General features: G+C 37.9%; 1 protein-coding gene and 1 non-coding gene across 4 annotated transcripts; both read right to left on the bottom strand.

Annotated features, from left to right (window-relative positions):
• Window positions 1-29,807: 29,807 nt before the first annotated feature.
• On the bottom strand, window positions 29,808-29,971 carry LOC112619979. Its single transcript, XR_003118449.1, has one exon. It is a non-coding gene; the product is annotated as a U1 spliceosomal RNA (small nuclear RNA).
• A 1,326-nt stretch (window positions 29,972-31,297) lies between these two features.
• Window positions 31,298-62,122, bottom strand: SLC2A2 (solute carrier family 2 member 2). 3 transcript variants are annotated; one of them, XM_025376188.1, is made up of 11 exons: window positions 61,796-62,122; window positions 53,654-53,746; window positions 49,575-49,837; window positions 45,069-45,193; window positions 42,275-42,390; window positions 41,135-41,297; window positions 40,458-40,645; window positions 37,752-37,856; window positions 34,037-34,138; window positions 33,159-33,362; window positions 31,298-33,069 (listed from the first exon to the last, which is right to left on the bottom strand). In XM_025376188.1, exons 1-11 carry the CDS (start codon window positions 61,808-61,810, stop codon window positions 32,869-32,871), a joined length of 1,575 nt encoding a protein of 524 aa, XP_025231973.1. In that variant the 5' UTR covers window positions 61,811-62,122; the 3' UTR covers window positions 31,298-32,868. The 3 variants fall into 3 exon arrangements, with proteins under 3 accessions (XP_025231973.1, XP_025231975.1, XP_025231974.1); XM_025376190.1 differs by lacking the exon at window positions 45,069-45,193; XM_025376189.1 differs by lacking the exon at window positions 49,575-49,837.
• Window positions 62,123-72,089: the final 9,967 nt, after the last annotated feature.

Below are 72,089 nucleotides of genomic sequence, written 5' to 3'. Positions count from 1 at the left end.
AGGAGAGTGCTCATCAGTGACCAGAATAATTTGTGTTCATTACTCGAAGGACTCCATCTTTCTTAGGGAGGGAAACTAGAGATAATGAGTGAATATTTATTAAAATGTCAATGTGTCATGCGCTTTACATTTTAGTGTATTATTTACAGATGAGGAAAAAAAAAGCATGGAGAACGCACCCAAGTTTCCAAAGCTGGTCAGTGTGGTGAGGGCAAGATTCAAAACCTGGTCTCTCTGGCTCCAGAACTGTGTTCTCCGTAGCTACTAGCCTTCCCAGGAGATTGAACAAATGTTTGGAAGACTGAGAAGAAGTAAAATCATCCCGACAGAAATGTCATGGATGCTTGCACTATACCTGTCCAATAAAGGGATAATAATAGTACCCACATAAAGGTGCTATTGCGATAGAAAATTTATTACAGGTAAAACATTTAAAAGAGTACCTGGCACATAGTATATGCTTAATTCATGCAGTGCTCATGTTGACAGGGAACTTATTGTCCATTAAAACATTTGGATTGTTAGAAATTCATTATGCTAAGCTGAAATTGGGCCCCTCTAGCTTTTACCTGGAAGGTGTTCCCACCTGAAAAATGGAAGAAATTTTCAGTGAGGCAGATTTTGGGTTGATTTAATGAAGTAGTTTCCGAAATTTAGAGCTACTTAAGAGAAACAAACTGCCTCAGGAGGGGCAATTGTTTATAACAGACTGTTTTTTAGAGCAGTTTTAGGTTCACACCAAAATTGAGAGAAAGGTACCGAGAGTTTTCATTTACTTCCCCCTCACACATGCACAGCTTCCCCCATTATCAGCATTTCCCACCAGAATGGTGCATTTGCTACAATCCATGAGCCTACATTGAAACATTATTGTTATCCAAAGTCCATAGTTTAATTAGGGCTTGCTCTTGATATTGTACACTCTGTAGATTTGGACAAATGTATAATGACATGTATATACTCGTATGGTATCATGTAGACCAGTTTTACTGCCCTAAAAATTCTCTATGAGGTGGAGTGATTTTCGTAAGTTAAAATAACCAAACTTGGCAGAGAGTCCCCTGGATAAAATCCACAGTTGCAAATTTCAGAGCTTATCTGTGTCACAAGTGGACTCTGAAATGCATTAGGAAAGCACATGAACAAAGGCACATTAAACTTTGATTTTGTACTACAGAGGCACTGCTATTGACAAACCCAACTTCAAATTACAGATGTGCATCAGAACATGAGCACATTATCTTGCATTGAATTCCACAAAGGAATTAATATTCCCATACCCTCAGATTAAATTTGGCTGTATAATAGATAATTGGGGACCCCTCTCCTTTGTTACTCTTGAATCTATCAATATTTATGATAAAATTTAGATTCTCACACTGCAATCAAAACCAGTCTTCTACCAGAGATGCCTCAAAATATTTTTCCTACAATGAAGAGACGTTGAAAAGACAAAAGGAACCATGCTTGCTACATTTTTTTTAAAGCTTGCTTCCAAGGTGTAAGTGGAATAAATATGCTTGTTATTGAGTGAGATTTTCACCACGGGTTTCCTAGTGTAAAATGTTTTTGACATATTTTGGACTAATGAAAAACAACTATGCTTTGGAACAGACTTTAAGTGGGAGTTGATTTTGTGCTGATCAGTTTTAAATTGATTTACAATTCATGAAGCTTTTGGATAGCAGAAAAGAATGACAACCGAATGAGACAGCTTGGTGAAGGTCACAGGGATAATCAGTAGAGGTCAACAGTACATTAAGCCTGGGAATGGAGCCTGGCAGGGGCCCACTGCCACTATTGCAGTGCCCATTTGGTCACAGGGAGTGACTGACTCTTCATACATGGTATTTTCATATCCTTTGAGATATTATCTGTTTTATATAACTGAACAGTTTATTCTTAGAGGTTATTATTCAAGTTGGATTATTTCTAAGGTCAAACTACTATAATACCTAGGAACTATGTAGAAATTTGCAGAGGAAAATTGTAAGTGGCATTGTATAGGCTATCATTATAATATGCTATGGAGTTTTTGTTTCTTTAAGAAAATGTTTCAGCTCTTCAATTTTAGATAAGTTTATGTTTTTTTTTGGTGGGGGGTCAGGTTCTCACTCTGTCACCCAGGCTGGAGTGCAATGGCGTGATCATGACTCACTGCAGCCTTAACCTCCAAGGCTTAAGGAATTCTCTTGCCTCAGCCTCCTACGTAGCTGAGACCACAGGCACCTGCCACCACATCCAGTGAGTTTGCCAGTTTTGAAGGGGCAGTTTCTCTGACTTACTTAAACTCACAACTGACTTCCTTATCTTCCTCTTAAAATCACTTCACTTTTCCCAGTGAAGGCCAGTGCCATCTATTCAAGCCAGCCAGGCTCAAACCTGAGTCTCAGAGTCATCATTCTCAGAATTGGAAGGGATCTTAAAGGATACTTAGTTCAGCCACCCATTTGGTGCTTGAACCCTTTATCATCATATAGTTTGTGATTCCCCAAGTATTTGAGCACTTACTGAATATCAGGTACTCTACTCCTTCTACTAAATAATAATTTCTGCCAAATACTGAACATCTTCTAGAAAGAAAAAAGATTTAGCAGTAAAAAGGCACTGCTTGGCCTAGTGGAGGAGGTAGCTGAGAACATTTTAATATGATGTAGTGGGTGCTTTGTAGAGGTAATGCAGAGGAAGAAACAGGGAAGAGAGGAAGGTTGCCTGGCTCAGAGGAGGCTCCAGGGAGGGATAGTTGGGGCCTGCTTTCTAGAGGAGGAAAGAGTAGAATTGAATCTTGAAGGATGAATAGGAGTGATCCAAGTGACTGACGGATGTGTGTTCTAGGCAAGGAAACTACAAGGGAAAAATCCCGGAGGGACCATGTATATCTCTCTACATTGTGGCTTTCTCATCTGTAACAGCATTTGCTTTATAGAAACATTATATGGAGTAAATAAGAAAACATTTATGGTTATAATAGGCAGAGTAAATGTTTACTAAATTATATTATTATTATATCATTATACTGCTAAAGTGTATCAGTGCAAAGATATGCAAAATAACCTTATAGCAACCAGATAGACCCCTTGAGCCTACAATTTTTGCCTCATAAATAGACTAATATATTTGTAGAAAGACTGTCCAATCTGAAACTATCTTAGAACCTAATGCTACTAGATACTTAAGTTATAACAACCCCTCTTGCTTGCTGATATTCCACGTTTACCAAGAACCATGTAGATTTGTCTTCTCTTGGGACCAGGTTGGGTCAACATGAGTCTCTGCTTGCTCCACAACTTTATTTCCACATTGTCAAATAATTTCCCACTCCAATATTAAGACCAGTCTCTTATCAACCTTTTAATAACACTCATATAGCATGAACTATGTGCCAGACACTGATCTTAACGCTATTCAAATATTAACTTATTTCATTCTTATAGCAATCATAGAAGGTAGCTGCTGCTATTATCATCACCATCTTTAAAATGCAGAAACTGAGACACAGGAAGGTGAAGTAACTTGCAGCTAGTAAAGGGTAGAGCCCAGGTTCAAACAGAGGTAGTTTGACTCCAGAGTTTCTGTTCTGTAACAAACGTGCAGTTTTGTTACATAGGTATACATGTGCCATGGGGGTTTGTTGCACCTATCAACCCATCATCTACATTAGGTATTTCTCCTAATGTTATCCCTTCCCTACCCCTTCACCACCCCCCGACAGGCTCCGGTGTGTGATGTTCCCCCGGCTTATCCATGTGTTCTGATTGTTCAACTCCCACTTATGAATGAGAACATGCAGTGTTTGGTTTTCTGTTTCTGTGTTAGTTTGCTGAGAATGATGGTTTCCAGCTTCATCCATGTCCCTGCAAAGGACATGAACTCATCCTTTTTTATGGCTGCATAGTATTCCAAGGTGTATATGTGCCAGATTTTCTTTATCTAGTCCATCATTGATGGACATTTGGGTTGATTCCAAGTCTTTGCTATTGTGAATAGTGCCCCAATAAGCATATGTGTGCGCATGTCTTTATAATAGAATGATTTATAATCCTTTGGGTATATATCCAGTAATGGGATGGCTGGGTCAAATGGTATTTTTAGTTCTAGATCCTTGAGGAATCGCCACACTGTCTTCCACAATGGTTGAACTAATTTACACTCCCACCAACAGTGTAAAAGTGTTCCTATTTCTCCACATCCTCTCCTGCATCTGTCGTTTCCTGACTTTTTAATGATCGCCATTCTAACTGGTGTGTGATGGTATCTCATTGTGGTTTTGATTTGCATTTCTCTGATGACCAGTGATGATGAGCATTTTTTCATGTGTCTGTTGGCTGCATAAATGTCTTCTTTTGAGAGGTGTCTGTTGCTATCCTTTGCCCACTTTTTGATGGGATTGCTTTTTTTTTTTTTTCTTGTAAATTTGTTTAAGTTCTTTGTAGATTCTGGATATTAGCCCTTTGTCAGATGCATAGATTGCAAAACTTTTCTCCCATTCTGTAAGTTGCCTGTTCACTCTGAGGATAGTTTCTTTTGCTGTGCAGAAGCTCTTTAGTTTAATTAGATCTCATTTATCAATTTTGGCTTTTGTTGCCATTGCTTTTGGTGTTTTAGACATGAAGTCTTTGCCCATGCCTATGTCCTGAATGGTATTGCCCAGGTTTTCTTCTAGGATTTTTATGGTCCTAGGTATTATGCTTAAGTCTTAGATTCATCGAGTTGATTTTTGTATAAGGTGTAAGGAAGGGATCCAGTTTCAGTTTTCTGCATATGGCTAGCCAGTTTTCCCAACACCATTTATTAAATAGGGAATCTTTTCCCTATTGCTTGTTTGTGTCAGGTTTGTCAAAGATCACATAATTGTAGATGTGTGGTGTTATTTCTGAGGCCTCTGTTCTGTTCCATTGGTCTATATATCTGTTTTCATACCAGTACCATGCTGTTTTGGTTACTGTAGCCATGTTGTATAGTTTGAAGTCAGGTAGCATGATGCCTCCAGCTTTGTTCTTCTTGCCCAGGATTGTCTTGGCTATGTGGGTTCTTTTTTGGTTCCATATGAAGTTTAAAGAAGTTTTTTTCTAATTCTGTGAAGAAAGTCATTGGTAGCTTGATGAGGATAGCATTGAATCTATAAATTACTTTGGGCAGTATGGCCGTTTTCATGATATTGATTCTTCCTATTCCTGAGCATGAAAAGTTTTTCCATTTGTTTGTATCCTCTCTTATTTCCTTTAGCAGTGGTTTGTAGTTCTCCTTGAAGAGGTCCTTCACATCCCTTGTAAGTTGTATTCCTAGGTATTTTATTCTCTTTGTAGCATTTGTGAATGGGACTTCACTCATGATTTGGCTCTCTGTTTGTTTATTATTGGTGTATAGGAATGCTTGTGATTTTTACACATTGATTTTGTATCCTGAGACTTTGCTGAAGTTGTTTATGAGCTTAAGGAGATTTTAGGCTGAGACGATGGGGTTTTCTAAATATACAATCATGTCATCTGCAAACAGGAACAATTTGACTTCCTCTCTTCCTATTTGAATACCCTTTGTTTCTTTCACTTGCCTGATTGCCCTGGCCAGAACGTCCAGTACTATGTTGAATAGGAGTGGTGGGAGAGGGCATCCTTGTCTTGTGCCAGTTTTCAAAGGGAATGCTTCCAGTTTTTGCCCATTCAGTATGATGCTGGCTGTGGGTTTTTCATAAATAGCTCTTATTATTTTGAGATATACCTAGTTTATTGGGAGTTTTTAGCATGAAATGCTGTTTAATTTTGTTGAAGGCCTTTTCTGCATTTATTGAGATAATCATGTGGTTTTTGTCATTGGTTCTGTTTATGTGATGGATTACATATTGATTTATGTATGTTGAACCAGCCTTGCATCACAGAGTTGAAGCTGACTTGATTGTGGTGGATAAGCTTTTTGATGTGCTGCTGGAATTGGTTTGCCAGTATTTTACTAAGGATTTTTGCATCAATGTTCATCAGGAATATTGGCCTGAAATTTTCTTTTTTTGTTGTTGTGTCTCTGCCAGGTTTTGGTACATGGATGATGCTAATAAAATGAGTTAGGGAGGAGTCCCTCTTTTTCTGTTGTTTGGAATAGTTTCAGAAGGAATGATACCAGCTCCTCTTTGTACCTCTGGTAGAATTCGGCTGTGAATCTGTCTGGTCCTGGACTTTTTTTCTTGGTAGGCTATTAATTACTGCCTCAGTTTCAGAACTTGTTATTGGTTTATTCAGAGATTTGACTTCTTCCTGGTTAAGACTTGGGAGGTTGTATGTGTCCAATAATTTATCCATTTCTTCTAGATTTCCTAGTTTATTTGCATAGAGATATTTGTAGTATTCTCTGATGGTAGTTTGTATTTCTGTGGGATCAGTGGTGATATCCCCTTTATCATTTTTATTGCATCTGTTTGATTCTTCTCTCTTTTCTTCTTTATCAGTCTGGCTAGCATTCTAACTATTTTGTTGATCTTTTCAAAAAACCAGCTTCTGGATTCATTGATTTTTTTGAAGGGTTTTTTGTGTCTCTTTCTCCTTCAGTTGTGCTCTGATCTTAGTTATTTCTTGTCTTCTGCTAGCTTTTGAATGTGTTTGCTCTTGCTTGTCTAGTTCTTTTAATTGTGATGTTAGGGTGTCAATTTTAGATCTTTCCTGCTTTCTCTTGTGGTCATTTAGTGCTGTAAATTTCCCTCTACACACTGCTTTAAATGTGTCCCAGAGGTTCTGGTATGTTGTGTCTTTGTTCTTTTTGGTTTCAAAGAACATCTTTATTTCTGCCTTCGTTTTATTATTTACCCAGTAGTCATTCAGGAGCAGGTTGTCCAGTTTCCAAGTAGTTGTGCGGTTTTGAGTGAGTTTCTTAATCCTGAGTTCTAATTTGATTGCGTTGTGTCTGAGAGACTGTTTGTTATGATTTCCATTCTTTTGCATTTGCTGAGGAGTGTTTTACTTCCAACTATGTGGTCAATTTTGGAATAAGTGCGATGAAGTGCTGAGAAGAATATATATTGTATTGATTTGGGGTGGAAAGTTCTGTATATGTCTATTAGGTCCGCTTGGTCCAGAACTGAGTTCAAGTCCTGAGTATCTTTGTTAATTTTCTGTCTCATTCATCTTTCTAATATTGACAATGGGGTGTTAAAGTCTCCCCCTATTATTCTGTGGGAATCTAAGTCTCTTTGTAGGTCTCTAAGAACTTGCTTTATGAATCTGGGTACTCATGTATTGGGTGCATATATATTTAGGATAGTTAGCTCTTTTTGCTGCATTGATCCCTTTACCATTATGTAATGCCCTCCTTTGATCTTTATTGATTTAAAATCTGTTTTATCAGAGATAAGGATTGCAACTCCTGCTTTTATTTGCTTTCCATTTGCTTGGTAAATATTCCTCCATCCCTTTATTTTGAGCCTATGTGTGTCTTTGCACATGAAATGGGTCTCCCAAATACAGCACACTGACGGGTCTTGACTCTTTATCCAATTTGCCAGTCTGTGTCTTTTAATTGGGGCATTTAGTCTATTTACATTTAAAGTTAATATTGTTATGTGTGAATTTGATCCTGTCATTATGATGCTAGCTGGTTGTTTTGCCCATTAGTTGATGCAGTTTCTTCATAGTGTCAATGTTCTTTACAATTTGGTATGTTTTTGCAGTGGCTGGTTCTGGTTGTTCCTTTCCATGTTTAGTGCTTCCTTCAGGACCTCTCATAAGGCAGGCCTGGTGGTGACAGAATCTCTCAGCATTTGCTTGTCTGTAAAGGATTTTATTTCTCCTTTGCTTATGAAACTTAGTTTGGCTGGATATGAAATTCTGGGTTGAAAATTCTTTTCTTTAAAAATGTTGAATATTGGCCTCCCACTCTTTTCTGGCTTGTAGGGTTTCTGCAGAGAAATCCGCTGTTAGTCTGATGGGCCTGCCTTTGTGGGAGTCCCTTTCTCTCTGACTGCCCTTAACATTTTTGCTTCATTTCAACCTTGGTGAATCTGACGATTATGTGTCTTGGAGTTGCTCTTCTCGAGGAGTATCTTTGTAGTGTTCTCTGTATTTCCTGAATTTGAAAGTTGGCCTGTCTTGCTAGGTTGGGGAACTTCTCATGGATAATCTCCTGAAGAGTGTTTTCCAACTTGGTTTCATTCTTGTCACTTTTAGGGACACCAATCAAACGTAGATTTGGTCTTTTCACATAGTCCCGTATTTCTTGGAGGCTTTTGTTTGTTCCTTTTTATTCTTTTTTGTCTAATCTTGTCTTCTCTCTTTATTTCATAAGTTGATCTTCAATCACTGATATCCTTTCTTCCGCTTGATCAGTTTGGCTATTGAAACTTGTGTATGCTTCACGTAGTTCTTGTGCTGTGTTTTTCAGCTCCATCAGGTCATTTACATTCTTCTCTACACTGGTTATTCTAGTTAGCAATTTGTCTAACCTTTTTTCAAGGTTCTTAACTTCCTTGCTTTGCGTTAGAACATGCTCCTTTAGCTCAGAAGAGTTTCTTACTACTTCTGAAGCCTACTTCTGTCAATTTGTCAAACTCATTCTCCACCCAGTTTTGTTCCCTTGCTGGCTAGGAGTTGTGATAGTTTGGAGGAGAAGAGGCGTTCTGGTTTTTGGAATGTTTAGCCTTCTGGTTTCTCCTCATCTTTGTGGATTTATCTACCTTTGGTCTTTGATGTTGGTGACCTTCAGATGGAGTCTTTGAGTGGACGTGCTATTCCTTTCTGTTTGTTAGTTTTCCTTCTGACAGTCAGGCCCCTCTGCTGCTGGTCTGCTGGAGTTTGCTGGAGGTCCACTCCTGACCCTGTTTGCCTGGGTATCACCAGTGGAGGCTGCGGAACAGCAAAGATTGCTGTCTGATCTTTCCTCTGGAAGCTTTGTCCCAGAGGGGCACCTGCCAGAGCTCTCCTGTGTGAGGTGTCTCTTGGCCACTACTGGGAGGTATCTCCCAGTCAGGAGGCATGGGGGTCAGGCACCCACTTGAGGAGGCAGTCTGACCCTTAGCAGAGCTGGAATGCTGTGCTGGGAGTTCCGCTGCTCTTTTCAGAGCTGTCAGGCAGGAATGTTTAAGTCTGCTGAAGCTTTGCCCACAGTCACCCCTTTCCCCAGGTGCTCTGTCCCAGAGAGATGGGGGTTTTATCTATAAGTCCCTGACTGAGGCTGCTGCCTTTTTTTTTTTTTTTTTTTTTTTTTTTTTCCAGAGATGCCCTGCCCAGAGAGGAGGAATCTAGAGAGGCAGTTTGGTCGCAGTGGCCTTGCTGAGTTGCAGTGGGCTCCGCCCAGTTCGAACTTCCAGGTGGCTTTGTTTATACTGTGAGCGTAAAACTGCCTACTCAAGCCTCAGCAATGGTAGCTGCCCCTCCCCACACCAATGTCCTGGGTGGACCTCAGACTGCTGTTGTGCTGGCAACGAGAATTTCAAGCCAGTTGATCTTAGTTTGCTGGGCTCCATGGGGGTGGGTCCTGCTGAGCCAGACCACTTGGCTTCCTGGCTTCAGCACCCCTTTCCAGGGCAGTGGACGCTTCTTTCTCCTTGGCATTCCAGGCGCCACTGGGGTATGGAAAAAAAAGAACTCTTGCAGCTAGTTCAGTATCTGCCCAAATGGCTGCCCAGTTTTGTGCTTGAAAACCAGGGTCTTGGTGGGGTAGGCACCAGAGGGAATCTCCTGGTCTTCAGGTTGTGAAGACTGTGGGACAAGCACAGTATCTGTGCTGGAGTTCCTCAGGCTTAGACCCTCACAGCTTCCCTTGGGTAGGGGAGAAAATTCCCCGACCCCTTGTGCTTCCCAGGTGAGGTGACGCCCCACCCTGCTTTGACTCACCCTCTGTGGGCTAAACCCACTGTCCAACCAGTCCTAATGAGACGAACAGGGTACCTCAGTTGGAAATACAGAAATCACCCGCCTTCTGCATCGATCTCGCTGAGGCCTGCAGACTCGAGCTGTTCCTATTTGACCATGTCGCCAGCAGTCCAGGAGTTTCTGTTCTTTATCGCCATATGTGCTGCATCCCCGAAGTAGGCAGCTCTGGGACCCACAAGAATAACTTCTGAGCCCACAAGACTGAGGTCAGACCCTGAATCATGGTAAATGTGTCAAGATTACACCACTTTGCCGGGCTTGTCTGGTTGCCTTTGGGGGCTGGTCTTCCGAAGTGCTTGAATATCAGCTTTGCTTGGAGTTTAGACCTTCCGGTTCATCCTCAGTAGAATAAAGAAAGTGATGAGTCATCTCTTGCTTTGAAGATACCCAGTGCAGTGGCCTTCACTGAGACTTTTAGCTTACCCTGCATTGGATTCAAATTTTGCCCTGATCTAAACAGGAAGGGAGGGCCCTCAGGTCTGGAAAAAAAAATCTCTGAGGCCTACAGCAGAATAGTCCTTCTGCCATATTCAGAACAAGGATTTACATTTCTCGTTTAAAAGTGGTTTTTCCATTACTGTGGAGAATAGTATAGTTTGAGTTTATGTCTGATGAAAACAGAGGTAGCCAGTAGCCCACCATTACAGGCATCCTGAGAGAGTCATACATAGAAGCCAAATTCTAGGAGGGTATGCGTTGCTCATTCCTGAGTAAATTTGACCACAAATCCTATGAGGCATCCTGGCCTTGCTGAACTACGCTGAACTGTGTGAGAATCAGGACTCCTTTTGCCTTTCTAGCATAAGGCCAAATCCAAAAACAGATTTTCATTGCCCCTCCCTCATTGCTCACACTCCATACTTGACCACTGAGGTCTTACCACACTGGTGACAAAAAGAAGCAAGGACAGGTGAGTTGCTAAACCTCAGAGGAGTTTTGGCTTTTCTGTACCTTCCAGTCCTCTTTAGGGTTGGGGAGCCCTTCCTAAGGCAGAGCTCAGACCTGTCCTCAACATCATCCTGGAAGAGAACAAAGCTAAGGAAGATGAGAACCAAGAAAAGCTGGAAAGAGAGAAATTAACCCAAAGAGCCCTTCTTACTGAAGCAAGGGCTTTTACCCTCTTCTGACCAAAAGCTGCAACTCCCAACAACACATTCTTGGAGTGTTCTCTATCAGTGCTCCTTGAGGGGTGAATGAGATTGTGTTGAGTGGGGGGTGGAGATGGGAAAGAGTAGAGAGAGGGATGGTGTTTGAGCTCCCCTAAAAGTTGGCTTGTGCCACAAACACCTTGTAAAGAGCAAATAAAGTCATGGTTTCGTCTTAGCTTCTCTTGAAATTCATAGATGAGTCAGGATACAGGGTTTTGTGGAAGTGAAGATCATGGACTTGGGCTTCCACACTAGCAAATGGTAAAGCAGGATTCAGGCTACCTCAATTTGAATCCTGCTTTACCATTTACTAGTTGAGTGGCCTTGCACAATTCACTTGACCTCTCTGTGCCTCAGTTTCCTCATTAAAATATGATAGTACTAATAGTAGAGTTTAGAATTGTAAAAGTGTTGGGGAGGAGTGTGTATGACAGTGGCACAGGTTATACAACTCGACAAATCCACAGTTGTAGTTGGAAGTTTCAACACTTCTCTCTTAGTGATTGATGGGACAAGTAGATAGAAAAATCAGTGTGGATCTAGGAGATCTGAACAACCTTATCAACCAAGTAGACTTGATTCACATTCATAGAACACTCTACCCCACAGCCTAGACTACACAATTAGACTGTCCACCAGATGATTCACATACAAAGTTACTGGAAGGTTATTTATTTATTTATTTTTTATTGGTCTGTAATTGCTAAGTTGATATAAAATGAAATTTTATAACAATTGTAGAACCAATAGGAAAATGATTCTGTCTCACTTTGTATATAGCTTATCTTGAGTTTTTTTCCTTTTCATAGTTCTGTATTTACAGCATTCAGATGCTTTCTCCCTTCGGGAAGTGCAAATGAAGGACATCTACCTTGTTCATCCATCTTGTTCTACTTTCCTGGGAATGTGAGGTGGGCAAGGGATGATGACAGAGATGGGAAAGTGAATTTGAGGATGGGCACTGACTTTCAAAAAATATTTTTACATAGGTTTTTTATTTGACAGTAATAATAATGCAGGGGACGAGGGTAGGTCTTTGGCCATGTTGTCATGCTATTACTTGCTCCTCATCTGCTTGGCTTTCAGTGAAGTGCTCTGTTCTCAGAAACCATCACCTGTTTCTTATTCTAGGAAAGTGGTGGCAGGTGATGTATAAGACATCCAAGATTATTTTTCCTACATACAAAATAGACTTTTTAGAACCTATTAAGAATAGCAGGACAAAGAAGATCCTATACACAGGAAAATAAAAATTATATAAAAAGAACTATTCATGAGAAGAGTGTGAGATAATGCAAGCAAATGAAGAAATCTGTATTGGGGTGGATGAATCATTACCCTGACTTCCCCTGGGTTTTTGCTTGCTGATGCCCTCCTGCTGAGATAGATGTGCTTTTGCAAAGCAGAATTTGAGGTGAGTAAATAAGAAGGGGGTTATTCACTTTTATCATCACAGTACCCCACATGCTGGTTCAAGGAAATTCTAATGAAGAACGTGCTGTGAGTTTCTGGAATTAGAACCCAAATTATTCTTAGAATTAAAAGAATGAGAGTAGGGACAGCACCAGTTGCTTACTTGATGAAACAGAAGAAGCCTGATGGAGATCATCTTGGCGCATTAGGAAAACAGCCTCAGGGCTCCCGCTGACAGGACACTTTTCCCAAGTACTATTAATTATAACGCGTTATTAGCTAACTGCAGGCAGTGGACATCCTTTGCACGTTAACTAAAGTGCAACAGCCATTTAGCTAGTGGGGCCTACTTGGTCTTTAAAATTGTCTTAATCATTAGTGAATTAGTTAAACTATAACATTAAGAGATAAAAGTAATCATCGTTGTTGCTTGGGAACAAGTCTAAACTGAAACTGTTTTTCAGAGGTTCTGAGTACAAATGTTCTTGACTGTGTAGACTGATGGGAGCTCTGGACCAAGCCAGCCTCACCCTGACCTCTTCAGGGTTACACAATATCCTAAGATCATTGTTATGGGTTTGAGTTTTGCTTTGGAGCTGCGGTAGAATGTGAGGCAGGGAAGATGGTACCATGGGCTTTATATTCAGTTCTCAATCATTCAGAAATTTGCAGTGTAGGCAAAGTTTTGAAACTCATGTTCCCTTTCAGTGCTTTCTTTTTTTGGGTCATTTCACTGATTATTAATGGCTCCACCTGGGGAGGCCTGGAAATGATGCTGAAACTCAATCACGCCTCCTTGGCAGTTCTGGAAAGAGGTTTTGAGTGTCAGTGCAGAGGCTATGAAGGGAAGCTCAAATTGTGCTTTAGGATTATCTCTGGATTTTGATGATTGGCATATTCTTCTTCTGCCACAAATCACCCAGACGTAACAGAACAAACAGGCTTAATTGGTTTGGTTTGATTCGTGTTTTGATGACTCACCACAAGCAGAAAACATGGGGAAAAAAACCTCTCCTCAAGTGACTTGAGAAGAAGTTCATTGCTTTTCATTTTATCCAAATGTTTTCAAGCGTTTAAATTTAATTTAAAAAATTTACATGCATTAAAATTCACATTTATTGGTATTTCATTTTATGAGTTTGGACAAATATACGGTTCAGTAAACCACCACCACAATCAAGATAAGGAACAGTTTCATCACTCTCCAAAATTGCTGCTGCTTTATGTGTCAACCCCAGTTCCTTGCATGTACTACTCAGTTATCTAGTCCTATATTTATATGCTTTATAGGTGTCATATTAATGGAATCAGATTATGTAGCCTTTTGAGTCTGGCTTCCTTCACTTAGCCTAACACATTTGAGATTCATGCATGTTGTTACATGTATCAGTTGTTTATTCTTTTTTATTGAGAAGTATTCTTATAATTTATCCATTTATCAGTTGAATGACATATGGGCGTTTCTGTTTCTGATGTTTATGAAAAAAGCCACTATTTCCACACCAGTTTTTATGGGAACATAAATTTTCTTTTCTCTTGGGTGAATATCTAGGTGTGAGATTGCTGGGTCTTACGTTAAGTGCATATTTAACTTTGTGACACTGCCAAACCGTTTTCCAAAATGGCTCTACCATTGTGCATTCCCACCAGCAGTGAATGAGAATTCCAGGTACTTTCTATCCTTAATAGCACTTGGTATTGTCAGGTATCTTTCTCTTATTCATTTCTAATTTAATTTTTAATGGTTAGAAAGTATAGTTTGTATGATTTCAATTCTTTTACATTTGTTAAGATATATTCTGTGGTCCAGAATATGATCTATTTTGGTGAATCCTTCATGTACACTTGAAAAGAATGTGTATTCTGCTGCTAAAGAGGAAAGTGTTTTTAAAATGTCAGTAGCTTAATTTGTTTGTTGGCCAGGTCTTGTACATCCTTCCTGACTTTTTGTCTACTTGTTTTATCAGTTGCTGAGAAGGGGTATCAAAGTCTTCAACTACAGTGTAGATTTGTCTATGTTTTCCCCTTTCGTTGCTATCAGTTTTTCTTCATGTATTTTGAAACTCCTGTTAGGTGCATGCATATTTAGGATTGTTATATCTTCTTGGTGAATTGACCTTTTATTATGTAAGATCTCTCTTTATCTTCCATTGTATTTGTTGTTCTGAAGTTTACTTTATCTGGTATTAATATAGCCACTCCAGCTTCCTTCTTTTTTTTTTTTTTTCATTCTTTTGTTTTGAATCCACCTATGTCTTTATATTTACAGTGGATATCTTGTAGATGGAATATAGTTGAGTCTTATTGTAATGCCCACTTGTACAATCTCTGTCTTTTAATCATTTAGACCATTTATACTTATTGATTGCTATAGTTGGATTTATGTCTACCATTTTATTGATTTTAAGTGTTCCATTTTATCTTATGTATTGGCTTTTTGTCATATGTCTTTGTATTATTTTTCTAATGGTGGCTGTAAGAATTACAACATGTTTAACTATTAATAGTCTACTTAAGGTTAATATATTACTAACTTAAGTAAAATGTAGAAGCCTTAAAACCATACAGGTTACTATGTCTCTCTGCCCTTATGTCATAGTGGTCATATGTATTATATCTATATGCACTGAAAATCTTACTAGATAATATTATAATTTTTGCTTTCAGCAGCAAAACATATATGTGTTTTAAAGAACTTAAGATGAAAATAGTTTTTAAAAGTATTTTATCTGGATGTTATTTGTTTTGGTTTTGCTTTTCCTTCATTCCTGAAGTTCCCAGTTTTTTTTTGTTTTCTTTTGTTTTGTTTTGTTTAAATATCATTTCCTTTAAGCCGTTAGAACAGGTCTGCAGGCAACAAAAATCTCCTGACTTTTCTTCATCTGAAAATATGTTTTCTTACTCTTCATTACAGAAATATATTTTTGCTACATATACCAATTTATGCTTCCATCAGTGTATGAGGGTCCTGTTTTCTTAGCACTTTTGCCAACCTCAGTAATATAGGTTGAATATTCCTTATCTGAAATGCTTGAGACCAGAGTGTTTCAGATTTCATATTATTTCATGTTTTGGATTATTTGCATTATACTTACTAGTTGAGTATGTCTAATCTGAAAATCCAAAATGCTGCAATGAGCATTTCTTTTGAGCATCATGTTGATGCTCAAAATGTTTTGGACTTTGGAGCATTTCAGATTTTGGATTTTCAGATTAGGGATACCCAACCTTACCATTTTTAGCTTTGCCAATTTGACAGGGTAAACAATGGCATCTCATTATTTAGGCATTAAAAATGTCTGCCTTGGAGGTTGCAGTGAGCCAAGATTGCGCCAGCCTGGGCAACAGAGCAAGACTCTGTTCCCCACGCCACCCCTGCCAAAAAAAGAGTATCTTCCTTTAGTTATACATGGTGAATTTTTTTTTCACTTTGTTATTTATTTATTTTTACAAAACTTATACAAATGTTTAATTCGTAGGTAGGAAAAACTCATTTTTTTCCCCTCTTACAGTTGTTTTCTTTTTTGCTTTTATTTAGAAAGATCATTTGCACCCCAACATCAGATAAATATTTATCCACATTTTCTTTTGGCTCTTAAAAAAATAAATTTGGCATTTTTCTCCATGTGCCACTAATTGTTTTGGTTAGCATAAGGTAGGCATTTAAGTTTATTTTCGTAACTAGCAAATACATGTGCAGCAACATTAACTTATATATACTTTTTCCTTGTTTAAAATACCTACATTATCAAGTATTAATTGCTATTATTATTTATTTTAGAGCCAGGGTCTTATTATGCTGACCAGGCTGGACTCGAGCTCTTGGACACTATTGATCCTTCCACCTCAGCCTCCTGAGTCCCTAGCTGGGACTGCAGGCTTGTGCTGCCACACTTGGTTACGTGTTAATTACTTTTGTATAGTTGTGCCTGTTTCTGAGTTTTTAATATTGTGCCTGTGTATTTATATTTTACCATGCCACAGTTTTATAACGAAAACTTTTTAGTATTACCAGATTTAGCAAATGAAAAAACAGAACACCCAATTACATTTGAATTTCATATATATATCAATTTTTTTTTAGTGTATGTTCCAGATATTGCATTTAGTTCTGAAATTTGGCCAGGCACAGTGGCTTACACTTGTAATCCCAACACTTTGGGAGGCTGAGGTGGGAGGATCACCTGAGCTCAGGAGTTCAAGACCAACCTGGGCAACATGGTGAAACCCATGTCTACCAAAAATACAAAAATTAGTCAGGCATGGTAGTGGCAGGCATTTGTGGTCCCAGCTACTTGGGAGACTGAGGTGGGAGGATCACTTGAGCCCAGGAGGCAGAGGTTGCAGTGAACTGAGATTGTGCTACTGCACTACAGCCTGAATGACAGAGTGAGACCCTGTCTCAAAAGAAAAACAAGATTCTGAAATTTTATTTATTTTTTATAAATTTTATTTTTAATTGACAAGTAACAATTGTATATATTTATGAAGTATAATATGATGCTTTGATACATGTATAAATTATAGAATGATCAAATCAGGCTAATTAACATAATCACCTCAAATACCTATAATTTCTCTGTAATTAGTACATTCAAAATTCACTGTTTTAGCTATTTTTAAATATTACAATACATTAAATACATCATTATTAATTATAGTTATTATGTGCAATAGGTCACCAAAACCGACTCCTCCCGTGTAACTGAAACTTTGTATTCTTTGATCAGTGATTTACCTGAACCCACCCACAGGCTCTGGTGACCACTGTTCTACTCTCTGCTTCTATGAGTTTGACTGTTTTAGCTTCCATATGTAAGTGAGATCATGCAGAATTTTGTCTTTTTGTGCCTGGCTTACTTCAGTTAGCATCATATCTTCTAGGTTCATCCATGTTGTCACAAATGATGGAATTTCATGCTTTCTAAAAACTGAATAGTATTCCATTTTCTATATACACTACATTTTAAACATTCATCTCTTGATGGGCATCATGGTTGTTTTCAAGCCTTGGCTATTGTGCATAATGCTGTGATGAACGTGGGAGTGCAAACATCTCTTTGACATACTGATTTCAACTCCCTTGGGTATATACACAAGAAGGGGGATTGCTGGATCGTATGGTAATTTTAGTTTTAGTTTTTAAAGGAACCTCCATGTCGTTTTCCAAAATGGTTATATTAATTTACTTTCCCACCAACAGTGTACAAACATTTCTTTTTCTCCACATCCTCACTAACTCTTCTTATCTGTCCTCTTTTTGATAACAGCCAGTCTGACAGGTATGGAGTGATATCTTATTGTTATTTTAATTTGCAATTCTTTGACGATTAGGGATACTGAGCATTTTTCATATATCTTTTGGCCATTTGTATGCCTTCTTTTGAGAAATTTCTATTTAGATCCTTTGTCCATTTTTAAATTGAGTTATTTGTTTTCTTGTTATGGAGTAGATTGAGTTCCTTGTATATTTTGTATATCAGCCTCTTATCCAGTGTGTGATTTGCAAATATTTTCTCCCCATCTGTAGGTTGTCTCTTTACTTGGTTAATTTCCTTAGCTGTGTAGAAGCTTTTTAGTTTGATGAAATCCTATGATCAATTTTTGCTTTTGTTGCCTGTGCTTTTGGGGTCCTATCCAAGAAATCACTGTCTAGACCAATGTGTTGCAACTTTTCCCCTATGTTTTCTTCTAGTAGTTTTATAGTTTCAGATCTAGTGTTTAGATCTTTAATTCACTTTGAGTTGATTCTTGTACAAGGGATGGAATAAGGGTCCAATTTTATTCTTCTGCATGTGGATATCAAGTTTTTCCAACTTCATTCATTCATTCATTGCTTTTTGGTTTCTTTTAGAGACAAGATCTCATTCTGTCACCCAGGCTGGAGTGCAGTGGCATGTTCATAGCTCACTGCAGCTTCAAACTGCGGGGCTGAAGCGATCTGTCTTTCTCAACGTCCCAAGTAGTTGGGACTACATGTGTGTGCCACCATGCCCGGCTAATTATTTTTTATTTTTTGTGGAGACAAGGTCTCACTGTGTTGTCTAGGCTGGTCTTGAACTCAAGTAATCCTCTCACTTTGGCCTCTCAAAGTGCTAGGATTACTGACATGAGCCACTGTATTTGGCCCCAACATTTATTTATTGACAAGACTATCCTTTCATCATTGTATGATTTTGGTACCTCTGTTGAAAATCAATTGACTATAGATATGTGGGTTTATTTCTGGGTTCTGTATTCTATTTCATTGCCCAGTGTGTCTGGTTTATGGCAGTACCATGCTGTTTTGATTACTATAGCTTTTTAATATATTTTGAAATCTATTAGTGAATTGATGTCAATTTTGTTCTTTTTGATCAAGATTGCTTTGGCTATTCAGGGTCTTTTGTGGTTCCATACTGAGATTCTGAAATTTAAATATAATAGGGTGTCTTGTATTTTATCTGGCAAGCCTAAATTCCAGTATCTGCCATACAAGTTGTCTCCAGTCTTGTTTGTTTTCCAAAATATCTTTTTTTTTTTTTTTTTTAAGAGTCCTTTGAAAACTGAGGGGTATTTTTTTTTTTTTGAAAGTATTTCAATGTTATTTAATGGCTACAACATCAAAAGAAAACAAAAATGGGAGGCCGGGCGCGGTGGCTCAAGCCTGTAATCCCAGCACTTTGGGAGGCCGAGACAGGCGGATCACCAGGTCAGGAGATCGAGACCATCCTGGCTAACATGGTGAAACCCCGTCTCTACTAAAAAATACAAAACACTAGCCGGGCGAGGTGGCGGTTGCCTGTAGTCCCAGCTACTCGGGAGGCTGAGGCAGGAGAATGGCATAAACCCAGGAGGCGGAGCTTGCAGTGAGCTGAGATCCGGCCACTGCACTCCAGCCTGGGCCACAAAGCGAGACTCTGTCTCAAAAAAAAAAAAAAAAAAAAAGAAAACAAAAATGGGTTACATTTTCATTCTTCAAAATAGATTAATATCAAAACATGCTAATTTCTTGAAAGCAGATTGGCCCTTTACCCCCACCCTCCCACAGTGTGTCTTTTCTTTTTCTCTCCTGGAGATAAAAGCTCTTAACCATTTGTTATGAATTGAATATTATGTATCTCCCCAAAATTCGTATGTTGAAGCTCTGACCTCCAATGTGACTGTATCTGGAGGTACAGCCTATAAGGAGGTTAAATGAGGTCATAAGAAGCAGGCTCATCAGTAGGACTGATGCTTTTATAAGAAAAGGAAGGGACACCAGAGCTCTCTTCCTCTCTACCATGTGAGTACACCAGGAGAAGTGGGCCACCTAAAAGCCCGAAGGAGAGCCCTTACCAGGAACCAAATAGGCTGGTACTTTCATGTTGGACTTTCCACTCTCTAGAATTGTGAGACATAAATTACTGTTGTTTAAGCCATCCAGCCTATGGTGTTTTGTTATGGCAGCCCAAGCAGACAAATGTACCATTTGAAGACTAAATGTTGCATAGCACATCTCAATTTTTAAAATTTAACAATTATTTCTCTCTCACAAAATCCTACAAGTCAAGCATGCTACGTTTATTTTCATTTTATGTGGTAGTAAATGATTGAAATTTTACAAGATTATTTGATCCACCCAAGATGACTCAGCTGATAACTCCGTAATCAGGCCTCAAGTTTACAGTGCGGCTGGTTTATAGGAGCCCATACCTGCTCAGGGTATGAGCTTATGTAATTCTCTGCTGAAAAGAGCTAGTCCACCTAATACAAGCAACCTCAACTTTCCTACTCTGTCTAAAAATGTCTCTACATCTTTGTTGATTCTCCTTTCACGTTTCTGTCTCCTTTCTAATATAGCTACCTGTGATTTTTTTATATCAAAGTTTCTTATGGTCCACTTATTCTCCTCTCACTCACCCTAAAATTATTTCTCAATTTGTTTTATTCCCTCTGTCTACACACACTTTCTCACACTTTCCCATTGGAAAGGACAGAAATAGATTTGGAGAGGCAAAGGAAAAATTACCAGCACATATACCAGTATATTTGCTGGTATTTCTTGCCTTATTGATTTGGGTTGTTTTGTGTTGACAAGTTATTATGATAAACAATAATTGAGCTTTCTTTTCCATACTTTCTCATTCTTCTTCTCCTCATATCTCATAATATAGTCCTACTATAAATTTTATTCCAAAACAAGGATTGTAACAATGTCTTTAATTATATAAACAATTATGGATAAATATGTAAATAATCATAATTATGTAAATAATCATTCACTGCCAAGCCAAGTAGGGTATTATAATGTTTTCTTTCCTATGCCACTCTCTTTGCAGGACCTAATAATTATATTTTCATATGTATTTGTCATATGTATTTGCCATATGTATATTTTCATATGTATTTGTTATATTTTCATATGTATATTTTCTATGTATTTGTCACTATTTTTTTCTAAATGCTCCAAATTATTCTTCATGTAGCCACACACATCAGATAATCCTTAAGTTTTGTTTTTCCCTAGAACTTTATTTTCCTTGCTTCAACTTGAATTGGTTGATTTCTAGGCCCTAATGCTGACTGTCTATCTATGACTTCTCTCTTGGAGCTTCGTAACTCTGCTTTTTCTGAATCCCATGTCTTCCTTTCCCCCCCACTTTGTTTTGGTAGGATATACCTTCTACAAGTTTCATGAGAAAATGTCTGAAAGAGGTAAAATTTTGAGTCCATGCATGTCTACAGGTATCTTTATTCTACTTTTGCACTCAATTATCAGTATGTCCAGAGATAGAATTCTAGATTGAAAATGGATTTTCTTCAGAGTTTCTTCAGAAGGCATTTCTCTTCAGCTTTTTAGCTTCTGTAGTTGCTGATCAGCTATTATATGTTTTTATGATTTTGTTCCTTTGTATGTGATCTGGCTTTCCTTTCTAGATGTGTTTATGTGCTATTATGTTTTCTTAATCTCAGCTGTTTGGAAATTTCATGATGAAATTTTGGGGTTTGTTTGTTTATTGTGTTTGTCATACAATTAACTTTCAATCTCAAGTCTTGTTTCTTCAGTTCAGCAAAATGTCAGTATAATGTATCTTTAATAATTTCCTTCCCTCCATTTTGTTTTTCCTCTTTCAAAACCCCGTTGTTTGGATGGTGGTTCCTCTGGGCTGATCCTTTGTTATGTTTTTTCCCTACCTTCAATCCTACCTCTAATAGTGTTTAGTTGGTGAATAAGTTGTATAACTACTTTCAAAATTGAAAATGTTATCCCTTGTTGGTGGGCAAAAATGTTTGCTTTCATGCTCAATAATGTGGCAGCAGTTGGGTATTAGGCTAGTTCTTTCTAATACCCCTTTCATAATTATCCTCCCACTTTGCAAAACGAAGTCATAATTCTCATTGGATTCTGACTCTCACCACGGTGCACTCAGAGTATTAAACCTTTAGAGGGCCAAATAAAGAGTAATTGGAAATCATTTTACCTATGCTGCCTGCCTCAATTAAAGTGCCATAAGAAATTGTATATTTTGGTCTGGGTTAGGATATTTTGAATTCAGGCATTGTAGAACTGGATAATATCCACTTTTGTTTAGCAGGCCTTACCTAATTATTTTTAAAGTACATTGCTCCTGAGGGAAAGATCAGTAAAGGTAAAGAAAACAAAATAACTGTAAGAAATGCGGGAGACAGGCTTATGGCAAGTATCCATGCCTCATCAATGTTTACCTATGTAAGCATGGGGATTCAGATAGGAGATAGTTGTTACAGGTGAGTATTACGGTACTTACTGGAATTGAAAAATGAAGTCAGATAGAAAGTAAGTCTGATGTGGAAAATTAGTTTGACGATGAGGACTGGATTTGCTCATTAGGTTATGACAGACATTTTCCATGAACTGAACAAGCTAACAAGCAAAATCCAAATTCTAATAATTTAATGGAAATACAGCATGTGATAGGATAGAAGAGTTTTATTTTATATATGTGAAAATACATAAAATTAATAATATTTCAGTTCTCCCAAATCTTTCTGAGTGTATCAGGTTAATCAGAGTGCCTCTAAGTAAATGATTCAACAATATAATTAATATTTTGTTAAGTCTTAGTAAAGCTCTTTTGCCCAGAAAATAAGTGAGGGAACAACTGTAACAACAGACTAACAGTTTCTTTTGCAATGTATGTTCTTCCAAAAAAAACTGAAGAAGAGCCCAACTGAGTTATTAGCTGATAGATTATTAAAAGTTATTTTTATGATTAATTTTTATAAGCTTTTTGGCTATAACTTGGAAATGATTTATGCAATTGAATGACATTGGTCCTTCCAGTCCCATCTACTTATTAACAAAAACAAGACTTTCAAAACTTCTGTATTAGCAAACAGTAATAATAGAATTTGTGCTAAATACTGCTTTACCTTAGCAATAAGGTGTATCCATTTATTAATAAATAAATTAATTGAAAATAACCCCACATTTCTCATTGAGATGTATTTCTAAAATAAGTACTTTTACAGTTTGATAAAATAGATTTTATCAAGATTTGTAGAGAGATTAAAAGATGGCTGACTAGATGCAGCTGGATTGTGTCTTTTCTCATGGAGAAGAACCAAAATATTGAGTAATGCTTCACACTTTGAACAGATGTTTTAAGAGAAAAAAACCAAAATTTAACAGAGAGGTGACAGAAGACACCATAGTTAAAGAGGAAGGAAGTGGGGCTGGCTGCTCAGCATCACTGGGCATCAGGACCCTGCTCCTGGACCTGGACCAGACCCAAAGAAGGAGTGAGTAAGGGAGCCTCAGGGCACCATGTTCCTGCTCTGGACCTCTGAGATACTAGCTACAGGAGTTCCCATTGACACCAACAGACCTTTGGCCTGGTAGAGGGAACTGCCTGAAGAACACACAGAGGCAGTGCTTGAATCTGCATGAAGCCCAAAAAGCGTCAGTGTGCTAGGCAACTGAAGCAAAATGTGACTCTGGTCACCTACCCACCCCAAAGTATCTGTGTCTTGATCTAAGTGGCTACAGTTCCTGCTCTTTGCTGACTGAGAGAGAGCAGGGCAAGGGCATGCTCACATGCCCAAGATAGGCCTCGTCATCATTACCACAGGATGGGGTTACATTTGAATCATATACCCTTATGCCTGATGGTCCTTTTCAAGACTACTTGCCTGGCCTCCTGCAGGGGTAGGGGTGGAGGGTCACAGTATATCCTCCATTGCTCCCCCTGAGTGGTTTGTTGGTGGCTTGGGAGCAGTTCATCCCCCTATCACAGCCAGTGCTTGACCTTCAGGAGCAAGAGGACAAATTCACTGCTCTTGTCCCAGGTCCTCAGGACTTGAACTCACTATGCAGAGGTATGGAGATTAGATCTGTGGCCTGATTTTGAGCAGGAGCAGAGACTCCACTGTCAAAACACAGAGAAATGTATGGTGTGGGTTCATGTGGAGGTGTGGGGAGCTGGGCATCCCTCCCTTTGTGAGACTGGACGGCGAAAGGTATGACCTGATAGCTACAGCTTCTGCACAGGGAGTCTCATGGTCTGGAACACCTGGAATACCTTGAAAATCTGGGCACAGAAGACTTGTGAATACCCCAACCATTCTGACTTGTTGCTGGGTGTGCCCTAGCCTCCTGCTGGGTTGAAAACCCAGGGCTGCCTCTTTTCCCCTGAGTGGGCTCTGTAGAGGCACTTCCATTCCTCCCTGAAGGAGTGACCCCATGGCCTGAGAGCTTCCTCAGGCCCCCACCAAGGTTGGTGCTTGGACCAGCCCAGTTTTGCCTGCTGCAGTTATCTTAGCAGCAGAGCTTGGGAAGGGACCTCTGGGAACCCTATACCCTGCCCAGTGCCAGAGACACCCCAGTACTTTCCACAATCAACAAAGGTCAAGTAAAAATTGTACTGCCACCACTGCAACTGCCTCTCCTCTCCAAGTACCACCTACTGGCTGGCAGATCAAACTGTACAACTCATCACAATTTCTGCTGACATTATTGTACAGTGCTCAACCAGCTTTTACCCACAAGTGCTCTCTGATAGCAGGTAGGGTGAACTGCACAACTTTGTATAATTCCTGCTGACTGGGGAATGAGATAAACCTCCTGAGACATCCACCTCCCCCTGTCTGTAGTAGACAGTGTGCCCGGCCACACACACACACACACACACACACACACACATCACACTGCTACTACAACTTACAACTAGCATTTGAGAAAACCACTACACTAAGGCTATCTATAACCATGAAATTCAGACTGTTGGCCTACTGAAAAAATACAGAAGCAAAGCAAAGGACCCTACCTGATATATGTAATAGTCACACTCTCAAGGAGGGAAGAAAAAATCCACCCAAATGAAAGTAAATTCAGAAATAAGAAGTTACAGCTTCGACAGATGAGAAGGAGCCAGTACAAGAACTTCAGCACTACGAAGAAACAGAATATTATGACATCCCCCAAGGACCACACTAGCTCTCTAGCAATGGATTCTAATCCAAATGAAAACTTTGAAATGACAGATAGAGAATTTAATGTTTGGATTGTAAGAAAGTTCAGTGAGATCCAAGAGAAAGATGAAAACCTACACAAAGAAATCAGGAAAACAATTCCTGAGGGAGAAGAAGAAAAAGTAAGACACTTGAAAAAAAATAGGAAAACAAAACAAACAAACAAACCCCCCAAAGCTAGCAGAAGAAAACAAGTAACAAAGATCAGAGTGGAACTAAATGAGATTGAGACAAAAAAACACAAAACAAAACTCAACAGCAATGACATAAAGGATCAACAAAACAAAAAGTTGGTTTTTTGAAGGGATAAACAAAATTGATAGACTGCTAGCTACTTTAACCAGGAAAAAAGAATATTCAAATAAGCACAGGCTGGGCATGGTGGCTCACACCGGTGATCCAGCACTTTGGGAGGCTGAGGTGGGAAGATAGCTTGAGTCCAGAAGTTCAAGACTAGCCTGGCAATATAGTGGGATCCTGTCTTCTCAAAAGAACTTTTAAAAAATTACTTGGGTGCAGTGGTGCACACCTGTGGTCCTAACTACTTGGGAGAGTAAGGCGGGAGAATTGCTTGTGCCAAGAAGGCTGAGGCTGCAGTGAGCTGTGATCGTGCCACTGCACTCCAGCTGGGCAATAGAGCAAGACCCTGTCTCAAAAAACAAACAAAACCAAATAAGCACACTCATAAATGATAGAAGTAACACTATGACTGATACCAAAGAAATATAAAAGATCATCAAAGGTTACTATAAGTACCTCTATGCACACAAACTAGAAAACCTAGAGGGAATGGATAAATTCCTGGAAACATACAACCTCCCAAGACTGAATGAGAAAGATACAGAAATCTGGATCAGACCAATAACAGTTAATAAAATTGACACAATAATAAAAATCTTCCAACAAAAAAAGCCCAGGACGAGACAGATTCACAGCCAAATTTTACCAGGTATACAAAGAAGAGCTGATACTAATCTTACTGAAAATATTCCAAAAAATTGAGAAAGAGGGATTTCTCCATAACTCATTTTACAAAATCAGTATCCCTGATACCAAAATCAGGCAGGGACACAAGAACAACAAAAAACTGCAGACCAGTAGCCCTGATGAACATAAATGCAAAGATCCTTAACAGAATATTAGCAAACCAAATCCAAGAGTACATCAAAAAGATAATTCATCATGATCAAGTAGGTTTTATTTCATGGAATGCAAGGATGATTCAACATATGCAAATCAATAAATATGATTAACCACATAAGCAGAATTAAAAATAAAAATTAAAAAAAACCCAAAATTGAATATGAATAATGGATGATAAAAACAAAATGAAAACAAAAACATAAACCATATGATCTTAACAATAGATGCAGGAAAAGAATTCAGCAAAATCCAACATCCCTTTGTGATAATAACCCTCAAGACTCTAGGCATTGAAGGAACATACTTCAAAATAATAAGAGCCATATATAACAAACTCACAGCCAACATCATACCGAATGGGGAAGAGTTGAAAGCCTTTCCCATAAGAACTGGAACAAGACAAGAATGTCCACTCTTACCACTTCTATTCAACATAGTACTGGAAGTCGTAGCCAAAAAAGTCAGGCAAGAGAAAAAATAAAAGGCACCCAAATTGGAAAAGAAGAAGTCAAATTATCTCTGTTTGCTGATGACATAATTTTATACCTAGAAAATCCTGAAGATTCCTTCAAAAGACTGCTAAACCTTATAAACAATTCAGTAAAGTTTCAGGACATAATATTAATGTACAAAAATCAGTTGCATATCTATACACCAATGATGCTCAAGCTGAGAGCCAAATGAAGAACTCCATCCCATTTACAATAGTCATGTACACACAGAAAGTAACTAGGATTATACATTTAACCGGAGGTGAAAGACCTCTACAAGGAGAAATATACAAAACACTGGTGAAAAAAATAGTAGATGACACAAACAAGTGGAAAAACATCTCTTGCTCATAGATTGGAAGAATCAATATCATTAAAATGATCAAGTTGCCAAAGCAATATACAGATTCAACACAATTCCTATCGAATTAATAACATCATTCTTCACAGATTTAGAAAAAACAATCCTGAAGTTTATATGGAACCAGAAAATAGCCTGAATAGTCAAAGCAATGCTAAGCAAGAAGAACAAAGTCAGAGGCATCACATTATCTGACTTCAAACTATACTGCAAGCTTATAGTAACTAAAGCAGCATGGTACTGGCACAAAAATAGATACATAGATCAATGGAACAGAATAGAGAACACAGAAATAAATCCACATGCCTGAAACCAACTTATCTTCAACAAATATAAACAATGGGAAAAGTATACCCTATTCAATAAATGGTGCTGGGAAAATAGGCTAGCCATATGCAGGAGAATGAAATGGGACCCCTTACTCTTACTATTTATAAAAATTAACTCAAAATGGATTAAAGGCCTAAATGTAATACTTAAAACTATAAAAGCCCTAGAAGAAAACCTAGGCAAAACTCTTCTGGACATTGGGCTAGGCAATGTATTTATGACTAAGACCTCAAAGCAAATGTAACAAAAACAAAAATAGATAAATGAGGCTTAATTAAACTAAAAAGCTTCTGCACAACAAAATAATAAGCAATAGAGTCAACAGACAACCTGCAGAATGGGAGAAAATATTTGCAAACTATGGATCTGTCAAAGGACTGATATCCAGAGTCTACAAAGAACACAAACAGCAAGAAAAAACAATCCATTAAAAAGTGGGCAAAGGACATGAACAGACATGTCCTCGAAAGAAGACATACAAGTGGCCAACATACATATGAAAAATTCTCAACATCACTGATCATCAGGGAAATGCAAATTAAAACTACAATGAAATACCATCTCACTTCAGTCAGAATGCCTACTATGAAGTCAAAAAACAACAGATGTTGGCATGGACACAGAGAAAAGGGAATGCTTATACACTGTTGGTGGGAATGTAAATTAGTACATCTATGTATTAATAAAACAGTGTGGAGAGTCTTCAAAGAATTAAACATAGAACTACCATTCAACCCAGCAATCCCACTACTAGGCATCTACCAAAAGGAAAAAAATACTATGTCTAAAAGACACATGAGCTTGTATGTTTAATGCAGCCCTATTCACAACAGCAAAATCATGGAATCAAAGTGTCCATCAATAGCCGACTGGATAAAGAAAGTGTGATATATATATACACCATGGAATACTATGCAGCCAAAAAAAAATCATGTCCTTTGTAGCTGGAGGCATATGCATGTGTGTGTGTATATATATATATGAAAAGCTTATACATAATATCTTTGTTTTTTGATGGCAGATAGTAACAAATTACTATAGTTTTTAAATTCAATTGAATAAATAAACAGCACAGTAATTTAAAAAAATGCCAATATATACTGTATTCTGAAAAATTGCATCTTTTGCAGCTTTTCAAATATTTGACAAAAAATTTAATGTGTCAACTTAAAAATTTGAAAACCACTTATGTGTACTTTCTGTACTCTTACGACACTCCTTATAGTACTATAACTAGTTGTTTTCAAATCTTAGCTCTTTTATGAGAATGCAAGTGACTGAGGGTAGGGACTATGTTTTCTAAGCTTTGTATGTGTCACAGAACTTTAACAAAGTATCTTGTTCATAAAAGGAACTCAACTAACTATTTGCTGAATTAAATTATTTTCATCAAATAGAGTCATTCATTTCTCTTCTACTGTTCTTATTTAATCTTCAGGTTAGTTTTTCTACTACTTATAATTAAAACAACTGCCAGATGGGAATAAAATTTGGCCTTAAAAAATCATTCACATTTTATTTCTAAAATGAGAATGGGAAAGTACTGTCAGAAGGAAATGAGTATACATAATAAACCAATATCAGTTTTTAAAGTGTGTTTTTTTCTTTTTTTTTTTCTTTTTTTTTTTTTTTTTTTTTTTTTTTTGAGACGGAGTCTCGCTCTGCCGCCCAGGCTGGAGTGCAGTGGCCAGATCTCAGCTCACTGCAAGCTCCGCCTCCCGGGTTCACGCCATTCTCCTGCCTCAGCCTCCCGAGTAGCTGGGACTACAGGCGCCCGCCAACCCGCCCGGCTAGAATTTTGGATTTTTTAGTAGAGACGGGGTTTCACCGTGTTCGCCAGGATGGTCTTGATCTCCTGACCTCGTGATCCACCCGTCTCGGCCTCCCAAAGTGCTGGGATTACAGGCTTGAGCCACCGCGCCCGGCCTTAAAGTGTGTTTTTTTTCTATATAAATGAAGCAACACTAAGCATTCAGAAATGTATTTATTGATATCAAACTATTGTATATATATACTTTTAACTCAAAGTAGTTTCTTTTCATGATCATGCACCAAATTAGCAGTAAAAATAGCAGCAGATGGATCAGAGTGGTTGTCAATAAACTTTTTCTCCCCAGGTCACTAATACATAATTGCCATGAAAAAAAAAACCATATATATGTATTTACATTTGACTCATCACCTCTGCTTAGGACTCTACAGGGTCAGTTCAGCACAAGATATTGCTGAACTGCTGTATTTACTACATATGGAACAATTAAACTAGCAATAAGAAGTAGTTTATGCATGTATGCTGGCCTACATATATATACCTCTTTGGCAATTAATGAGGATTATCAACAAAGTTTGGTCTTGTCTTGTGATTATAATTCTATTACATTACATTTAAATGTGACATACAGAATTTTGTTTTATAATTAGTATTATTCTAAGAAATAATAGTACATGTAGATCCTGTAAAAATAACATAACTTATACAAAAGCAAATTCAAAAAATACAATAAAAACTCTTATAATCTTACTTAAGGAATATCAGGTTTGGATTTAGGAATTAGATAGCCTAGTATCTCTTCTGATTCTTTGTTGTTGTTGTGTTTTTCAGGGGAGAGCATGAACACAGTCCCCCACTACTACAAACTATGCAGTTGGGTTTCCCATATTTGGGGAAATGGCAGGGGTCAGCACATCCGGAGTATAATGGATGAGCCTTGCCCTGGGAAAACCACCTTTGTGATTGTGATAGCTCCCCTGCCAGGTAAGCAATCTCCTGATTCTTCCCATTCCCTCATTGTGAGATTGTTTCTTTGAAGCAAGAAAATATTATCTTGAACTTATAAAACTCCTTTTTTTAAAAAGAAAAATTTGGAACTATCTCGTATATGATAATTCTTTATCCTAACAGTATGGCTATGAATACTAGTTCTAGGTAGCATTTATTGAGTACTTTCTTTGTAGCAGGCACTATGCTTAGCACTTCATGTTTAATCCTCACAACTCTCTGAGGTAGGTAATATTACTGTGCCCATTTTACAAGAGAGGGCTCAAAACCCAGGTCCATGGAAGGCAAAAGACACAAATGGGGATATTAATATTCTGGCCTTCCTGAACTCCCCATTAGACTGTGAACTCCTTGAAGTGTAGGGGGAGGGAGCAATGCCTTACTACATCTTAGTTGCATTGCAGTGCTGACCATGTAGAGGAAAGTAGGGAGGAGGAAACTAAGATAGGACCTTTTCCTGGGAGTCATGACAGTGGGCAATCCTAGATGTAGCAGGTGAATGCCAGACCAAAAACTCTAATTCTCATACTTCAAACAAGCTAAGAGAAAAATCACATTTGTAAAGACATTAGAGTATACAAACACTTCCACAAAAATGAGGGAGGACCTGGAAAGTTAGGTGTTCAAATTCACATCTAATTTCCCTGGGATTAAATCTAATTAAGTAGTGTCAATTTTGTTTTTTATTATGATGTATACCATTGAAGACATATGATTTTTTATTATAGTAAGCTAGTTATTTGGTCCTCCTGTAAAGCTTTATCAGCTTCTTGTTTCCCTTTAATGTTTCTTTTCAACTCACATGTATCTCTGCAAGGAAAAAGTTGTAGAAGGGGGAACAATATAAGGTACTTAAATTTCTCTGAGGCAGAAAACTTCAGGGTCTGAATTTCTGATGTTTGTGGGCCAAAACAGTGAATAAGCACTTAAAAGTGGTCTTTGGAATTTTTAATTTAAATGTTTACCACTTTATTCTGTTAGTAAATGAGATCAGGAGTAGTGATTTGATTAAATCACATATATCGCCTATAAAAGTGTTAAGCTCCTTTATCATTGTTAACACTGGGCTTCCCAAAGGCCATCGGCATCCCAAAGGCCATCTTGTCTGCTGAGGAAGCATACAAGAGCCAACCAGGAGCCATTTTCCTGCTCCTGCCCTATTTAGAGACCCTATATTTTTGTCCAGAGTTCACAGTTTAGCACAAAGATGTCCTCAGTTATTTAAGCTCATTTTGACTGTATCCTGAAATCCCAAGTGAAAATAGTTTATCCCAAATTGGCCCAAAAGAAAAACAAATCACACTGAAAAGAAACAATTTCTTGTTGTTTGGACTGCTAAATTACATATATGTGAACAACTTTAGAAAACAAGGCAAATGTTCAGGGTTTTAAATTATTTCACTCTTAAAAGAGTACTTTTTAAAAAGTGCTTTTCTTCAGTACACATTAAAGCAAACATAAGAAGGACTGATCAGTGCTCCAGTTGGTGGAGAAAACAGCCTAGAGATACGTTAGCTCCCTGCTAAGCTTTTGGGACCCATCAGAACTGTATTTCCATAATTGTAAAATTGACTGTAAGCTAAAATCTCTTTAATCATCTTTGTATTTCCAATTTGCCTATGTAGGTAAAGGCAGATTGATAGTGTACAATGCATGTTAGTAATGGCCATGTTAGCAATGGCCATAGAATATGATTCTAGTTTGACTAGAATCTGTATACACCTAAGACAAAGAAGGAAATGTCAAAGGAGACGATTATTTTATGTTAGGAACATACCATAAAACAATTAGTCTTTCCAGGAAAATTAAACAGGGATTTTTATGAAGTCTGAAGCTGAACATTTATGAAGTTTCAGAAGCCCACACTGAAGAATCCTCCAACCCTACCTTTTCAACTTATTTTGAGACATAATAATTCAGAAAATATTTTTAACAAACTGATCAATCCTTTATTTCAAATTTTCTTACATTAGATTTGATCAAACTTATTAGGAATTTGAGGTAATATACCAAATGTCTGACTCATGATTGAGTGCATGTGAAAACCAGGCTGTGCTCAATTAAAAAGCAAAACAAACTATAACTCAAAGGATTGTACCAGAAGGGAATCAACATGGTTTTATAATAGATGTTAATGTTAACTGATGGCCCAGGCTATATGATCAGGTGAAACCCTTTTAGCGTTACATCTTGCAAAAGATTTGTCCATTAAATAAAGGAACTAAAATGGTTTTCTTTTATGAGTGCTGAAATATTTTGATAAGCCTACCAGAAATGAGAGTTTTTCTCTATAGACATATTTCAGTATACTCTGTAATCCATTCCACATGAAAATACAGAACAAAGGTAAAATTTTAAACAAAATACAAATTCTAGTACTCAAGAAAAAAGCTGAGTGAGATGAATGGAAGAGTTGTCTATTTTAACATGGAACTTATTGCCACTGGCCATATCTCCTTTAATATAAGATCTATGGGTAAGAAAATTCCAATTTAATGATATTCAAATATATAAATATTAGTTGCATCCTCAGGTTTCTAGTTATGTGTTAAAAAAATAACATGATATGTTGAAACCTCTTCAATTTTAGAAGAACCTTGTTATAAAGAACAGAGCTAAAAATGTTAGAACCACCTGCCCTTTAGTGTAACAAAATAAACTAGCCTTTTTGGTTTACTTAATTATAGTCTTACCATCAAAAATATATTCTCTAACTTAAAAGAATACTTTTTTGGTAATATTTGATGACATTTCTGATGAGAGCACATAAAAATAAAACAATACTTAAAGATGTATACATAAAATGCTCAAGGAATCATCATTTAAAAACAGACGGTTCCCTTACTGTTTCTTTTCATGTCGAGAAACAGGGTTTTTTTTTTCACACAGTCTCTGTAGCTCCTAGGAATTTCATTTCTACGGCAGCTTTTGCCCTGTGGGCTGAGCCACTCTTCTTTTGGAATTCTGCAGCAATTTCCTCAAAAGACTTTCCTTTGGTTTCTGGAACTTTAAAAAACGTAAACAGGGTAAAGGCCAGGAGCACTCCAGCAAAGAGGAAAAACACGTAAGGTCCACAGAAGTCCTGGATAGAAAGCAAACACAGACTTCCAGTTAGCAGTTGTTTGACCCTCTCTTCTGTTCAGTAAATCTGTGAAATATTAGGCTGCTTACCGCAATGTACTGGAAACACAGAGCTACAATGAAATTGCAGGTCCAGTTGCTGAATGCAGCTATTGCTAAAGCAGCAGGACGTGGTCCTTGACTGAAAAACTCAGCCACCATGAACCAGGGGATCGGGCCTGGCCCAATTTCAAAGAAGCTGACAAAGAGGAAGATGGCTATCATGCTCACATAACTCATCCAAGAGAACTTATTCTGAGGAAAAAAACAAAAACAATAGTGGGACTGAGATCATTAGCTGCTTTTTCCTTTAGCTAAGTAGCCTCTGAGTTCAGAGGCAGGCATACATCTTTTTCTAATGTGTTTTGTTCAAGCAAGTCTTAAGTTATTCTAGTCTGAGAGAAATTGTTCTAGTCTGAATCATGCTTAACTCTTTAGACTTAGATTTCTTATAAGGAAATCCTCTGGATTAGGATTTTCCTGGGAAAGAGGCAGGGCAAGGATCCAGTGACCTTTGCTCCTACTCATACAAGGTTTCCAGACAAGATGTATAGCTTCCTGTGAAGTAGTAGATGAGAATGCCAGGAGGGCAGAGGTTCAGGTACATGCCCAAGGTCACACAGGAAGCCATGTGGCAGAGTCAGCATTAAAACCCAGTTGGTGGTGAATCCAGAGCCTATGCTCTAACCATGGGTACATGGCCTCCCTGGATGTCAACCAGAATTTACATGCTGATATTCAGCCTTAAACCCAAGAAGTTAGTTCATCTTTTCTTTATGTATCTCCTTTGATTTTATGCTGTTGCTCTGGCTTTATTTCATACGTCAGTCTCAAATATTTTTGAATACAAAGCACTTTTACCTGGACCACAGAGGTGCCAGGTACCATCATATGTTAATGAAAAACCTCAGTGTAGGCACCAAACTTACCAGCAGCACAAGTCCCACTGACATGAAGATGGCACAAAAAAACATCCCACTCATTCCAATTAGAAAGAGAGAACGTCGCCCTGCCTTCTCCACAAGGAATACCTAGGACAGTTTTAAAGAAGATTATCTCAGTTTTGTGAGTCACAAAATATTGACTGTTTACTTAAATCATTTTTACTGCCAAAGAGGTCATTTTCATTTATATAACAGATAGGAAGCAATTCCACCCTTCCATTTTACAGGAGTGAGATCGAGGTGGGAAGTGACTGCCCCAGGTGGCAGAGCTAGTCTCAGTGGACAGCAGGTAATGATCAAATATCCGCTTAATTTAGTCACATTGGTTTGAATAGGCCATTATAGAGATAGAAACATAGTGTTACCACTACTCCAGGATTATCACTTTGGGTACAATATTCAGAGACTGTACAGCTGGGGTCTCTCCCAGTAGATGTCCTGTACATTTAAAATGTGAAGGTTCCACATTTAAACATGACATTAACTTCTTTTCTGATAACTATCCTAAGTTATAATTACAAGGGTCTGTGCACTACTGACACCAGAAACAGTACAGCTGTTCAGGTGTCAACTAGTCTCGTCCAATTTTCTCACTGCTTAATAAAGTCCTATTATGACCACTCACCTGGCAACATATGGAATTTGATAATTGTACCAAAATAGGCCTGCATTTTTCTGTGTATGCTTAATTGTATCTTTTGCCAGGAGTGAACTATTCATCTTAAAAGTTAGGACTTTAAAGCAAAGGGTTAAAATGCTTTCTTATCTTAACTGAGGAGATACGTCATTGATTCCTTTAGTTTTGTGGACCTTTGCATTAATGGTTAAGATTTACAATTAGCCAAGACCAGAGTTTGTTATACTCTTGCCTGATCCTTGGAATATTACCAAGGCTGGTGAGTCACTCTCCCTCTCACCCCCCACAAAACTTCCTGTCATAATTTCTCACTTTGGCGCCTGGTGAGCAAATTGGCTGGCTCATCAGCCTATCAGTAAATCAATAACAACCCAATGTCTTTAGTATAGTGAGCTCTGGTTCTGAAGATATCTTAGAAACATTTCACCTACAGTGAAGGCCTGTTTCTCAGAGGCACGCTCATATCAGAGTTTTAAATCACTTCAGATAGGATGATAAGCAAAGAGCACATATTTAATTATTGAGAAGGAAGTTGGAAAAAAACAGACTTTTCTCAAGTTCGTTAAATATCTCTTTATAACTCTTTTATTATGATGTTCAAAACTGACTTGGTGCCACCATGTCAAGCTACCAAGAAAATAGAAGCATTTCTTTGTGAATAAGCTCCTTTACTATAAACTCTGAAACTGCACGTCTTGAAAATTGAGTTGGCCTCTGTCCCTGAGGCCTGGTGTGCACTCAGGATGAGTGTGACAAGGGGTGAGACATGGTCAGTGGCTGGAGATAGCTGCCCAGTCAGTGCCTCACACAAATCCTGGGCGCTTAGTTGCAATTTGGTAGTCACCGCTTCTCTCTCAGTGTCATCCTGCCTTCTACTTCCCTGCATTTTTCTTTCTGCTTTTTTTTCTGTCAAGATTACAGGCCCTCTTCTACCCTCCCGTTAGTGTGGAAGAAAATATAGGATGTGGAACACAGTTAGTGTGGAGTTGGGAAAGTCTCTCTTCCCAAAAACAAATTGATGTTCTTCCAATTTGGTGAAACATTAACATATTTGGCGCATATTTCTATTTGCGTATTTTTATTTGAAAATGCACACACAATTTGGTAACATTGGTTAACTTTGGGGAGAGAAACTGGATGACTGAGGGACCATCCTTTTTATACTTTATGAACTTTAAAACAATATTTCAAAAATTAATATATTTAAACATTTTAAATGTGATCTGTAGTGCTGGAGGCTTAATTAATGATTAGGAGTGATTTTTAAAGATTATGTCACTACCCTGTTCAAAAAGTTTCACAGAATCAAAGGATGAACTCTAAAAAGGTATATTCAAAATAATTAGGACACTGTCTTAAACAACTCCTCCCACATGAGTGGAATTGGGAGCAGGGTGCAAAAATGAAACTTTACAGAGGTTTCCCCTTTAGATTTTTTCAGAATTTAGGCTACCCAATCTTGACAATTTGATGCTTTACATAGAAAATCCTATTATACACAAAATGTTTTAATAATAATCTATTATAAAAAATATGTTGAATAATTTGTAAAAATTATTCCAGGAGACAAAAGGGTGAATAGTCCCTTGGATTGTACTTCAGAAACAGGTCTTGATTGATTTAGAGTGGCCTTTTGGTTTGAACAGGCCTTATCTCTAACGGTATGTCTACAGAATCATTGGCATTTCATTATTATCTGTTTTTCCTGCTCTTTCCAAGGTCCAGCACTGTTTAATGTGGTCTGGACAAACCTGCCTTTTGATCTGGGTAGCCAGGCTGTAATTTATTGATCACCCTAAGGTAATAGTTAAGAGTTCATGTGCGGAGAATGAAAAAACAAGTGACTAAATTATATTGAGTATAGTATTGTGACCAAAATTGAAAATATACTTTTTGCCATTTTTGCCTTGTTGAATAAAGATAAAAATAAGCTCAATGACTCTCATTCTACAGTGAGTTACATTAGTTGGGGAGTTTTTGTCTTTGTCGTTGCTTGTTTACTTCTTAGATTATTATGTTAGATATTCTTGTCAGGTTCTTATATGTTAAGAATATATCTTATGTATTCTTACATAAGAATATATATATTTATATTATATATTGTATATTATATATAAATATATATATTTCCCACATAATAATGAAATGCCATGTTCTTATATATTAAGAATATATAAGATATATATGTCTTACATATTCTTAATATATATGAACCATCACTTCCTATGTATTCTTAATATATAAGAACCATCACTTCCTATATATTCTTAATATATAGAAACCATCATTTCCTATATATTCTCAATATATAAGAACCATCACTTCTTATAGAAAGTTATTTGGTTTTAAGAAGAGTATATGACCTTTTGTTGTTGTTGGAAGAAAGCAGTAACATTTCTAGTTACGCTGTCACTTCCCTCATAATATCACACATACTCTCATGCATCACCAGAAGCCACAACTCTGTGAACTACTTGGAAGCTCTCTGCCCAATGACTTAATACCATTTGCTGAGTCTGCTTAACTTTGCTTAAAGGGTTAAATGTCTGTTAGAGAGGGCCTTGTTTGTTTCTTTTTATATGTTTCCCCCAAGAAAAATATGTTTCCCCCAAAACATATTTTTATATGTTTTCCCCCATGGTAAAAAAAGAATTTGAACTATGTAAAAAGAGGAATCTAAGTAGACCATCCAATATCAATAGAAATGACAAGCTGTCAGCTACTCCCAAGGGGTTTATGTACAGAGAAAAGAAGGAACCTAGGAATCTGCACAAGGAGGAAGTTCTCTGTGCCCCCAAGTGAGTTACAAATTCACAAATGAGTGACTAAATGGCATCCCAGCAGTGCAGAGAACCAGTGATTCACCCTCTCAGTTATGCCTAATCTCATTGCAGTGGTTGGCTTATTCAAACAGGACTCTTCTCATGACTCACTTGGGTTTACACACTTAGAGCATGTGTACAATGTCATTGATTGCTTTCAGAGCCCAAGTTCCCCCCGCCACACACATGCAATTTCTGGACTAAGGAACAAGCGGAGTATTTATCTAGAGCGTTGACTTACAGAGACAGCAGTGAAAACCATGTTTACAGCACCAACTCCAATGGTTGCATAAACAGGTTTGCTGATACCAGCCGTCTGAAAAATGCTGGTTGAGTAGTAAAAAATCTGCAAAGTAAAAACAGTTTAGCCTTAATCTTAAGAAATCTGGCACTGATGTCTTTAAAGCAAGAAATATTTTAGATTGTTTATTTTTAGTTGTTTCTATGGCGCCATGCTCCCTAGAACTTCCTACAGATTTTCTTCTTCCAAGGAAGAGAACCCTCAGTCTTCCTTTAGTGTTTAAAGCTTCTGATTGCTTAAATGTCCTCCTTATATTTGGCTGAGAATTCTGCTACTGCATTTTCTTTATTTTTGTAAATACATTGAAACATTTTGTTAAAGTATAATATACATAGAAAAGTACACATAAATATACGGCTTAATAAATTTTCACAAACTGAACACACCTATGTAACTAGCACTGAGATCAAGAGATAAATAATTTCCACCCCTCCGGAAGCATCTTAAATCTCCCTTTATCATTTATCTCAAGGAAACCATTCTTCCAACTCCTGACATCATAGATAAATTCTGCCTACTTTTGTACTTGATGTGAATGGAACCACATAATATGTATCATTTTGTGCCTGGCTTCTTTTATTCAACATTACCTTTGTGAGAATCATCCTTATTGTACATTGTAGACAGTTCATGATCATTACTATGTAGTATTTTATTGTATTAATATACCATGATTTACTACTATTCTATTGATGAGTGTTTAGGTATCTGCCATTCCTAAATGAATAATTTACTATTCATTAGGCTATCAGAAATCCTAAATTCAATACTCAACTCTAGAAGCCACTTGCAATTTAGTTTTTTTTTGGGGGGGGAGGTGTGGGCGGGGGGTTCAGGTGTAATTGTTCTTTTTCCCTCCTTGTATTTATTGTGATTTTTGCCTTTTGCCTTCACCTTAATATTAAATAGACATTTAGTACCATTGACTGTTGACAGTTTAAAAAATTGTATTTTTAGAAAACTTTTGAAGCAAAACGAAAGTTAATGCTTACTCAATATATGTTTGTTGTAGCAAGACACATGATGTCAACATTTTTAAATGTCTTTTAGCTATTGATTATGAATAGTGATTATGAATAGTGCTGCTAGGAACATTCTAGTACAATCCTTGTGGTGGAATATGTATGCGTTTATAACTAGGAATAGAATTGCTGGACCATGGTATAGGCATATACTCAACTTTGATAGATATTGCCAAATAGTTTTTGAAAGAAGTTATGACAATTTTACAGTCTCACCAGCATGTGTAAGAGATCTAGTTGCTATTGCATTTAATCCAGAAAATTTCACTAGTCTCAGTAGACATGGAGAAATTTTGTTTACAACTTTTCTAATAGCCTTTTAAAATTTAGTTATGTTTAGATATTTATGTCTTTTAGGTCATTCTGTTATCCATTATCCTTTGTCATTCCTTCCCCACCTAACATGTCCTGCTGCTGGTACCTCTTCCCACAGACAGGACTGAGGTAGAGGACTGTGCCAACTGTGTTCAGTGCATAGAGGCCTACAGCACACTTCACACTATCCCACCATTTTTCGGCTGCCCAACAGCCTCAGGTTCAACATTTCCTGGATTCCTCTTTAAGTCAGGCACTGGGATGGAAGCTGAAACAGTAAGGTTCAGAGAAATTAAATTTTGTGTCATTGAATATACAGACAGAACTGAGATAGGAGATATGATTTTGGTCTCTGAGCCTCAAAGTTATACAGATTATTAATAAAGATAAACATCAAGGACCTCTTAAAGGAGGACGGAGACCACAGTTGAGTTTGTAGAGTGAGGTTCAGGTCTCATTTTGTTTCAATGGATGGGAATTACTTCCTTTGCCTCCCCCAAGTGTTTGCCCATATCTCAGTCACCCACAAAGTGTCCCATGTGGATTTGGCATTGGCTCACTACAGCAAATGTCCAATTTACATTTTTAACAGCAACAAAAGGGGAGAAGTGTTTTTTGTTTGTTTTGTTTTTTATCTAGTTTCTTGACAAATGCTTAATTTTTTCCTCTAGTAGTTAATTGCCAGTAGAACCATCTTAGTCTGCATGATGCGGGGGTTTCAATGTAAGACCTAAAAGCTAGCTAGTTTAATGGTCAGTATGTTTTTCAATCATGTATTGTCTACTACCCTTAGTCACCAATAGCATGCCAGTTTACTGTATTATTTATTTTGTGTGCTATCTCCTCAAATGGAGTGAGAGTTTCTTGGATGGCAGGAAACTGCTCTTTGCACCTGGCTATCTGGTATACTTCATTTAAACAGATGAAAGGAACCATGGATTCCGTTTGACTTGGGCTATCAGAAATCCTAATTTCAATACTCAACTGTAGAAGCTCCTTGCAGTTTTTTTGGGGAGGGTTGTATAATTATTCTCCTTTTCTCTCCTTGGATGCATTAAGATTTTTTCTTTTTGCCTTCACCTTAATAGATATACAGTACCATTGACTGTTGACATTTAAAAAAATTGTTAAGTAATTTTAGAAAACTTTTGAAGCAAAATGAAAATTAATGCCCAATGTATATTTGTTGTAGCAAGACCCATGATGCCAATACCTTAAAATATCTTTTAGCTATTTAAACTTGTACCCCTTGTCTTCCCTGTTTTAATTCACTGTGCTCTTAAGAATTAGTGGGTGTTCTTAAACTTACCCCATTGATTCCAGAAAATTGCTGAGCTATGTGCAGCATCAGTGCCACTAGAATAGGCTGTCGGTAGCTGGAATTGGTGAAGAGCTGAATTATAGAGACTTTCTGCTCACTTGATGCTTCTTCTTTTTCTTTTCTCATTTCATTAATATCTTTGGTGACATCATCATATCCTCTGAGTCTTTTCAAGCCTGTGCCGGGAAATGATCGGGTTGAAACAACTCAAGTCAAAACAAAAAGAAATTTATTTTTATGTTAATGAAAGAGCTACATTTCTGCATGCCCCGTTCTATTACTTAATAGCATGGGTGTTGGAAATTCTTTTTTTGTTAAATCCTGCTCTTTGATTTAAAAGAAAAACGGAACATTTGGCTTCATCTTATGACAAATACAACTAGATCCTCATTATGTTAGAAGCATAATGCTGGAGGGATCTTTGAGAAACCTCTGGCTGAGTCTAATACCCTGTATATGGATTTCTGGTTTCGGTTAACTGAATGCCTATGGGTGCCAAATGACATGCACCAGTCATACAAAAGCGATTTTGCATATTCTTCTTACATTTAATCACTAGCTTCATGTGGAAGGCACTGTTTTACATTATATAACACACTGTTTTACATGAGCTGATAACTAACGCTCAAACAGTAGGAAGAAAGAAGAACCATCCACAGACTTACTTTGCTTTGCTTTGACTTCCTCATCTAACTTGATGTAAAGGTACCTGGGACTTTCTGGACAGAAAAAGAGTAGCAGAGACTGAAGGATGGCTCGTACACCAGACAGGCCAAGCAGGATGTGCCACAGATCATAATTGCCCAAGATAAATTCAAGACCAACAATCTGAAAATGCAAAGAGGACGCATATCAACTACATAATACTTTGGATCTACCTTTTACACCAATTTGTTGAAAAAGTACTTTGACTATTTAATAGTAGTCTCTGACAACTTTGGAAACTATTAACTATCGTGTCTCACTTTAACTAAATTAGGAACTATTTGCTATATAAGGAATTAACCTAGGTTCATTTTCATCAACTCCAGTTGGACAGTCAGGATGAGAATCAACCAAGCTTAAACAAAAATATATACTTGATATCTAAAGCAACACATAGCTGTATTCTCCAGGCAACCAGATAGAATCTGGTTGTGCTAAAATCAGCCATGACTTTGGACCTTTGCTTGGTATTTCCTTCTTATATTACGCAGAACTTAAATAGAAAGGGGTTCCATAGATAGAACAATTACTGTGATGAGAACTATCTTGGTGATTCCTATGGCAGTAGTTTATAGACTACCCTCTGGATTGTCATAGGCGTGGGGTCCCAGACTCCCTCTGATACCATAGGGTAGAAGGGAAGGATAGACTCAAATGAACAGGAGCTCCTGTGGCAATGACTTACATATTAGATTCCCAAGTAAGATGTTTAAAACAAAGGCAACCCAGGCAATCCAATCCTTGAAGTTTTCTATTTCTTATAACCTAAATGGAATAGTTTAACTCTAGAATAGCTCTGAAGTTAAGACCTGGCTTGCCAGGTCACCTCCAGTACTATCCCACCAACAATTCCAAGGGGAAAAGTGATGAGTGATAATAATTTACCTTTGAGTGAAAAAGTCTATGTCTCTACACCACCTCCGCTACCACTGGTAGAACTGGCTTCTCTTTCTGTGCTGGTCTATAGTGAGAGTGGACAGTCAGGGAGGGAGAAGATGAATGAAGTGGAGGAAGTACAGTAGGGGATGCAATAGTAGTAGTGGTACTGCAGAGGATGAAGTAGATGGGTGCAGTAGGGGATAAGGATGGGGAGTTTTTACCTGACTAATAAGAATGCCCGTGACAATGGCCAGCTGATGAAAAGTGCCAAGTGCGCCCCTGAGAGTGGTTGGAGCAATTTCACCAATATACATGGGCACCAGGCCTGAAATTAGCCCTGCATGAAACATGAACATAAATGTTAAAGTGCAACCAGGACTGTCTCAATAACAACAATTTGGTTTAAGTACAGTATATATCTTGAATAAAAGCCCCTCCCTGAGTTTACTGGAAGGATGAACCCTTGTTCCTAGGTATAGACATAGTTTGTGCAAGAGATATTTGATATGACCCCAAATGTAGTTGTAGTTGGAAATATGAATAGAAAGAAATGGTTAGTCATGTATTTGGCAGTTCTTCATTACATCATCTTATTTAATTAAAATTCATGTTAATTTTTAGTTTACATCATAATGCCTTAGGTTGTCTTCAGAAAAGAAATTGAAGAATGTTTTAATAATATTCTTAATCAGGGCTCATGAGATTAAAGGAAATCAGAACATATCTCCACCAGCCTCTTGATAGATGTGAGAAACAGCTTGCCAAAGATCACAAGCAACAGAGCATTAGTGTGAGAACAATATGCCCTAACTGAATTTCCACAATGTAGAGGGGTTGGTGATGACGGGGAAGGGGAGGTGCAGAGAGGTAGAAGAGGTTAAGGATCTTATGGACTCTTCCCCAGTTAGAAACCAGAGAAACTCAGCTCCTTTATTCTATTCAAATATTAGGCCTCAGAAAATTTTTTATTTGAAGAAAGACTTTTAGTACTTAAATGAATACAGAGCATTTGAAAGCACTAGGTCATTCTGCCTTCTGAAGCTTTCTTAAATGCACATGTAATCAGTTGTGCTGGAAATGGAGTATCCAGCCATTTGCTGATTGCATAAAAAGTTCAGAGACTATCAATAGGCAAGGGTGAATTAAATATTTGGCATTTTCTTAAATATTTAAAAACAGGATTTGCAGAGGCTTCTTCTTAGAAACTACCTGCCTATCAAATTGAAATGGATGATCTTTGTGTAAAAGATGCTTTGAGAATTGTTTTCAAAATACATCTTTTAATGCTTCAAGTTGTTCTTAATATCTCAGATGAACATTTATATGTGTGATATGGAATCTATATTTCAGCTGAATTTTACAGGTAACTTTTAATGTGTAGCCTGTTGATCTTAAATAAAAAAAATCATTTATTTGCCTCTATTCTAAGTTGTACTATCTTTCTGTAATACCTAATACTATACCTGAAAAACAGAATAATGTAGATAAGCTCACAGGTCTGAAGTCACATGAACTTGAAGTCAAATTATATTTCCTATAATTTTTAGGAACTTTAATGCTCAGAATACGGCCAAACATAATATTAGAAGATGGTTGGGGAGTTCAAGTTGGTTGACTATGCTAGTTATAGTTTGTTTTGCAATGTATTTATAGCATTTATTTTCAGTTTTACCAAAAATATTTCATAATTTTTTTCACACTGTATTTTTTTAAATGGAGAGAAAAGAAAGAGGAATCATAATTGGGACTTCATTCATAGTGTTATTATGTGCATTTTATGGGAGAAGAAACTGAGGCTCAGATTTAGTGTTTAAGGCCAAGCAGAGACAGTGCCAGAATTTATTTGCTCTGAATCCAAAGCTCTTTCCACATTTGGGGTTGACTCTTTACCTTGATAAAGCTACACTGACCTTCAGTTATTTGTATTAACATTGAAAATAATAAAAAGAGATTTAATTAGGCTGTTAACTTCATATTTTAGACTTTTGCTTCAACTGATCATTGAAGATACATGGAATTCAAGTCTTTTCTGTAGATAAAAGTGTTAAAAATACTTTTATATACAAATCTATGTCCTCACGACTCCTTCCCCATCCCCATGGATAGAAGTGCCTTGAAAGGCAACTATAATTTGTGAAAATGGGTTTAAATCTCAACCTAGCACCATCAAAATCAGAGCTTCATTGGCAGAAGTTAAAGATTTAGCCATTTGTTTTAGAGAGAGATTGAATGATTCTGCCTTTGTTCAGACGTCTGCTAATTAATTGCTTCTGAATGTTTGAAAAGCTGTCTCTAAAAACTAGTGATTCCCACTATTCAGAATAAAGTTCATGAGAGGAACCTCTTTCCTTTATTCTGAACTTTTAAGTATCAGCTGCTTCTGTCTGATTCCCTCTCCCTATAGACACCACCACCGTAATGCTTCACTTGGTCATGTCTAGAATCATACAGGGCTGGGGAATGTGGTCTAAGAGATGGGTTCAGAGTGTTAAGGTCTTGTCAGATAGAAGAGATGGAGACATGGCAGCCAGGTATTCCATAAGGGCAGAATTAAGGGTCGTGGTATAGCAGTCTCCCACTGTCTGCTATAGCGCAGCAGTAATAACAACAGCTAGCATTTACTGGTAGCTTACTGTATTTCAGATTCTATGCGGAACATTTTACATGTGTTCTCACAATCATCCTATAAGGTAGATATTATTATCCACTTCATTTAATAAATGAAGCAACTGAGAATCAGAGTTAAATAATTTGTCTGTGATCATACAACTAGAAATGATGTCATTGCCATGGACAAGGACCTTGATAGCATCATAATTCCTACTTACTGGCCACAAACCCCCTGACTCTGGATTTCAACTTTATGCTATTGCCTTTCCCTCTGTGATGTCACCCTAGACTCAAAAATATCCCTGAACGCTACCACATCCGCCTTTAGAGTTACTTTCAGACAAAGGTAGGGGTGTGTGTGTGTGTGTGTGTGTGTGTGTGTTTGAGAGAGAGAGAGAGACTTACCACAATATAGTCCTGATATGCTTCTTCCAGCAATTATAAGTATATGAGATGGTCCCAATTTTGAAAACCCCATCAAGAGAGCTCCAACTAATGAAAGAATGTTTGCTATTAACATGGCTTTGATTCTGAAATTTTAAAAAGCAAGGAATATAAATTCAGCATCAAAACTTGCTAGAATTATTTGCTTTCAGAGCATGTTGAGTTTTTTTTTTTTTTTTTTTTTTTAACTTAAGAGCAATTATTTTAATTATGCTGTAAAACCTAGTTGGGGAATCTTGAACCAAGATTGCTAATTTGACTCATCTATGGACTAAAGTATTAGTAATAAGCAAGATTTATGATGAAAGAACCTAGGTTGCATCCACTTGATCTCTACATGTTTCTCTTTTATTTTGAGTCAGGGTCTCGCTTGCTCTGTTACTCAGGCTGGGTGCAAAGGCACCATCATGGTTCTTTGCAGCCTTGACCTCCCAGGCTCAAGCGCAGTCTCTACATTTTGATAGAGATGATTCAATCGCGGTGATGACTAGCTTAAGATAACACTTCTGACAGTTTTTCAAAGAGTTAACTAAGTTTTCTCTAAGTTGATTGTTTTAAAGAATAATTGCCTGGTGACAGCTAAATTCAATTCTGTAGTTGTAACCTACAACTTTTTTTTTTTCTTTCAGTGGCACAGGTTTTTAATTGATCTAGATAGGAAAGGAACTTTCAAAGTTAAATTTCCTTTTGTATAAATTATTTGGAAGTAATTTAAAACTTACTTTAAGCCTTATCTAGAGAATTATAATTATCCTTATTTTAATATATGCCAGCATATTTCCAAAATCTATAAATTAATAGTGACCAGTGTAAAATACATAATAGAGCTGACAGTAGCAACAAAAACACTTTCAAAATTAATCAGATGAAAATTGACAACATTTGCAGATATCCGTTCCTTTTATTTCTAATTAATGGGAAAGCAGGGTACACAGAAAACCTTTTTTTGCAGTCAAAAAGATAATAGTAAGGCCAATAAATGTCTGAGTAGACAGGTGTGAAAATGTTTGTGCCAAAAGAAATGTAAACGTCCTTGTTATATTCTATTTCACTGCTTCAAACTTTGATAGGTGGGCTTTTTCTATGCAAGTGTCTTTAACACCAACAGATTTTTTTTTTTTTTCTGGAGCATAAAGCTATAAAGTCATATACTGCAGTGATTGTCTAACATCCACGTGATAGGCTAAATCATGTCTCCCAGCAGCCTACAGCATAATCCCCAGACCCTGTAAATGTTACCTCACATAGCAAATGAGATTTTGCAGATGTGATTGAGAAACTTGAGATGGGGAGATTATCTTGAATTATTTGAGTGAATCCAATGATGTAATCACAAGTGTCCTTATAAGAGTAAGGTAGAAGAGGAGCAGGTGATGTGATGACAGAAGTAGAGATTAGAATGTTGTGCTTCAAAGATGGAGGAAGGGGCCACAAGCCAGAGAATATAGTTGGTCACTGCAAGCTGGAGAAGGGCAAGGAATGCATTCTTCCTCAGAGCCTCCAGAAGGAACAGCCTTACTGACCTTTTGACTTTAGCTAACTAAAACTGAGTTTGGACTTTTGACTTCCAAGACTATGAGAAAACATATTTGTGTTGTTTTAAGCCACTAAATTGGGGATAATTCATTACAGCAGCAGTATGAAATGAGTATAGGGAAACAGAGTGATTTAGAGCTGGCTAGCCCCAGAGCTACAGAGTAGAAAAACAGTTAAGGGGTGGTTAGTAGTTTAGACTATTGTGAAATGCTTTTTATCTACACAGGGACAGAGGGCAGGCAAATTCAATAACTGACCTTAACCAGTTGTTACCACCTAGCTAATAGTCTCTTTTATTAGGGGAAAAAAGATAAAAAGTCATAAAAGAAATAGCCTGGAAGAATCTTGGATGCCAGATTGCCCAAAAGTCCCCTTTCCCTATCACCAAAGGATGCAGGAGCACTTTATATAATTTAAATTCTTTTAATGTCTGTTCAGATATGAGAAATGGCCACAAATAAATAATTTTAAAAATACATGAAATAGCTGAATCAGGGAAAAAGAAACTTAATTCTACCTAAGTATATTTCTTAAAATTTGACTCTAAATACTTCAGATAGTATAGGCTTCATTATTGTCGTGGTCATGGTCATTGTGGTCATCATCATCATCATCATCATCATCAAAATGAGGCCACATTTGCTGCTTGCTTAATATATGTTAGGCATTGTTTTAAACCTTTTATATTTGTTCTCATTAAATCCTCACAATAATGCCATGAGGTAGGTATTATTTTTGTTTTCACATTGCAGATGGGAGGAAAACATTTTAGAGAACCTAATAACTTGCTTATTTTCATACAGCTATTAAGTGACAGATCTTGGACTTGATCTGTGTGAAACCAAAGGGTAATGCTTCATTTTAATGAGTTCCATTTTTGATGAAAAAGAATGCATGCATTCAAAGGCAAGCTATGCATCGCTTCCTTTACTCATGGTAGTGTGGATTGCACAGACCATAGTCTTCTCTACCATACCCTGGTAATTAAACTGTAAATGCACAGGTTGAAAAAATTGGCCTTGCAAACCCAAAACTAGAAAATGGTGGCCACAGACATCTATTGACTATTACACAATTGCAAGGAAACACTTTTTTTATAAGGCAATAATGGAAGTATTACATTTTTATTTATTTACTTTTAACTGATGGATAAATGACACTGGTAATAATGAAAATCATGTCACTTCTCAATGAATCTAGAAAGATAATTTTATAGGGGATACTGATAACTTTTTTCTTAATTTTGATGTTGAAGTTGTGAACTTTTGGGCTGCTTTTCAAGGAGGATCATTTTTCTACTAAAAGCTAGAAGAAACCTCACTTTTTGTTTATCATAGGTCATTTGATACATGGTCATTTGATATTGTTTTGAGGTATAACCATTGTTGATGCCAAATCCTAAGACTTCAGAAGGTTTGTGTATTGGCTCCGTTAAGTGTTAATTAAATGTTAACACTAATTAAATGTTTTAGGGTAAGTCACTGAACTTATCAGAATCTTACCTCTAAATGAGGGGCAACCAGGGTTTGCATTTTTTCTTCAGGAATGAGAAGTAGTATAAAATATCAGTAGTTGCTAAATGATTTGTTCATATTTTAAAACGTAATTTAATTTTGCTTAATTTGATTTACTTTAAAAAATTTTTTTAAATCATTTTTCCTTTTTCCTTTTGTCTGAGTCTACTTGCTAGGGAATAATTTACTTTAGAAATAAATAATTAATCTAGAGAATTCTCCACTTACTACTTAAAGCAACTTGATACACACTGAAATTATTTTTAAATTTTTTTAAATGATGAAATTCAGTTTATTAATCTGTGTTTTACAGATTCTTATTTAAAGTTCAACTGAACATCAGCAAGTTGATTAAAAGGTAAGAAACTGACCACTGTCTTTTATGGTGGAGAAAACGCCATTTCAAATAAAAATAATAATACAACTTGGGTTACCATGATATTGTAGTTAAGAAAACTTATAGTCATATTATATAAAAGCTCCAGTATAAGAGGAAGAGTTATCAGAATTTTAATAGAGAGCTAAAAATTATAATTTATAATAAGAATTTAAAAATCTAAGTGAATTGTAATTCAGAATTATTAAACTAGTTGCCTAAATTGTTATTTACATCTTTAAAGGCATTTTCATTTTTCTAAATTTTTCATATATTATTTTTATGAGAAAAAAGGTAATGTGCAAAAGGTGGGCTCAAATAGGAGAAAAAATAAATCTAAAAAATAATCATTTGATACTCTGGTTTTATTTCCTCTCTATATAGGGTAGGAAATTCCAACAGCTCTAGTACATTGCATGAATAAGTAAAATTTGAGGGTAAAGGAGTTCCACTGATATTTTTAATCCAAAAAACCTAACAGACACCCAAGTGATAAATGGAGGTATCTCTTGCCTTATCTCTGGTTGGGGCTTTGAGATAGCAAGCAGGACCAGCAGCCAGAAACCATACACCAAGTACATTGGGCAACTGGGAGTTGGGGATATTGACTGAACCTTTGTACTTGACTGATCCAAATGCCAAATTCTAATTTAAAAAGGGAAAACTGGATGTTTGAGAAACAGTGTGATTTGGTGAAACAAACAGTGGACTCCCAGGTTAAAAACTCTAGTCTCTTCTGCTGAGTTCCTGAGTTAACCGTTTGTGTAGTGGTCTCCTAGTATATTTTATAAATTACAAAGCTAGAGGATCAAAGCAATTATCTAGAAATACACACAAAAATCACATTTGGTGTAAATGTCCGAACAATTAATCAAACTTTCATTGATTTGATCTAACACTGATATGCCTCATAGGGTCATGAGTTGAAAAAACAACTCTAATGCTGTTCCGCAAGAAGAAAGATAGTATTTTTCTAAACAAATGTTAAGAAAATGAAAATACGCAAGTTTCTGTTTATGCTTATTTATGAAATTTGCCTACCTTCCAAGTGTGTCCCCAAGCCACCCACCAAAGAATGATGCAATCATTCCACCAACTGCAAAGCTGGATACAGACAGGGACCAGAGCATAGTGATTAGCTGAGCAGCTGCCACAGTCTCTTCCTCAGCCCAAGGGGTTGGTTTTGGGTTTATTGAGTATGCAATTGTGGGCAGTTCATCTGTACTGTTGGTAACATAGTTGTTGATAGCTTTTCGGTCATCCACTGGAACACCCAAAACATGTCTATAGTGAGATATTATTACCTAGGAGATAAAGAAAAATAGCTTTACTATTTCAAACATTCTATGTATTTTTGTTTGTTTTGTCTTTAAAGTGTTTGTTATGTGTTTAAATAGTACCATCTCAATTATGTGTTTTATATACATATAAACATGGATAGATTTGTTTACAGTTGGCCATATCCTATAAAATAGAGGTTATAAATTCCGTTGCCAACAAGAACCAGGCAGGAACAAATAAATGAAGGGAACATGTAATACTTTGATGACTGGGAGACTAAAATACATTTTCCACTATTTGGGACTAATACGGAATGGTCAGGATTGTAGAACTGGAGAGCAGAAGGAAGCTGCAAATGTGAAACTGGTGCTGGATGACCTTTAATTTTTTAACAGAAAGTCAGAAATCTGAGTTTTTATGTAAAATTTTTCAAGTTTTTTATATTGGCAACTATTGAAATGGAAACTATTCTGCAGGCTAGGCTGGGCATGGTGGCTCACACCTATAATCTCAGCACTTTGGGAGACCGAGGTGGGTGGATTGCTTGAGCTCAGGAGTTTGAGACCAGGCTGGGCAACATGGTGAAACCCCATCTCTACGAAAAATACTAAAAATTACCCAGGCATGGTGGCACACGCCTGTAGTCCCAGCTACTTGGGGGGCTGAAGCGGGAAGATTGCTTGAGCCTGGGAGGTTGAGGCTGCAGTGAGTCAAGATGGAGCCACTGCACTCCAGCCTGGGTGACAAAGTAAGACCTGGGTCTCAAAAAATATATATATTCTGCAAGCTAAAAAGATACATTTTCATGCTAGTATTACTTCTGCACAGCAGGATTTAAATTGACATATACATATCTTAACAGAATCGTAAAAGTGGATATAAGAAAAAAGACTGGAAAAGTTAAGATGAGGGTCAAAAATAAAGTTAGCATACAGAATTCAAACACTAGGTGGTATATCTTTGTTGGAAGTGAGCTATAAATTTACCAGTAAACTTCCTAGCCACCAGGGCAAAGAGAGGAAAACAACCAGGTATATTATTGATGAATTCCTAAGATAACAATAACTTAGTGGCCCTTGAGAAGGCATTGAGACCTGAAGGAAGTTTCTCCTGTGTGTCCTCATAGAGTTAAGTTTGTAACAGAATGAACAACATTGAAAACTAAATTTCATGGAGCCATATTTTGTAATGTGCTTCATATAATTCAGATGAATTATAGGACATGGGAGGAAGATGGCCTCATCTTCCTCTCAATGATGATTTGGTCACTATTTAGCGTCAGTGAGCTGGGAGGGTACTCTCTGTAAGGGACCTGGAATGCAGCTGCTCTAGGTGACTAGTTATGGGCAAAGGCCTATTTGGTAATGCCAGCTGAGTGAGGTGAATAATTGAGCATCCTCTTATAAAAGAATTCTGATCAAGACATTTGCCTCAGTCCGGGTACCGTAGCTCACGCCTGTAATCTAGCACTTTGGGAGGCTGAGGTGTGCGGATCACTTGGGGTCAGGAGTTCGAGACCAGCCTGGCCAATGTAGTGAAACCCTGTCTCTACTAAAAATACAATAAATTAGCCAAGCATTGTGGCTGGAGCCTGTAATCTCAGCTGCTCAGGAGGCTGAGGCAGGAGAATCACTTGAACTCAGGAGGCAAAGGTTGAAGTGAAAATCTCCAGCCTGGACAATAGAGCAAGACTTTGTCCCAAAAAACTAAAACAAAAACATTTGCCTCACTAGAAGGCTGCCTTATATGAATAATATGCATAGAAAAAAAAAAGCTGGAAGGAAATATCCAAAATGTTCTCAGCAGTTTGCTCATTCTGGTAGAATAATTATGAGTATTTTTTTTCTAATACTGTCTTCAGTAGGCATGTGTAATTTTCATAACCATACGAAAGTGTGATTTTAAAATCCTTTCAAATAATCCTAAATGTCATTCAGCTGATAAAAAAGGGCTTAAAAATCTCTTATTTAATGGTGTTTCAGCAGCAATTTAAACACAAAAGGAAGGGCCTGTATATAGAGAGAGCACTAACTTGGATGCCAGCATGGGGATCGCTGTTTTCAGCTCTGGCTCTGGGACTTCGATTGAAGGATGTGAAACCTTAGCCTAAGCTTCCCTTTAAGACTGGAGGGAATGGTTTAATTTTTTAAAAATTTTTAAATTTTTATTTATTATTATTATTTTGAGATGGAGTTTCGCTCTTGTTCCCCAGGCTGGAGTGCAATGGTGCAATCTCGGCTCATTGCAACCTCTGCCTCCCAGGTTCAAGTGATTCTCCTGCCTCAGCCTCCCGAGTAGCTGGGATTACAGGCATGTGCCACCATGCTGGGCTAATTTTGTATTTTTAGTAGAGCCGAGGTTTCTGCATGTTGGTCAGGCTGGTCTTGAACTCCTGACCTCCGGTGATCCGCCCACCTCAGCCTCCCAAAGTGCTGGGATTTCAGGTGTAAGCCATTGAGCCCGGCCAGGGATGGTTTAATTAATGATGTGATAAAGTCTTCCACAAAAAGAGAAGGGGCTCTATTAATCAAGTCATGGTGATGTTGAGTGTTAAATTGTTAAATGATGTTAAATTCCCGGAAACCTGCTGAATTGGCATGTGTTGTCATCACCCACACAAAAGAGATATGACCCTCGTCTCTTGATCCCCAGCACTATGCCCTGGATCTCTTAGCCTGCCACACGCCTGATGATTGTGGCACCTAATCGGAGCACATCTTTCAGTAGGAAGCAGCCCTTTTCAGGTGATGGAATATGGTCAGCGCGTATTTCACATATCCACACCCTGCAGTATCTTTCATTTTCCTTGGGGCCCGATGTTCTAAAAGAAGCAGAGGAAATATAATGGACTTATAGAAGGCATCCAAACAATGTTTGTACCTTCACTTTATGCCACCTCTTCCCCAAGTTTCTCTTCTCTCTTTCATTAATTCACTCCTCTTTATTGAGTACCTTCTTTATGCCAACTACTGTGCTTGGCACCAGTGATAGGAAGAGGAACAATTCATCAGTCCTGCCCTCAATGACCTCACAGTCTAGTTAGAGCAGAGGGGAATGAAGTCCTGGTTCCCCGACTCATGGGCTGTGGGAACTGAGAATAACATACCTCTCCCGTGTATTCATTAAATACCAGAATAAGGATGCACAAAATATATGAGAAAAATGGTTGAAATAACTTGATTAAAAATTCACCCAAAGAGTGGTCATGGAGAAAATCCAAACTTTGTTGAACTTCTTGAATATTATTCTAAAGTTTTATATTACTTTACTTTGGATCACTTATTGAAGACAGGAATGGTGGGGGAAGGACCATAATCTCTTTTAGTTTAGGGCTTCTTAAGGTTTTAATATAGACTGGAAATGGGCATAATAAGGTTGTTGGGAGGATCCAGTTGGGGAGATCATATGTTACAGTACCTGATGCAAATAAGCAGGTGCTCAAAAAATGTGCCCTGAGTGAAACATCCTTATTCCCTGGCACTTTTCATTCATGTATGCCTGAGAGCTCTGAATGAATGTTGCAATGAGCTCTCTTTTTTTTTTTTTTTTGAAGTTTCCTTCAGCACATGATATTCTGCCTGGAGTTTTCTGTGAGCTCAGCAAACAGCATAGTCAGAGATTAAGAATTATTTATTGCCTCCTTTTTTTTCCCCCCGTGATTGTTAATTGAGGAGTCAAGGCCAAGTTATCAGCTTTGGAACAGTGCACATCGTACCTGACAGGCCAGGATGACCTTGTGTCTCCCACGTGGACACCTTTTATCTCTGTGTATGAGGAACATATGATATCTATCACTGACAGAACTTGCCAAAAAGAGAACTTGTACATATTTCACTTGCCTGTTGAGGTGCATTGATCACACCAATGTCATATCCAAACTGGAAGGAACCCAGCACAGCGGTGATGACAGTGAAAACCAGGGTCCCAGTGACCTGCAAGGGGAGAGACACAGGGCAGGGAAACACCAAGCAATTTTAGTTTCCCATCTTTCTGCAAGGCTGCAGCTTGAACTTCTTACAGGCTCCATAGGCTGGTTCTTTCCCCTCAGTATGGATTTGCAGTATGCCCTGTGCTCCAGGCTGGCAGGTGGTGTTCATACAAGAATGTGAGAGCCATTCATCATTTCCCCTATGCTGCTAAAACTCAAAGAAGTTTGGGACAGCTTCTTCCAGGGGAGGAAACAAACATTCTTTTCCATATATGTGTATGAGAATAACATACCTCTCCTGTCTATTCACTGGATACCAGAATAGGGATGTATAAAATATATGAGAAAAATCATTGAAGTTACTTGATTAGAAAAATCCACCCAAATAGTCATCATGCAGAAAATCCAAACTTTGTTGTTTTATATATATATATTTGTTGATATATATATGTTGAGATACATATATATATATATATTCAGAATCAGGACTGAGAACTAGAATAGCTGCTGATGGAAAGGAGCCACCAAGGTAGAGCCATTATATCATTGGGAGCAGTAAAATAAGACAGCAGTAATAAAGAGACGGGGAGCTCTTTTGGACGTTGACATGGTGACAAAAACACCTCAATACTCATATAAGAGGCATTAGCCTTTATCATGTTCTGCATCAACATCCAGGGAAGGCTACTTTTCAGGATTTGTATCTAGTTCAGCCTAGAGTTGTAGGATAAGGGCCATTATTTTCTCCCCAACTCCATGTAGCTACAATGAAACTGTGTAGAAAAGGGGCAGAACATTCATCCCCATGAACTCATGTGATAGCAAAATTGTAGAAAGAACCTAAATATTGTTCAATGGGGAATAGTCAAATAGATTCAGATACATCATAACACATACATCAGATACATACCATATGCTATGCAGCAGTTCAAAGGAATAATATGATCATGTGTACTGACTTATAAGTGGCGAAGGAAGTTATGTAATCTAACTTTTTTTTAAAGGCTTAAACATGAGTTTAATTGTTTGATTTAAAAAATAAAACAGTTATTTGATTTGTGTATGGTGTATATAATTCATAGAATGTTTTCTTGAAGAATAAATGAGTTGATGGTCCTTGAGGAGGAATGTGAGGTTGGAGAAGGAGAGTGAAGGAAATTTTTTCTTGTATTCATATGATTAGACATTTCGTAAGGAAAATATTTCATGTACATTTACATAATTTAAATTTTTTTAAAAGCTTGGGATATAGCAGGAACTTTGTTGTGTAAATGAATGAGTCACATCAACATGGATTCCAGTTCTCACTCTCTTAGTGGGTATATGACCCAAGCCACTTCCCTTATAGGAGCTTCAGTTTTTCTCTAAATTTTAGGGTGATACTAAATCCCCCTATCCTGGTATAAAGCCCCAGTATAAAGAATAGCAAATTAGCCAGGACCCCTCATTACCCTGAAAAGCTGGAGATCAGAAGCTTTACAAAGTATTATCACAGAACCACCCTGGGAGTCCATGAAATTATTTAGTCCAGTAGTTCTAAAACCAGACCCTACTTGGAGAGCCTGTTACACATGTAGCTTCTTGGAGACAGCCCCAGACCTTCTACTGGATTAGAATCTCTGGGGCAGGGATGAGGAATCTGAAGGTTTACAAGGCTTCCACCCCTTTCACTAATATTGTGGATATCTATACAGACTTTCCCTCCTAACACTTCCTTCTCTGAAAGAAAGGACTTCAAAGTTGGCCCCAAAGATATGGTTATATGATACATATATATTGCCCAAAAGAATAATATATATGTGATATATAATATTGTATAATATGTTTATTCGATATAAATTGGCCAGGCGTAGTGGCTCACACCTGTAATCCCAGCACTTTGAGGGACTGAGGTGGGCAGATGGCTTGAGCCCAAGAGTTCGAGACCAGCCTGGGTAGCATAGCAAGAGCTCGTCTCTACAAAAAAATATAAAGATTAGCAAGGCATGGTGGTGTATGCCTATAGTCCCAGCTACTCGGGAGGCTGAGGTGGGAGGATTGCTTGAGCCCAGGAGGTCGATGCCGCAGTGAGCTATGGTTGCACCACTGCATTCCAGCCTGGGTGACAAAGCAAGACCCTGTCTCAAAATATATATGTATATTTATTTTACATATTTATATATCATTTACATCTGATATTTATGACATCTTATATATATTTATATATCATTTATATCTTATATAAAAGATATAACTTAACATTTTATGTTTATTACATATGAATTATATATATTACACATAAAATGCATACACACAGTATATGATATATGGTCTATGTGATTATGAAAAATTATTAGAATTATCCTCTAAAATGTAACTTGACATCTAAAACTCAATGAGTGGCTTAGATAGCCAAAGCTAAGATGGAGTTTTATTTACTTAGTTGGTGGTTTCTCCTTAAATCCTTTTTCCCCTCAAGCTGTTTCCAAGGATAGGGATTTTCATCCTTTTTACAGGTAGTAACCATTGTCAGACGTGAGGGGATAAGGAGTACCCTGGGAGGGCTTTAACCCACCTCCTTCATACTCTCCATCACTAAAATCAGGACTATCTGATGTGAGATGCAATGCAAACAGATTCAAAGCCTAATACTACTTATGCTTACTGCATGCCTGTTCACTATGTGGATTATCTCATTTACTTCTTTTATTAGTTTTCTATTGCTGCCATAGCAAATTACCACCAGTGCAGCAGCTTAAACAACACAAATTTATTTATCTTAAGGTTTAGCCAGGCAGGGCAGCTCATGCCGATAATCCCAGCATTTGGGAGGTTGAGGCTGGAGGATTGCTTGAGGCCAGGAGTTCAAGACCAGCTGGGCAGCATAGCAAGATGCCCATCTCTACAACAACAAAAAACATCTGTAGATGGAAGTCTGGTACAAGTATCACTGGACTAAAATCAGGTTGTTGGTAGGCTGTGTTCCTTTCTGGAGGCTGTTGGAGAAAATTTGGGTTGATGGTGGAATTCAGTTCCTTACGGTTATAGGTCTAAAGTCTGTTGTTTTGCCCTGGTTATAAACTAAGGGCCATTCCCAGCTCTAGATGCCACCAAATGTCCTTGGCTACTGGTATTCTTCTTTCATCTTTATAGCCAGTAATGAGAACGTCAAGTCCTTCTCATGTTACATCTCTCTGGTGCTGACAATATTACCTTAATTTCATCTGTAAAGTATTTTGCCACATAAAGCAAGATATTCCCAGGTTCTGGCGATGAAGCTGTGGACATCTTTGGAGGACGATTATCCTGCCTACCACATTCTTCATGGCAGCACCATTAATGTCCCCATTTTATAGATAACTAGATTAGTTTAACATCTCTCAGCTAGTAAATAAAAGAACAATGACTTGATTCCAGATCTTATGCTTTTAACTTCTTGGTTATTTCGCATCCCTCATTAGTCAGATACAGACATTCAAAAGTCAAGCACATTTGAAAAATCTAGGACCATAATCTTTATAAATTAAAAAAGCTAAGAGCATACATATCCACAGAATTTACCACTTGTGGGTGTTTTGCTATTTGGCTTCAAACACCCAGAAATCTCAACCACATTTTCCCACCACCTACCACACAAATCCCTTTCCCCCTACCTACCAGTAGAAACTTTTGGTGAGGTCTCTGGACAAAAGTCCAAAAAGGCAAAGCCTACTCAGTTGCTTATCTGTAGCTGAGCTGAAGAGGAACCTCAGGTCTTCCCACCACCAAGCCCAAGACCACATTATACTTCCCCAATGTCATCCCTGCATTTTCTTTTCTTCTGTGGCACTTAGTTTCTTAGTGACCGCCACTTGCTACTTCATCCCTGGGTTTCTGCTCTCTGGGGGTTCTCTCCCTGTCCCTCTACCACACAAACATGTAATTTACTTCTCCTTATTTTAAGAGTCCAATCAGCAGCCATGCTAATGGTGAGCAGAGGCGACACAAATTGAAGTTGGGGTGATAGCAATAGCTGCAGCAGATTTACTCCCCTATCGTCTCCATTAGTTCTCTCCTGTCACTTTACATACGCAGCCTAAGTCACAAAGTCCCACATTACTTTGACAAAAATGAAAGCTAATTTTTAAAGATGCTGGATCTCCCATCCTATTCCTTTCCAATCAAATTGTTCTAAGTCCTTGCTATAGAAATTCTGGAGCTGCCTCTAAGATCAATTTCTCATTTTATTAGAATAACAAAAATAGCAACTATGAAAGAGATAGGAGAGTTTTTTTTTAAAATTTATTTATTATTATTATACTTTAAGTTGTAGGGTACATGTGCATAAGGTGCAGGTTTGTTACATATGTATACTTGTGCCATGTTGGTGTGCTGCACCCATCAACTCGTCATTTACATCAGGTATAACTCTCAATGCAATTCCTCCCCCCTCCCCCCTCCCCATGATAGGCCCCGGTGTGTGATGTTCCCCTTCCTGAGATGTTTAGAAATCTTAGCGTGTTATTAAAGTCCTTGTCCTCTGGCCTTCCTGGTTTCTTTTTGAGGGTTGGCTGTGGTCCTGCCACCCCAGGGCCTGCAGTTCCTTACGTTAACTCCCTAAGAAAATTTCACCAGGTTGGTCAGATAAGGAGCAATCTCATCCATTTTAAGCAGGTCACTTGAATTTCTGAGAATTTCCAACAAAAGTGATTATCCCAAATATCAAAATCTCTGAAACTGTTTGATGGCATTTCCTTTTGCTTTCTTTTTCTTTATCTTTTATTTTCAGGTTTAATTCCCCTCTCTGAACTCCATGTTAAAATGGTTCCCTCCCCCTCTTCTTTCTCCAATGTTGTGAAATGAAAAGAAGTAATGTTTATAGTCAGCCTTCTATGTGGCTTGGCTCTAGACTTGGTCAGAGGAGGTTTTGTTTCTAAGAGGGGAAATTTCCGAAAACGACCAAGTCTTAATAAGCCCTGTCAACCTTCATTCATCCACTATAATGTCCAAGAAGTTGACATAAGAAAAAGTACATAAGTGCCACTGAAAATAGCAAGAAATTAGAGAGGATCTTAACCTGTCCAAGTTCTGAGGTTCTAAATGGTTTGCTTGTTTTCTCAGCAACCCTGTAGGTAGGAATTATTATTATCGTTTCGTGTATGGGGGAGCTCACATGGAAAGAGTAAATGACTTGTCCAAAGGCCGCATACCCAGGAAGTACAGAAGATCTTCCAGCCTTTTCTCTTAACTTCTTCATAGGCTACAAAGTGTTCAGCTTGCACTTTAAAAAATGCTGCCTTCATTAGGAGCCCCATAACTTTAAGTTAGAGAAACTAGATTCCATATCCATTTTAAAATATGCTGCTGGATAAATGTGGAAGGGCAGAATAAGCAAATGGTTGAACTTCAACATAAAACAGAATGTAGTGTTTATATTGTGGCTTATAAGTCATATAGGGTCTATTAGAAAAAACAAATAGATGTGGGAGTCAGAAAAGCTCCAAAAGAGTCCCAGCTAGGCTCCTAACATCACTGAGTCTAAGTTTCTTTGCCTAGAAATGGGTATAAAAATAGTTAATGTGATTACTGTAAAGACTAAGATAAATAATGTGGTCTTCCTATAAACAGTAAAAGGGCTACAGGACAAATGCATCTTTAATCATGTCTTTATCATCACATTCATTTCTTTTGTCGAACAACCATGTGTCAACTTTTCATACTTTACCAGTACTCTTTGCAATACCACAAAGTACATGAAATCATTCGTTTTAGAGATGAGGAAACCAGGGATCAGAGAGGATTAAGGAGCATACCTAACACCACACAGCTAGTGACAGACACTCTAGGGTGGGAACCCAGAGCTGATGATCTTAAACCCCACTGCTAACCTACAGAGCAGGTTTTTCCAGCAACTACTGATTGACTAGATAGGAAGGAGAAGCTTATACCCTTTTCTTTAAACTACATGTCTCCAAAAGCTAAACCAAAGGTGATCTTGCATGCAACTTTGGAAAATGCCAGGGGCTTATCGAGTCACAGAATTTTTAAGTTGAAAGAGACCCTAGAGAGCAATGGATTCTTGTCTGATTCCTCCATTCTTCAGTTGTAGAAACTGAGGTTTCACAGGCCAAGTTGTTTATGTTATTTGTCTGATTTCTATGAACATTTTGGGCATATTCAGAGTGACAACTCAGGTCTCTTAACCCCAGTTCCTTGCTTATCCTACTTCTTTCAAAGTCTGGATAGATTCACAAAGCTGAAAAACATTGCACTTTACCTCAGTTCTCATTCTTTCTGGGTTCCATTGTTAGGCAGTTCCTTAGTTATCAAGAAAAGATCTACAACATAATTTCAAAAGCCCCTGAAAAAATTAATGATAGTTTTGAATGAAGCTTGAACATCTGCTATGTGCCAGACACTGTGTTAATCACATTACCTTCCTTTTTGCAGTATCTTTCAAACTTTAGTTATTTGATTACTACCTTCATGAATTTTGCCAAATCTACATGCCACCTCTGTAGCTGTTAACTTAATATTTGTCTTTATATTGACCTTAAAGTTGTAACTACTTTAGCTTTATCCTGGGCTATAATACTCATGAAATCATGATGTGCTAATTATTCTTTAAATGCACATTATGTAAACACTATATAAATAGTTTTTTATAGTGTTTATTTAAACTTTATATATAAACAAACATATAAATAGTGTTTATATAATACGTATTTAAAGTATTTATATATTTATAATTTATATTTTATAATCAATTTATAATATAAATACTATTTAAATAATATATATTTAACACTATTAATAATTATATAACTATTAACGTTAAAATGTTTGTTGTCTAAGCCTCTCTAATATCATCTTATTTAATTACTCCCAAACTCTACTAGTATAATCCCTGAATATCCCATATTATGTCACTGAACCCAAGTTTCTTTGCCTATAAAAATGGTATATTGTATCCCAATATGTTCTTGTTTTCTCATAATAGAGAAAACCCAAAGCTCAGTTAAATAATGTAACCCAGGCCTCACAGCAGGTTACTGGCATTGCTAGAACCCAGATCCAAGTCTGGCTGACTCCAAAGCCAGTGCTGCTAACCATGCCATCTAATGACATAAAGGAATGTTCAACAGAGTAACTTGCACCAGATCAGAACTTAAAGGTGAGACTCTACAGGGCACAGATTGATTAACTTATATTATTGTGTGTACAGGGGTGGGTGAGTTTATTTAGGAATCATGTATAAGGGAGCAAGGACACTGTATCCTTTATATTTTTAAGTTTTTTTTTTTAAGTATCATATCTAGAGAGAAGTTGAAACAGTAGTGCAGTGATCATTCCATAACCTTCGCCTTTATTCACCAATGGTTAACATTCACCACGTTTGTTTAACTCTCACTCTGTGTGTGTTTGTGTGTGTGTTGTTTTGGCTGAACCATTTACAAATAAGCTGTAGACATTTGTGTCATTTCACCCCTAAATACTTTAGCATGTACAAAGAGCAAAGACATCCTCCTACATAATTAGATACCATTATTATAACCAAGAGCGTGTCGTTGATACAGTAATATTATTTAAGATGCAGCCCATATTTAAAATTTCCCAACTGTCTCCAAAGTTCCCTTATTGCTGTTTTTTTCTTCCTTCCACAATCTAAATCATTTGTTGCATTTCGTTGTCAGTTTTTCTTAGTCCCTTTTAATCTAGAACAACCCTTCTACCTCTTTTGTCTCTCCTGCACTGACATTTTTTGAGATTCCTGATGAGTTTTCATGATTAGATTTAGGTTAGTCTGCCTTTTTTTTTTTTTTTTTTTTTTTGGTTAGGAGGGGACATATTTCTTTAGTAATATGGTTATGCACAATTACTTGAAAAAACTTATGCAGACTAGTGAGTTAACTGAGCAAAAATCCTTAAAACCCCAATTACTGAATAAGAAATAGTTTTTCAATTGGCAAAGTAAAGAGAATTAATTTTGATCTGTAGTAGCTATACCCTACCTCCCCCAAATCCTCTATATGACTTGAATGTATTCCCCTATCTCCTGAAAACCAGAATTGAAATGAATATAATGCTGCTTTACCTTATCTTCTGTCATTGTACTAGTTGGGAGTCTTCCTGTCAATTCCAGGTCTTGTGTGAGTGTGGCACATGCACCTGACTAACTCCTGCCTGTTTATTCGCAGCTCTGCCTAGGCCTAGTTATGCATTGCAGGAGGAGGAGCAAGGAGAGGGAGGAGTTGGGCTACCCAGACCTAAGAGTCCAAGTCTAATCTTCTCAGCAGCAGCTGAATATTGATGGAAATCTAATCAATAAGTGCTTTGCTTTAGCAACCTGTGGCTTCAATGCCTTTGTTCCACTAGGAAAGAAAATGGGAGCAGGTCCCTTAGGCATGAGTTACAAACCAGAGGCAATCACATTTCAAGGCATGTGTTATGTGGCAGTAATTGGGAGCAGGTGAAAAGAGAAATCTTTGGAGGCTTTTGTAGAAGAGGAGATATGTTGAGCTGCCGTGCTGTGTTGTGGAGCATGGGAGACACACTGCACTCTGCTCCACAGAGAATTAGTGCTGTGGTGTTTCTGTTTAGAGCTGGGCTGTGTGGCCCGAGACCATTGTTGACTTGAATGGTTACCTGGATGAGCTTTGGATAGTTACAGACTTGGGTTTGAATCTCAACATTTTACTGGGGAGTATAACCTTAAGCAAGTGGCTCGCTGTGACTTTTCTCTGATTAGTTTTTAATTTTTGCCTGACAGAAGAGAAATAACACACATTTTGTTTTGTTGAGTGGATTAAATGAGATAATATGTGAAAGTGTTTGGCATAGTCTTAACTTACAATAAGTACTTAGCAAATGGCGGTGGTTATTGTTATTACTGTTATTGCTTCATGTATGTCAAGAAGCACTTGCTGGAGGCTTTAACGCAGAGTTCTCAAATAAATCTGCTCATATGGCTTGATCTTGGGCCTTTCTAAGTATCCCTTATGATATCCAAACTGCGTGGGGGTTCAGGAGATATCAAATTTATTGCGCTTTAAGTGTGCATGGCAACTAGGGCCACAGATTCCACTGAGGCTCAAATGGAGCCAGTCACCAGCAGAACAAAAATATAACAAGCAGCAACAAAATGAGGGTTGTTGTGAAGAAACAGGGTGAGAAAATGAAGGATTAGAGGAGATTCAGATTTCACCTTTTTATTTTGCCACGCTGTTTTCATTTCTGTCACCTCTGCAAGGTGACACACCTGAAATGTTTGGTTTGAGAAGAGAATTCAATTCAAACCACACACTTTTACTGAGCCCTGCACAGTTCCATGCTCTGAGATGACTGAGATAAATAAGTCACAGCCTCCTCTTGCTAGGTGTTTATAACATATAAGATGAGACATATGTAATGCAGACACAATACAATAATTTCTTAGTGGAAAAGCATGAGCAAATATTAATAGTAACGATGGTTAATCTTTACTGAGGTCTTGCCGGGTGCCAGGTGCTGCTCTCAGCACTTGACATGGATTAACTCGTTTAGTCATAACATGAGGTGCTGAGTGTCATAGTGCCAAGCTTTGGGGAGCAGCTTTGAAGTCGGACTTTAAAGCGCCCAGGTAGCCACACTGACTTTCCGCATCAGTTTTGGCTGGTGATGGGCACGCCCAGTTGCCAGAGCGGTCCACAGTCAGGAGCGGTTCCATGGCATTTGCCAGTGACATGACATTCTGCAGGAAAGCGTCTCTGTGCCGCGTCGTAAATGATACCTGCTGCGGTTTACCAACCTTTGTCTTTTGGACCTGCCTTTTCAGAAACGAAATTTACCTTGAGTGCGCGGGCGGCCAGTGAGGCTTTACTCTTGTGCTCAGCCTCAGCCGGCGCGGAGCGCGGCGGCAGGAAACCATTCTCTTCTCCCATTGGGAGCGCGACCCGCCATTCACTAGCGAGCCTTTGGGGGCACTCTGATCAGTTTCCTCAGGTTCAGCCAAGGCCTCTATGGTTCTGCTCTTTCTCAGAAATGAATGAGTAATCTCTGCACCATCTGGGATGTGCTAAAACTTTTATCTCCGTGCGGGGAAGGGGTACGATTCAGTTACATTGATTGCACTGATTGCTTTTGCCTGCGGAGAAGTGATACGCGATTCCAGACTTTCAGGAGAGCGTGTCTTGGCGCCCACCGAGGAGCTGCAGGTCCCCTCACTGGCGTCGTTGCGCTCCTGGCTGTGGTGAAGTCAGGCTTTTTGCACTTTGCCATTAGAGTGGGCGCTATTCAATAACGTGCATGAGTGCCCGCAATCACCCGGAGATTTCCACTGGGCGGGGCAAAACCAGCTGTAGGCTTCATACCTTTAAACCCTCTAGTTCCCATTCGGATTACTTCGCAGATTAATGTAATCTTATTGGATGCCAAAAGTTCTAGGTGGTGACAGGACTGAACAGAGGCCCCCCCTCCGCCTCCCCTTATTTTCATTGTTATCCTTCAGTACAATGAGAATAGTTCTGTTTTTTTCTTCTTCTATAAATGAGGAGGGGAGAGTGGGGAGGAAAACCAGCTATTCCAGCATGCTGCATTCCTCTCCAGTTGGGTCAGGTGTGGTTAAGTGCAAAGGCACCTCCTGGGAACAAATTAAATGAGGTCAAACTTGGCCAAGCCAGGAGTACACGAGAATATTGGAAGGTCCCAGTCCCTGAAGGACAGTCAGTGTATTTTAAGATTTTTGAGCCAAATTTGTCCCCATTGTAGCTTGCCAAAAAAGAGGGCAAACTCTTTACATCCTCTTCTCGCCCTCTCCACACTCTCTCCGTAGATATCTCTGTGGTCTGCATCTCTTCCACGTATGTTCGCACAGCCTCCTACCTGGCTTCCCTGCTCCCATCTTACCCTGCAGTACCTTCTTGACACAGTAGCTAATTTTAAAAGTTAGATCATAATACACTCCTGCTTAAAAGTCTCCATAAGGCTTCCCAGTCACCCTCAGCAAGAAATCCATGTTTCTCACCACAGCCCAAGAGGTTGACTTGACATAGGCCCTGCGTGGCTCTGTGACCTTCTCCCCTTCCATGGGCCCAGCCACACTGGCCTCAGACTTGTCTAATATGTTCCATGGCTCAGCACCTTTGTACTCAATGAGCCTCTGCCTATAGCGCTTCTCCCTAGATTTGTATGTAGCTGGCTCCTTCTCTTCATTCAGATGACGGCTTAGTGAGGATTCCCTAATCAGGCTTCTTAAGATAGATACCACTTACCTTCTCTAACTCATCCTTGGGCCTGTTACTCTGCTTTATTTTCTTCTTAATGCTTATGCTTGAAATTTTATTATTTGCTTGTCTATTATTGTTTGCCACTTTCCTGCCAAAGCTAAATTCCACGAATGTGGAGACCTTGTTGTTATCCCCAGTGCCTAAGATAGTGCCTGGTACATAGTAGACACTCAACAAGTACTTATTTAATAAATTAAGTCCAAAAGGGTTGTCACGTTCTTTCTTGTGTTGGGGGAAGGGGTATTTCAGGCTGGGATTTGGACATTTATTGATTTAACATTCAGTGAATGTGGTATTTGCTGAACATTTTGCTAAGCACCAGTTATAACAGTGAACAAAACAGAGTAGAGTCTCTGCGCTTGTGGGGCTTACATTGTGTGAAAGAAACTAAAGAGTTCTGGGGAAGGGAACAGGGGGCACCCATTTTAGAAAAGATGTTCAGAAAAATATTCTCTGTAGAGGTGCCTTTTTGGTTGAGACCTCAAGACCTTGTAGGCTATAGGAATAAGTTGGGCTTCAGGTGAAGGGCAATGGGAAGTCACCAGAGATAACTAAGAATGGGAGTGATCCCATATGATCCAATATATGTCTTAAGATTACTCATGCCATTGAGTGAGAGGTGGATTGGATGGGAGCATTTGTGGAAGAGGAGAGGTACAATTGGAACAATTCATGCTTGCTATTGACCACCAAGGCTAATAGTGGTAGCAGAGAAAGTGAAGTCCACATTCAAAATATATTTCGGTGTGTAAAGTAGATAGGACTTGCTGATAATTGCTTTTGGGAGAGGATGGAAAGAGAGAACTCGGGGTGATAGGTCGTTTTTTTTCTTTCTTTCTTTCTTTCTTTCTTTCTTTCTTTCTTTCTTTAAGAGATTCAGTCTCGCTTTGTCACCCAGGTTGGAGTGCAGTGGCGCGATCTGGGCTCACTGCAACCTCCGCCTCCCAGGTTCTAGCAATTCTCCTGCCTCAGCCTCCCAAGTAGCTGGGATTACAGGTGCATGCTGCCATGCCCAGCTAATTTTTTTGTATTTTAGTAGAGACGGAGTTTCACTGTGTTGCCCAGGCTGGTCTTGAACTCGTGAGCTCAGGCAATCCACCTGCCTTGGCCTCCCAAAGTGCTAGGATTACAGGCGTGAGCCACCGCTCCCAGCCAATAGATAGTTTTCTTACTTGATAAACTGGGATGACTGTGATGATGCTATTTAATAGTATGGGTGCAGAATTGTTTAATCATCTGAGTAGCAATCCAAGTTTATCTTCCAGACTTCAGAGAAGGCCACTATAAAATAGTCAAAACAGGTATATTTTGTTTTACTTTAAAAACTTAAACTTTTTGCCAGGCATATTGGCTCATGCCTGTAATCCCAGTGCCTATAATCCCAGCAGTTTGGGAGGCCAAGGTGAGAGGATTGCTTGAGGCCAGGAGTTCAAGACCAACCTGGGGAAACACAGTGAGACCCTGTCTCTTTAAAAAAATAATTAAAACAAATTATCCAGGCATGGTGGTGCATGCCTGTAGTCCCAGCTACTTGGGAGGCTGAGGTGAGAGGATCACTTAGGCCCAGGATTTTGAGGTTACAGTGAGCTGTGATTGTGCCACTGCACTCCAGCCTAGGCAATAGAGTAAGACCCTGTCTTAAAAAAAATAAAAATCAGCAGCTCTAAGAAATAACACAGAGAGCCCATGTATCCTTTACCCAATTTTCTCCAATGGTAACATCTTACAAGACTATGGTACAATAGTGAAGTTACAGAACATTCCTATCACCACGAGGATACCTCATGTTGCCCATTTATAGCCCCACCTAATTCCCTCTTACCCTTACTCATTCTTAAGTCTTGGCAATCACCAATCAATTACATGTCTATAATTCTGTCATTTCAAGAATATTATAGAAATAGAATCATACAGTATATGTATTCGAGTTCTCCAGAGAAATAGAAGCAATATAATGTGTGTATTTAAGGAGAGACTTATTTTAAGGAATTGCTTACATAGTTATGGAGGCTTGGTGGGTTCACAATCTGATGGGAGAGGCTGGTAGGCTGGCGACTCAAGAAAGACTTGCATTTGAGTCTGAAGGCAGTCTGCTGGAAAACCGGGAAGAGCAGACGTTGCACACAAAGTCCAGAGGCAGTTTGCTAGAAAATTCCTTCTTGCTCAGGGATGTCATCCTTTTATTCTATTAGGCTTTCAATGGATTGAATGAGGCCCACTTACATTATAGAGGATAATCTGATTTACTCAAAATTCACCAACTTAAATGTAAATATCATCTAAAAACATCTTTACAGAAACATCCAGAATAATGTTTGACCAAATATCTGGACACTATGGTTCAGTCAAGTTGACACATAAAATTAACGATCACAGTATGTAACCTTTGAGATTGGCTGTTTTCACTCAGTGAAATTCCTTCAAGATGCATCCAACTTGTTGTGCATACCATTAGCTTATTCCTTTGTATTGCTAAGTAATATTCAATGGTATGGATATATCACAGTTTATCCATTTACCTTTGAAGGACATCTGGGTTGTTTCCTTTTTTTTTTTTTTTTCCTTTTTTTTGCTATTAGGAATAAAGCTACTGTACATATTTGCATAAAAAACTCTGTGAACATAAATCTTACTTTTCTTCGGGATAAATGCAATTGTTGGGTTATATGGTAGTTGCATGTTTAGTTTTTTAAGAAACTGCCATACTGTTTTTCTAGAACGGCTATCCCATTTTCCCACCAGCAATAAATGAATGATTCAGTTTTTCTACATCCTTGCCAACATATGATTGCCATTATTTTTTATTTTAGTCATTCTGAAATGTATGTAGTGATATCTCATTGTGGTTTTAATTTGTATTTCTTTAATGGCCAGTGATGTTGGCCATATTTTTATTTGCTTATTTGACATCTGTATATTCTCTTTGGTAAAATGTCTTTTGATTATTTGCTAATTGAATTTTTTGTTGTTGGGGTTTGTGCGTGTGTGTGTGATTATTTTTTAGTTTTAACAGTTCTTTATATATTTTAGATACTAGTTTTTTGTTGAATATGTTGTTGACAAGTATTTTCTTTCATTCCATAGCTTGTCTTTTCCTCCTTTTAGCAGGATCTTTCACCATGTGAACAATTTTAATTTTGATGAAGTCCAGTTTATAAATTTTTCTTTTTGTGGATTTTGCTTTTGGTATCAGATTTAAGAACTTTTTGCCTGGCCCTAGTTCATGAAGATTTTATCCTATGGTACGCTTCGCTTCTCTTCTCTTCTCTTCTCTTCTCTTCTCTTCTCTTCTCTTCTCTTCTCTTCTCTTCTCTTCTCTTTTCAAGACTGAGTCTTTCTCTTTTGCCCAGGCTGGAGCGCAGTGACGCGATCTCGGCCCACTGCAACCCAGCCTCTACCTTCCAGGTTCAAGTGATTCTTCTTGCCTCAGCCTCCCAAGTAGCTGAGATTACAGGCGCTCACCGTCATGCCTGGCTAATTTTTTATTTTTATTTTTAATAGAGATGGGGTTTCACTATGTTGACCAGGCTGGTCTCAAACTCCTGACCTCATGATCCACCCACTTCGGCCTCCCAAAGTGCTGGGATTACAGGCATGAGCCACCGCGCCCAGCCTATTATAGTTATATTTTATATTTAAGTCTATGATTCATTTTGAGTTCTTTAAAATATGAGGTATGAGAACTGGCTTGAGTTTCACTTTTTGCCTGTGGATGTCCAGTTGCTGCAGCACTATTTGTTGAACACATTCTCTTTCTTCCATTGAATTGCTTTTATACTTTTGCTAAAATCAGCTGGGCATATTTATGTGAGTCTATTTCTGGCTTCTCTTTTCTGTTCCATTGATCTATGTGTCTATCCCTCTGCCAATACCAAGAGTCTTAATTATTGTAGCTATATATAATAAGTCTTGAAATCTGGTAGGCTGATTTCTCTCACTTTATTCCTTTTTTCTGAAAAAGTTTTTTTTTTTACCTTTCTATATAAATTTTAGAATAAACTTGAATATATCTACGAAACATCCTGCTGGGATTTTGACAGGAATTGCATTAAACCTGTATATCAATTTGACATCTTTACTGTGTTGAGTCTTCCAAGCCATGAACATACTCTTCATTTATTTAGATCTTTGATTTCTTTTCCCTTTCCTTTCCTTTTTCCTTTCTGTTTTCTTTTCACTTTTGTAACAGAATCTGTTCTGTCTCCAGGCTGGAGTGCAGTAGCATGATCTGGGCTCACTGCAGCCTCTGTCTCCCAGGTTCAAGCCATCCTCCCACCTCAGCCTTTCAGTAGCTGGGACCACAGGTGCACATTACCACACCTGGATAATTTTTGTATTATTTTGTCGAAGCATGTGGTTTTGCCATGTTGCCCAGGCTAGTTGTGAACTCCTGAGCTCAAGTGATCAGACTGCCTTGGCCTCCCAAAGTGCTGGGGTTACAGGTGAACCACTGCACCCTGCTCCTTTGATTTTTTTGATCGTTTTTTCAATTTTCAACATACCAAGTCTTGTACATGTTTTGTTAGGTTTACACTTAACTCTTATTTTTCTCAGTGATTTTAAATGATATTGTGTTTTAAATTTTGGTGTCCACATAGTCAATGCTAGAATATAGAGGTATAAATCATTTTTGTGTGTTCATTGTGTACCATGAAACCTTGCTGAACTCATTTATTAGTTCTAGAAGTTTTTGGTAGATTCCTTGGGATTTTTTATGTAGACAATCATGTCATCCAAAAATAGGGAGAGTTTTATATGTTCCTTTCTGATCCATATGATTTTTATGTCCTTTTCTCACCTTGTAATGTTAGCTACAACATTTAGCACTTAGGTTGAGTATGAATGATGACAGTGGACATTCTTGCCTTGTTCCCAGTCTTAGGGGAAAGCATTTAGTCTTTCACAATTATGTATAATGTTAGTTGTAGGTTTTTTGTAGATGTTCTTTATCAAGTTTAGGGTTTTTCTCTATTTTTTTTCTAAGAGTTTTTTACAAATCATGAATGAGACTTGAACTTTGTTAAATGCTTTTTCCACATCAACTGATATGATCATATGATTTTTCTTCTTTAACCTGCTGATATGGTGAATTACATTGATTGATTTTAAAATATTGAATCAGGCTGGGCGCAGTGGCTCAGCCTGTAATCCCAGCACTTTGGGAGGCCGAGGTGGGCGGATCATGAGGTCAGGAGATAGAGACCATCCTGGCTAACACGGTGAAACCCCGACTCTACTAAAAATACAAAAAATTAGCCGGGTGTGGTGGTGGGTGCCTGTAGTCCCAGCTACTCAGGAGGTTGAGGCAGAAGAATGGGATGAACCTGGGAGGCGGAGCCTGCAGTGAGCCGAGATCATGCCACTGCACTCCAGCCTGGGTGACAGAGCGAGACTCCATCTCAAAAATAAAATAAAATAAAATAAAATAAAATAAAATAAAATAAAATAAAATAAAATAAAAAATTTGAATCAGACTTGTTTCTCTGAAATAAGATCCACTTACTTATGATGTATACTTTTAATATATTGCTGACTTCTATTTGCTAATATTTTGTTAAGGATGTTTACAACCATATTCATGAGGTATATTATATAGTTTTCTTTTTTAGAACTGTCTGGTTTGGCATCAGGGTAATACTAGCTTCATAAAATGAATTTGGGAGTCATCCTTTCTCTTTAATTTTTTGAGGCTATATAAAATTGATGTTTGGTAGGATTCTCTAGTGGAACAATCTGAGTCTGGAGATTTCTTTTTGGTGGATTTTAAATTACAGATTCACTTTTTTTTTTTTAATAGTTAGAAGACTAATAGAGTATCTATTTTGTATTGGATGAGTTGCAGTATTTTGTTTTTAAAGGAGAAGTGGTGCATTTTGTATATGTTGTCAAACTTATATATAGGGTTGTTCCTTGTATTCTGTTATTCTCTTGATGTCTGCAGCGTCTGTAGTGATGTACTTTGTTATATTCCTGGTATTGGCAATTTGGTTTTCTCTCTTTTTTTCTCAGTCTTTCTAGGAGTTTGTAAATTTTATTAATTTTTTTTCAAAGAACTACCTCTTTGTTTCATTGATTTCTCTCTATTGTTTTTCTATTTTCAATGTCATTGATTTTTGCTTTTATCTTTATTAGGTCCATCTGCTTGCTTAGGCTTATTTTGTACCTCTTTTTCTAGGTTCTTGAGATAGGAGCTTAAGTAATTGATAGAGACTTTTCCTCTTTTCTAGTGTATGCATTTGGTGCTATGATTTTCCCACTCAGCAGTGCTTTTACAGTGTCCCACACATTTTGACATGTTATATTTCAATTTAATTCAGTTTAATGTATTTTTAAATTTCCCTTGAGACTTCCTCTGGCCCATGGATTATTTTAAAAGTGTTTTGTTTCATTTTCAAGTATTTGGAGATTTTCTAGTTGTTGATTTCTAGTTTGATTCCATTGTAGTCAGAGAGCACTCTGTATGACTTCAGTTCTTTTAAATTTGTTGAGGTTTGTTTTATGTCCCAGGATATGATTTAGCTTTGTATATAGATCATATATGCAATATATAGAGCAATGGCTCTTGTTGAAGCTTGTCAGGAGACCTTGCCACCCTTTGCTCTCTCAAGGCCCACCTGGAGTGAGTGTTTCATTTCTACCTCTGTGTTCTTCATGCTCTCTGAGTACCTGAAAAGAATATGTTTTTCTGCTTTTGTTGGGTAGAATGTTCTATCCGTGATGATTAGAGCTGGTTAATTGATAATATTTTTTATTTCTTCTAGTTCTTTGTTCTAATTATTCTATCACTTGTTGAGATAAGGGTGTTTCTATTATCTAATATGATTGTGGACTTGTCTGTTATTGCCAGGTGAAGGTAGAAGTCCAGGTTGTCCGTTCAGCCTCCATTGACACCCAGGGTAGGGGAAAGTTCCTCATTAATGCTGGGCAAGGGTGGGACTTCCAGCTTCCCATGTGGCCTCCACTGATACTGTGATGGGGATAGCTTGAGTACTGATGGACAATGGTGAAATTCCTGACTTTCCACCAGGCCTCCTCTGATAGCATTCTTGGGGGAGACATAGGGGTGCTTTGTTACTTCTGGTAGGAGTGGAAGTCCAGGCTTCCCATAATGTTTCCACTGATATC

The sequence above is a fragment of the Theropithecus gelada genome, chromosome 2 (genome assembly GCF_003255815.1).
Source record: "Theropithecus gelada isolate Dixy chromosome 2, Tgel_1.0, whole genome shotgun sequence".
Classification (NCBI taxonomy): Eukaryota; Metazoa; Chordata; class Mammalia; order Primates; family Cercopithecidae; genus Theropithecus; species Theropithecus gelada.
Note: the sequence above shows the minus strand (reverse complement) of the source record. Positions and strands in the feature narration are given on the sequence as shown.

Bases quoted from the DNA above. Each gene is read 5' to 3' on its own strand.
- SLC2A2 (XM_025376188.1), bottom strand. The intron at 41,298-42,274 runs GTAAAAACTCCC...TTGCATTTTCAG, and splicing joins CGGGCATTCTTATTAGTCAG to ATTGTTGGTCTTGAATTTAT. The intron at 33,070-33,158 runs GTAAGCAGCCTA...CTTTCTATCCAG, and splicing joins TGTGTTTCCAGTACATTGCG to GACTTCTGTGGACCTTACGT.